This window comes from Lissotriton helveticus, chromosome 2_1 (assembly GCF_964261635.1).
Source record: "Lissotriton helveticus chromosome 2_1, aLisHel1.1, whole genome shotgun sequence".
NCBI lineage: Eukaryota > Metazoa > Chordata > Amphibia > Caudata > Salamandridae > Lissotriton > Lissotriton helveticus.
The window spans coordinates 1,805,937,677-1,806,009,765 of NC_136059.1; positions in this window are offsets into that span (position 1 = coordinate 1,805,937,677).

Below are 72,089 nucleotides of genomic sequence, written 5' to 3' on the forward strand. Positions count from 1 at the left end.
TCATACAAAAAAATTTGCAATCAGAATTATGACATTGTTTGTGTTGTCATCAGAGAGCACATACGTGTTTTAATGTATTGAGCCATTCGGCTCAGGAAAATTTGAGATCAATTGTATTTCCCATGTAGTCATATTTGTCTATTAGATCAATAAGTTGAATTCCTATCGACCAGGCAAAGTGCTTCACTTTTTTCCAAAATGCCAAATATTTTAGTTTTTAGGGCATTTACTTTTAGTTTTTTATTGGTAATAAAGAGATTCAAATTTGATAACTGTTTTTCTAGCCCTAATAGAGTTTGGGAGAGGACCACCAAGTCATCTTTGTAGGCCAAGTGACTGATCGATTGCTTGCCTAAATTTGGAGGAAGGCCTTCTGAAATGCTCAAATAATTCAGAAGAATAGAAATACATAGCGAGCAGCACTGGGTTCACATACATAGCCTTGATTAACACAGTTTTCAGTGTACATCCTAGAAGATACGTTGTAATTAATTGAAAGTTTGATCCCCAGTCATTGCCCTTGTCCAATAATTTCTCCCAAAGACGGTAATGGTGTCCATTTCCAAAGGCACTGCTGTTATCTATGTGACACATGTATAAGGACTTGTGTCTGAGTGTTATGTTGACCAGGAGAATAAGGGCAAGAATGCTGTGGACAGTAGAGCAACTTGCTCAAAATACTGCCTAGTTTGCTGTCAATACGTTGTTATCATTCACCTAATTGGTTAACTTCTTCAACAGGTATTTGGCAAATAACTTTCCTTTTGGGGTGGCTCTTTTAGTTTTTAGTGTCAATGGCAAACTGTTTCAAAGCGCAACAGTGGTCCTGAAAAAATTCTTTCCACCCCAGGCGGCCCTCCTGAATGGGGGGACAATCAGTTTCCTAGCAGAGTCTGACCGAAGCATCCTTGCTGGGACATACCACTTGAATTTCTTCTTAAAATGGTCTGGCCCACGTCCCCGTAAAGATTTAAAAGCCATTCAGAAGGCCTTGAATTTGCAACGTTGCCTAACTGGCAGCCAGTGTAACTTCCCAATGGCTCCTCTAGCCGATTCATATTTAGGAATTTTAAAAAGGAAACAAGAGACTATTGCAATAATCTATACTTGTAAGAACCAATGCCATGGTTATCGTTTTCAGACGTTCTGGTGGCAAAGAAATTTCGATCTTTTTTATAAGCCTTAAAGAGAAGGATGAGGCAGATGCCATTTTGTTTACTTGGCCCTTGAACTTCAGTTCTATGTCTACCAGGAAGCCTAGATTTTTTACTTTATTTGAGGGTGTAGGCAATGAGCCCAACTCTAGAGGCCACCAGTCCACTGTCCAGAAAGTGGGGTTATTGCCAAAGATGATGACCTCAGTTTTTATGGCATTCAGTTTAAGGCAGTTGCAATCCAACCAATTACTCACCTTAGTAATGCATGTCCTGAATGCCGCACCCAAATTGTTTTCATGATTTGCTAGTGACACCACAATTTGGGTGTCGTCAATGTAAGATGCTACGGTAAAGCCAGAGTTTTTAATAATTGACGCAAGTGTTGTAATATAGAGATTAAACAATGTTGGGCCCAGTGCCGAGCATTGGGGACCTCCACAGGGCAGGGAGAAAGGCCTAGAAACAAACTTGCCCATCGTCACATTATGTTGTCTTTTTACCAAGAATAATTGCAGGAGATCCAATGCTGAACCCTCTATCCCAAGGCCACGCAGATGGTCAGTCTCTCACCGAACCCTAGCCAACAAAATTCCTGATGCCGGAATCCGAAACAAGGCCCACAACTGGATCCAAAGAACTATACACAAGTCCCAATGTTCAGTCTTTGAAAGGACCTCTTGTATACACCCCTCATAACTCAAAAAACAATGTTGATAATGACCAAATCACCAAGAAAATATACAATTTTACACATACAATACGAACAATAAGATTCAAAAAACAGTTTTTAAAAAATAAACAATTTATTAAGTACAATTCAATAAAGTGTTTGATAACAACATTCAAGAGTTATTCAATTAACTTTTTTTTTTTAAATGTGCCATTACACATGAAGAACATTAAAATTACAGAGTTCAAGGTTGTCGACGCAGCGTTTCGGTTTATAATGATAACACCTTCATCAGGACAGGGTTCTGATTACAAAAAAACATACAGTTAGAAACAGGCATTGGTTTTAAAAAGAAAATTGTCTTTTACATATTCTACGGCACAGACAGGTAATACCAATATTTTAGGTTATATCACAAATAGATGTATTTTTTCTACATATTTATACATTCCTATCTTTTGTGGTTATGGTAGTTGAGTTACATGGCGTTATACATTTGGGTTCAAACGGGAATGACCTATGTCATTCTATGGTAGCACATCAAGATGATATATTATGCATACCTTAGTTGATCAGCCTCACTCTTAAATTGGAGGTTTTTTCAAGAGGCCTCGATAAATAAAGGCTCTGTTCTTATACTTCTGCCACAATTTCCTTGCTGGGGCGAGATAAATTAACAAATATATCTATTAATTAGATGGCCGACTTGTTTAATTTCGGCTTTTCAATTTCAATGACCTGGAAGTTAGCTAACCGGCTGCTCCTGTATTACCTTTCAATTTCGTGTGCTTTGTGGAACGGGTGGAACCGGAGGGGGGCCACCATATTATTTCCAAATTATTGGCCTCAAGTTCACAGGTATCTGTAACATTAAAATAAAAATCCAATATTTCAGCATTTCATGTTTTTTTAGCTACCCCTTGGTGGTGTAAAGAGTCTGTGGGGAATGATACTTACCCTGAAAACAGGGGTATGAGGCCCTCAAGGCAGCGTGACTGGATTCTTTTTGACTTTACCAGTGCTGTATTTAGGGTCGTGGTTTCTCATTGAATTAGACCTGTATTGAAATCACATATACATCTATTTACAATTTATATGGTCACTCCACAAATCATTTATAAGAGACCATTCTACTATTGTCGGCTCAATAGATACTGCCACATGTCACCATATTTATTTTGTACATAGTTTCATGCTCCAATCGCTATCTATAATTATATGTCTATTTTTAGAGAGTATATTACCCTATACTTATAACTATCACCGTACATTCTCAGGGTTTTAACTCGCCATGTTGAGCAATATAAAATCTCAAAGAGGGAATATCCTAACATTTATTAAAAATGGGGTATTTTGATTCAGACTTCGTGTTACATAATAATTACGACACTTCGTCTGATTTCCGCATTGTTTTTAATTTTGGCTCACGAGCACTTGTCAATATTACTGGATGACGACATTCACGGCTTAGCTAGTAAGTTCCAACCCCCTGACGATATTACATTTTTCAAACAATTACATAAACTCAAAAAGAGAATGTCCTAACGTTTACTAAGAATGGGGTAATATGACATAATGATTACACCACTTCGTCTCATTTCCGCACTAATTTACAATATTGCTCGCGAGCACTTGTTAGTCTCACAGTATGACAATGTACCCAGCTTAGTAAGCAGACGCCATCTCCCTGATGATGTTACAATATCTGGCCTTCGCATCAACTCTGGTTGGGAGAGATTTTGCAAAACTAGGCGCATATCGAGGGCTCTTACCTTCTCTTCTTAAATCGGCCTCCCTGCTCCTCTCGCGGTTCCGCTTACTTCATTTGGAAAGAAATAGCCCATCCATCTAAATGGAGCTCTTTATTTAAGTTATCGTGGTAAATTTTGGGCATATTCCCGCGAGAGCACGTCAACTCTATGACATCATAGGGACGCGCAGCCTGCCTCCGGAACTACAATTGTAGTTTTTCTCGTGTTGGATACCTCGCATTGCAATGTTAAACAAGCATTGAAAATGCAATAGGTCTCGCAATAGAAGAGTTTAACATTTTTCCTTTTGCAAATGGATGAGTGGCGTTGCGTGGATGAGTGGCGTTGCGTGGATGAGTGGCGTTGCGTGGATGAGTGGCGTTGCGTGGATGAGTGGCGTTGTTTGTGTGAGTGGCGTTGTTTGTGTGAGTGGCGTTGCGTGTGTGAGTGGCGTTGCGTGTGTGAGTGGCGTTGCGTGTGTGAGTGGCGTTGCGTGTGTGAGTGGTGCTGTTGTTTGAGTGGCACTGTTGTTTCAGTGGCGTTGCGTGTGTGAGTGGCGTTGCATGTGTGAGTGGCGTTGCGTGGTTGAGTGGCGTTGCGTTGTTGAGTGGCGTTGCATTGTGAGTGGTGTTGCGTGGATGAGTGGCGTTGCCTGTGTGAGTGGCGTTGCGTGTGTGAGTGGCGTTGCGTGTGTGAGTGGCATTGCGTGTGTGAGTGGCATTGCGTGGCTGAGTGGCGTTGCATGGGTGAGTGGCGTTGCGTGGGTGAGTGGCGTTGCGTGGTTGAGTGGCGTTGCGTGTGTGAGTGGCGTTGCGTGTGTGAGTGGCGTTGCGTGGTTGAGTGGCGTTGCGTGGTTGAGTGGCGTTGCGTGGTTGAGTGGCGTTGCGTGGTTGAGTGGCGTTGCATGTGTGTGGCGTTGCGTGTGTGAGTGGCGTTGCGTGGATGAGTGGCGTTGCGTGGATGAGTGGCGTTGTTTGTGTGAGTGGCGTTGTTTGTGTGAGTGGCATTGCGTGTGTGAGTGGCGTTGCGTGTGTGAGTGGCGTTGCGTGTGTGAGTGGCGTTGCGTGTGTGAGTGGCGCTGTTGTTTGAGTGGCGCTGTTGTTTCAGTGGCGTTGCGTGTGTGAGTGGCGTTGCGTGTGTGAGTGGCGTTGCGTGTGTGAGTGGCATTGCGTGTGTGAGTGGCGTTGCGTGGCTGAGTGGCGTTGCGTGGGTGAGTGGCGTTGCGTGGGTGAGTGGCGTTGCGTGGTTGAGTGGCGTTGCGTGTGTGAGTGGCGTTGTGTGTGTGAGTGACGTTGCGTGTGTGAGTGGCGTTGCGTGGTTGAGTGGCGTTGCGTGGTTGAGTGGCGTTGCGTGGTTGAGTGGCGTTGCGTGGTTGAGTGGCGTTGCGTGTGTGTGGCGTTGCATGTGTGAGTGGCGTTGCGTGTGTGAGTGGCGTTGCGTGGCTGAGTGGCGTTGCATGGGTGAGTGGCGTTGCATGGGTGAGTGGCGTTGCGTGGGTGAGTGGCGTTGCGTGGGTGAGTGGCGTTGCGTGTGTGAGTGGCGTTGTGTGTGTGAGTGGCATTGCGTGGTTGAGTGTCTCGTCTTCATAAACGTTGGACAGAGTAGCGGATTGCCTCGTTGTTTGTGTGAGTGGCGTTGTTTGTGTGAGTGGCGTTGCGTGTGTGAGTGGCGTTGCGTGTGTGAGTGGCGTTGCGTGTGTGAGTGGCGTTGCGTGTGTGAGTGGTGCTGTTGTTTGAGTGGCACTGTTGTTTCAGTGGCGTTGCGTGTGTGAGTGGCGTTGCATGTGTGAGTGGCGTTGCGTGGTTGAGTGGCGTTGCGTTGTTGAGTGGCGTTGCATTGTGAGTGGTGTTGCGTGGATGAGTGGCGTTGCCTGTGTGAGTGGCGTTGCGTGTGTGAGTGGCGTTGCGTGTGTGAGTGGCATTGCGTGTGTGAGTGGCATTGCGTGGCTGAGTGGCGTTGCATGGGTGAGTGGCGTTGCGTGGGTGAGTGGCGTTGCGTGGTTGAGTGGCGTTGCGTGTGTGAGTGGCGTTGCGTGTGTGAGTGGCGTTGCGTGGTTGAGTGGCGTTGCGTGGTTGAGTGGCGTTGCGTGGTTGAGTGGCGTTGCGTGGTTGAGTGGCATTGCATGTGTGTGGCGTTGCGTGTGTGAGTGGCGTTGCGTGGATGAGTGGCGTTGCGTGGATGAGTGGCGTTGTTTGTGTGAGTGGCGTTGTTTGTGTGAGTGGCATTGCGTGTGTGAGTGGCGTTGCGTGTGTGAGTGGCGTTGCGTGTGTGAGTGGCGTTGCGTGTGTGAGTGGCGCTGTTGTTTGAGTGGCGCTGTTGTTTCAGTGGCGTTGCGTGTGTGAGTGGCGTTGCGTGTGTGAGTGGCGTTGCGTGTGTGAGTGGCATTGCGTGTGTGAGTGGCGTTGCGTGGCTGAGTGGCGTTGCGTGGGTGAGTGGCGTTGCGTGGGTGAGTGGCGTTGCGTGGTTGAGTGGCGTTGCGTGTGTGAGTGGCGTTGTGTGTGTGAGTGGCGTTGCGTGTGTGAGTGGCGTTGCGTGGTTGAGTGGCGTTGCGTGGTTGAGTGGCGTTGCGTGGTTGAGTGGCGTTGCGTGGTTGAGTGGCGTTGCGTGTGTGTGGCGTTGCATGTGTGAGTGGCGTTGCGTGTGTGAGTGGCGTTGCGTGGCTGAGTGGCGTTGCGTGGCTGAGTGGCGTTGCATGGGTGAGTGGCGTTGCATGGGTGAGTGGCGTTGCGTGGGTGAGTGGCGTTGCGTGGGTGAGTGGCGTTGCGTGTGTGAGTGGCGTTGTGTGTGTGAGTGGCATTGCGTGGTTGAGTGTCTCGTCTTCATAAACGTTGGACAGAGTAGCGGATTGCCTCGTTGACAAAGGCCACATAAATTAGACAAACGGAAATCCAGGTAAGCACACACTGACACGGGAACTGAACAGAAAAAGACAAGCATGCACATGCATTAAAGGACATACACACAAGCCTATGAAAACACATACAATGCTAAACTAAAGCACTAGTTAGTCAGATGAGACGTTATGCAAACCTTCTTTACACAGTAATCCTGCACCAAAATTAAATAGCAGGGCTAGATTTTCCTAGAGGTTAGAGAAGCTATGTGGCCTTTAATTGAGATAGATGGCCGCGTATGACAACTCCATGTTTGTTCTGGAGTGGTTTATTGTCCCAGGAGAGCCGCAGAGTCTCATGTGAAGCAGAGGGTTGAGGAGTGTCCGCATTTTGGCAGCCCCTTTATAACAAGCATGAGATGGGACCCGAAAACACTGGAATGAGAAGGGGCTGAAAGGAGCTAGTGACAGAGTTCAACTGGAGGAGAGGTGGGCAAAAACAATGAAAAGGTGGACAAGGGAGGAGAGAAGGAAAGGTGACAGAACTGCTGGAGGAGCAAAGAGGAGAAAAGAAATGCGACACGGCGGGCAGGGGAGGGGGCGGAGCGGGTAAAAAAACAAGTGGGAGGGAATAGCTCTCGGCATTGCTGGGTGGGCGGGGGAGTAGGAGTCTGTGGTGTGAGAGACAAATGTTGGTGTGTGAGGCTGCCTTTCAAGTCGGGTGGGGGAGAAGGTAGTCTAAATGCGACAAATGGTAGTCTGGTGCGAGGCGGGGGAGGGGGAGCAGGGTAGCAAGCGGGAGTGGGAGAAATAAGTAGGGTCGGGGAGTTTGTTCGCATATTTGCAAAGGAAACTGCAATAATATATTTTCAGTAGTTTAATGTGAAAACAAAAATGGAGAAGAGAGAACAGAAATCATAGTTAGCTGCCCTATGGAAACAGATGGGCTTTCAGGTTGCATCAGAACACTGATAAACTACTTTCCTCGTGAAGAACAGAAGGGAGTTCATTCCATAATTTGGGGGTCCAAGAAGAATAAGTCACGACCTCTTACTCTAGTCCTGAGAATTTCAAGGAATAGATGAAAATTCTGAGCAGGTAAGCGTAATAATGCACACAGAAGAGTAGATCTGAAGTTTGTCTGGAATGTAATTCGGTCTAGTGCCATAGAAAGCTCGATGAGAGAATCAGAGGCCTTTAAATACAAACAGCAGCTAAAGCGGAAGCCAATGTAAGCAAGAAAAGACGTGCAGATGCTGGAGAATAACAAGGAAGTTTAAGCAGAAAGGCTGTTGTGCTCTGCGCAATTTGAAACTGTTTTACAACATAAGGAAGAGCACCCAAGTAAAGAGTTGCCATAGTCCAGGCCACGTGATAAACTAAGTGCGTTGACCACTGTTTTCTGACAGCTGAGAGGAAGGAGATGAGGGTTTTCGGAGGACCTGAACACAATAACAAGAATGGCAAAGAACAAATAAAGCAAAAAATAAAACGGACCCGACCAAGCTAAGATTTATGGAGGTAATTCTTTCGCGTCGTCAGTGATGAGGGAGGGAGGCGAGGGAGGGAGGAGAAATACGAGACGGCCTGCTGGCCATGAGACGTGTGAAGCAGGGGGCGGGGGGAGCGGCGTTGGCTCAACAAGCTGTGATTATGGGCAAATCACTCAATCTCCGGAGAGAGAAAAAAAATAAACTCGTCTTTCTGTAATGTAACTGGTGCTCAGGTAAAGCGCCCCAATACCTTCGAGTCAGTTTCACGCTATATAAAAGGTCCCCAAAAAAGTCACATATTCTTATAATTCTTCAATGTCTTCTTTTCATCAAGTAACCTAAAGTCAAAAACTGCTTTTACGCCGACATCAATACAGCATTTCCACTACACTTCGAGTGCTGTTTACGGCGCTATTCCAGGTGTCGTTAAATCAAGCGGCAGCTATGGGAATATAAAACTACAGGCGATTAGAGCAGTCTCAAGCATTTGAAGCAGGATGCTTTAAAGTCAGCGGAGTTCACTTTTGCGTCTCTATGTACTTGCTCTAAAAAGACCAGGGGCTGAGCAAAAGTAAAATTACGCCGGTGTAATTTGGAAAAAATTGTAAAACTATACCATGTTGAGTAATTATGCAGCAGTTCGCTACAAAATTATATCACAGGAACAACATGAACAAACAGAACGCAAGCAGCTGTTCGCACCAAATTTATTTTTTCATCTTTTTTGTGCAAAATGTGTTCTTTCGCCAGAATTGACACCGGGATGCATTATGCAATAAAATAAAGCACAAAATAAAAGATCTGCATTTTGTGTAATCACGTATGGCTTTCTCAAAGTTTAGATTTCGAAACAAATATTCGGAATTGAATTAGTCCACTGACTACCATTAAAGTGGTTGATTTTGTAACAAGTGAAAGCACTGCCATTGCTAGAGTGAAGGCTAGCATACGAAGTGGGGAGAGGAAGGGCTCCTAATGGGAAGTGGAGACGGGGAGAAATTGAGAAGAAAGCTGAGCAGGGAGGGTGTTATTGCGGCTATCTGCTTGCCCGAGGGGAGGAGAAATGCCGTCCTGAGGCAGAGCACACGCTGAGAAATAATGTGATGGGGACCGAAAATAATGACCATAACCCTGCGATGAGGACAAGTACCCTTTACGACGAAGGAAGTCGGCAAAGCAATTCACCGGCCACAGTGTGTGACATGTGCCTTCATCCCGACATACACTGAGAGTGCAAGCGCTCATGTATAGAGTAGCGGATGGTGTATGAATGTGATAAAAGCGGATATGGAAGAACGCTACATTAAACAAGACGGAGGGATTAAACAAGACGGAGGGAGAGAAGGGGAGGGGGGAGGAGAAATGAGACACGGCGGGCAGGGGAGGGGGCGGAGCGGGGAGAGGGTGTTAAAGCAGCCGGCTGAGGGAACTGATGTGCACGAGCTTTTAAGCTCAATGCACATGCGCATTGAGCTTAAAAGTCACGGGCACTGCAAGGAATCGCCACGATTCCTTGCAAGTTAGTTAAAGAGTGGTTAAGCCCCAATAGTCTCGCAAGCTCGATGCGCATGCGCATCGACAGGCGAGACCTAAAAAGCCATCAAAACGACAGATCTTTATGTAAATAGAGCAGGCAGACGTTAATCGCCGTATTTAGTTTATCTTACCCTTCTTGTGGGAAACATGGAATTTATTGATCTTCGGTTTGCAAATAATGAATTGGTAAAGGAATCTAAGGATGAATTGGTAAAGGAATCTAAGGATGAATTAGAAAGTTGTTAATAAGCATTATATGTCTGATCCTTCTTAGTCTGATGTAAATAGCACAACTCCATCGCGATTCTTTATACAATACAAGATGTAACACGGATCTGGAACAACTGGATCCACTCATTCCTATCCGGCAGACCGCAGAGGGTCAGACTTCCACCCTTCCTCTCAGATCCCACACTGACCACCTGCGGAGTTCCCCCAGGATACGCAATCAGCCCCACCCTGTTCAACGTCTACATAGCCCCGCTTGCACCCATCTTCAGATCTCACGGAGTCAATATTGTATCCTATGCAGATGACACCCAACTCATCCTCTCCCAACCAATGAACCCAACATCTCCAAACACAGCTTTCAAGAAGGAATAGAAGCAGTCACCAGGTGGATGAAGAACAGCTGCCTACAACTAAGCTTAGACAAAACCAAAGTACTTGTCATGCGCCCACACCCTAATGCCTGGGATGACACCTGGTGGTTCCCCACCCTCGGTAAGCCACCCTCCTCCACTGACCGCACATGCAACCTTGGAATCATCCTAGACTTCGAACTCAAAATACACCGCCAAATCAACGCTGTGTCTTCATTCTGCTTCCACACCCACTGCCTCCTATGAAAGACCTTCAACTGGACTCCCCTTGAGCACAGGAAAACCGTCACCCTCGCCCTCATCAGCAGCAGACTAGACTACAGCAATGCACTCTATGCCAGGATCAATAAGAACCTCATTCACAAACTCCAGAATGTCCAGAATGCCTCCGTCAGACTAGTCCTCAACCCACAGTACCACTGCCACATCACCCAACACCTGCGGACACTACACTGGCTCCCCGTCGAGAAGAGCATCACCTTCAAATTTCTTACCCACACCCACAAAGCCCTTCACAACACCAAGCCTGGCTACCTGAACCACCTCCTCTCGTTCCACACACCCCAAGGATCTCTCCGCTCAGCCCAGCCCAGCTCTCCCTTGCTAAGGTGCCGTGCATCAAGAACACCAGAACAGGAGTTCGTTCCTTTTTCTTCCTCGTAGCCAAGGCATGGAACACCCTCCTTCTCCACCTCCAACAGACTCCAACACTCTCCAAGTTCATAAGGGCCTCAAGACATGGCTCTTCAACAAATTGCCGTGAACATCCGGGAGCTGATGTTCACAGCACCTTTTAATATTTTTTACTGCAAGCTATCACAACAGAGGTCTACGCTTAACATGAAGGGCTTGCTTTTAAAGAAATAAATGAACCTTCATAAAATGTATAGGAAAAGGTTAACACAGATATGCACCGAGTCCACAGCTGCTAGCTATAGCAATCAATTCAGAACAAAGTGATAGGGCAATGCAGTGTTATTTTTTAAAAAAATCATACAGTTAGAAAAAAAGTGCTGTGAGGTGGCCTGAGCCAGCTGAGTCTTTGCGTTTTTGTTATTTATTCATTTGTTTTTATCTAGCACATACTTTACCTGAAGGTGTCAGAGTGAACCAGTTTGGTTACATAGGGACTTCAGAGTACATGAATTACATATAAAAAACAGACACATGCGACTAAACACGCACACACACACACACACTTTTTTACAATAGTGTGCATGAGAGATGTGCAATTTCAACTAACTACCGGTGCACAGCTGGTAGACCGTAGTCTTATTCCATAAACGCTTTAATCAAAAAGTCTGTATGGATGATTTCAAAATTTTTAATCTTTACATAGTGAATATTCTTGCATATTCATGTTCAACGTGATGATACTGGCCAAAAGCGTGTCACTACACAAAGTATAACTCAACCATTGTAATCCTCAAAACAAGATCCCGATGCATTTCGGGCAAAAGCCCTTTCTCAAGGGAATGCTCTACAAAAAGAAACAAACATAACCAGAATAAATCAACTGTAAGAAGCTTGAAATATATACGATCGAATACAATCATGCATGAGCCGAATCTTAAGTGGCTATATAGACGGTGACGGAAAATGGAACAATGTGCCAGATTACCAAGAGACTGCCGGGTGATATGGCGATATCGAAAGTTGTGCATGCACAGGTAAGGCGTGGTAAAAAATAACAACAGTGATGGCGCATGGTGAAAATAAAAATACAGTGTCAGTTACGGTGCCAAACCGGAATTGGAAACTGCAAAACGCAAGCGTGCCAGGGTGTGTGGGAGAGTACTCCCGAGGTTACTTACATGCTGAGATTCTACAAGGTGCCTCACGGCGTGACAGCGGGGTAGTGATGCTGTGAATGGAGGTTCTCCTAAAAGTATACCGACAACAGTGAACACAAACAAGGGACACAGTGCAGGGAATTAGTAGACAGGGAAGATGGACCACGTAGTGTAGTCAAAACATCGCCATATTAAAGAGGTGCGGTGTAACAAGAGAGTTAGTGTGAAGCAAAGCCGATAGATGATATGTACAAATGACAGTGATGTGAAAATATTATAAATAACAAAGAAATTCAATTCGATCGTTCAGCCCGTTAGGCGCCATCGTGGAAAGGAAACGGATCCAAAAGTTTTAATATGGCGATGTTTTGACTACACTCCGTGGTCCATCTTCCCTGTCTACTAATTCCCTGCACTGTGTCCCTTGTTTGTGTTCACTGTTGTCGGTATACTTTTAGGAGAACCTCCATTCACAGCATCACTACCCCGCTGTCACGCCGTGAGGCACCTTGTAGAATCTCAGCATGTAAGTAACCTCGGGAGTACTCTCCCACACACCCTGGCACGCTTGCGTTTTGCAGTTTCCAATTCCGGTTTGGCACCGTAACTGACACTGTATTTTTATTTTCACCATGCGCCATCACTGTTGTTGTTTTTTACCACGCCTTACCTGTGCATGCACAACTTTCGATATCGCCATATCACCCGGCAGTCTCTTGGTAATCTGGCACATTGTTCCATTTTCCGTCACCGTCTATATAGCCACTTAAGATTCGGCTCATGCATGATTGTATTCGATCGTATATATTTCAAGCTTCTTACAGTTGATTTATTCTGGTTATGTTTGTTTCTTTTTGTAGAGCATTCCCTTGAGAAAGGGCTTTTGCCCGAAATGCATCGGGATCTTGTTTTGAGGATTACAATGGTTGAGTTATACTTTGTGTAGTGACACGCTTTTGGCCAGTATCATCACGTTGAACATGAATATGCAAGAATATTCACTATGTAAAGATTAAAAATTTTGAAATCATCCATACAGACTTTTTGATTAAAGCGTTTATGGAATAAGACTACGGTCTACCAGCTGTGCACCGGATTGTTCCCCTCCCAGTAGGGGGACCCTCGAATTTTCTAGCTTTGCGCTCACACTGCTTGGCCAGACAGTGTTTCAACCCTGTTGCACGCTACAACCCATTACATAATACAAATCTAGTTTATCTACGCTGTGCGAGTTCCCACTCACCTCCAATTTCAACTAACAGCATAGATATAATTTAGCAATATTGGTGGGAAATGAGCACAAAGTATTGGCAGGAAGTGAGTACAAAAAATTTAGAAATAGCATAATGATATTACATAGCATAGCATTACGATAGACAGGTTGATCAGTCCGTACGTCCACAAAGCAGCCAATGGACCCAGTCGCTAGCCATGTCCTCAAGATCAGCCCGCAAGATGAGCTCATGCTACATAGCGGGCATCAACTATGGGGAATTTGTGTGAGCCAACAAGGACAGCTGGGGCAGCAGCAAGATGAGGGATAACAGGAGGAGGCGGCAAGACAAAGGAGTGCGGGAGGTGACGGGTGTGAGGAACAGTGAGAAGCATGGGAAACGGCATGCAAATACAGCCACTCTCTTAGAGTACTAGAACTTTCATTTATAAACAAGCATTGGTAATGCCGCGCTGTGTTTTATCAATCACCGCCCGGAACGAACAGAGGAAGGAAAGAGCTCCTTGTCAAGTGTCACAGGAGTGGGGAGGTTGTGGCATAGCGGCCAGAGCTGCTGGCTTGAAAGTTATGGATCCCAGTTCGAGTCTCAGTGGAGCAACATCCTGTGATTCTTTGCAAATCACTGAGTCTCTCTGGGTGATAAGTTGCTCATTATAAAACTGCTGCAAGACGAAAAAGCAGAAAGGCAAAACCTTATGGAAAAAATAATTCCACCAAAACAGTATTTTGGCTACAGGAAACTGATAAGCGAAGCATACAAGGAACAAGCATTGGTAAATGCAGGGATATATGCTACAGCCAATAGAAATTGAGGAAAATTAAGGGGCAAGCACAGGAACAAATGAACAGCCAGGTAAGAGAGGAAGTGAGATGAAAGCCCCTTTTATGTTTATAATAAAACAATAGATTTCACAAGCACAATGCAAGCACTGAGCAGGCAAAATCTAAAAAGGATATCAAAAGAGAGGTGGGTCTCAAATGAAGCTTAAACAAACACTTCATGTTGGAGGTCACACGCGAAACCAAGGTGCTGATATGTTCTCCTTTAAAAAGAGAGGAGAAAGGAGAAGAGCAGCAGTGTCACCTAAAAAAGTAAGGAGGAGGAAGAGGAACTCATGGGGGGATTTCACAGTCGTGCAGAGACCAGCATGAAAGATACATTAATGTGTGTCTTGCTGTGAAATTTATGCAATTCAAATCCAATCACTTATCTAACTTTCTCCTGAAGCCTCAGCCAAGTACTTTAGCATCATAAGGTAGGTGTATCACTGTGAAAACAGCCTAAATGATTATTAAAATGAGGAGACAGGCATTTTATAACAGCTCCATTGGGAAGAATACCCACCTCCTCTTTTTTAAAAGACTTATTTTGCTGTTTCCACGTTGATTCTGAGAGAGTGCTAAACTGAAGTGAAAATTTGTAGGGGTGCATCATATGTACAAGTAGTCAGCACCCGTATATATAAGGGATTTATGAATCATGTTCAAGTGCGATGTAGGGTTGAGAACTGAAGTGTTTGATACTAGAACTACATGCAGAACAAATGTTAAGGGTTTGAAACACTAATGATGCCGTTTTAATAGATTACCATTGTATGTTTAGGTCTGCTTTATTAAAATTCATATTTGCATTCATATATATATATACGTGATAAGTTGGTTTAAAGTAGAAAATGTATTTGCTTTAAAGTTGGAGGCCTAAAGAACTAAAGGATTGTTCATGTAGGATGTTGGGCCTATAAACGTGCAGAGGTCCAGTCCATGGAAATCAAGTAGGCCTGACTGGAAATGTTTGCTTAGCATTAAATGGTAGAAATGTTTAGTAAAAGCGGCCTTTGGCTAAAATTAATCAACGTTAAAGAATGTGTGAGCCGATTCTCATGTATTTCCTTGCAGGTGCCGGACCATGTAGACAGTAGAGTAGAAGGGCCCATTGTGTATGAGTGTTAGGATGCTAGATTCAGACAAGGAGGAGTAGCCGAGGAATTTAAAGATACAACTTGAAGCGACTGAGAGTCTGGGACCCAAGGACGTTTGGACCGACAAGGATGTAAGGGTGCCATAATGGAAAATTCTGGAAACCAACACCTTCAAGAGGGGCGTACCTGAAGGCGTGTCGACAGTATTGTGGGGTTTTTGTATTAGGGACAGCACCCCGAGGGGGGAAGGCAGAGCAGATGGGCTGAGGAACTAGAGAGAGCGGTTGGATTGGCAAAGAGCTTAGCTAGGACTGAAGATTCTCTAGACTAAGGAGAAAGTGAGTAAACTTCTTTGGAAGTCACCACGGCTGACACCTTTTGCTAGGATGGGCTATTGTTGAGTAGGGATGTCACTTAGTATAGTGTAGGGATAGATTAACTTGACTTTTTCTTTTCAATGCATACCAGAACTCAAGTTACAGCAATCTTTGTTAGCCTGATGATTTTGGAATTGATTCTCGTATTATTCATAAGTCGCCTAAGACTTTTCCGTAGGATTATGTTTGTATTAGTGCCTGTTTACCTTCTGAACCTCGTGTTGAGGTGTTTGTATCTTCAGCTGTTTTCATTTCTGTAATAAATCGTCAAACTTAGTTCTTAGTCAGTGGTTCTTTGGGGGAAGCAAGTGGGAATTGTTGAAAGCATTGATTATTGATAAATAGGTTGCCTAATTCACTCTATGACAGGTAAAAAGGTCCAGTCGACCTGCGACGGGATTTTGGAAGTGGCAAGCAGGCTCTAGAATGAAAATCCCGCCACCACAGTTGGTAGCAGAGTAGGATGGTTTATCTTCTGGGGTGAGGGTAATCTAGAGTAGGTTGAGATTTCCCGAGGCCCATAGAGAACCAATGACGAGTATCCAGAAAATCGCGGACGGAGGATGGCGTTCCATGGAAACTGACGGAGAGTAACGGTGCGGCAGAAAGCAGCAGCTCAGAAGAGAGTGAGTATGAAAAAGGGTCATGCGTGTTAGATTGCGGTGATAAGGTTGTATTGTTGTGTTGTATTGTCTTGCAGAGTTGAGTGCCTGTAGTGTGTGAGGAAGATCAGGTTGTGAGCGCGCGCAACCGGAGAAAATCTTAAGCTCAAGGGGAGTTTAAGTGGTTCGGGTGTATCGAACACCCATAAGTAATTGTCGACCATTGAAAAGGGGGTCATGAGGTACCATTGATCGCCCGCAGGACCGAGATAGGGGGAATGAATGTGTGAGTGCGTGGGTAACGGACGCTGGTCGGAAGTTGCCGTGTGTCTGTAACCTATCAGTGAGGCGATTGTCCGGTCGTTCGTGGACAGACATTTGCCGGTTCGGTGACAATTACAGTTAGACTGTGGCCGTACAGTCAAGGAAGTGGCCGCTTGGTCGGAAGTGATCATTTCCAGTGTATGATTGGGACGCATGCGTGACCGGGAGACGAGCGGAGAAAGGAGGGGAACTGCTGCGAAATGGAGGCGTGTGACGTCAGAAGGAGCCGCGCTGGGATAGGGTGGTTAGTGTGGAGCCGCGCTGAGATGGGCCGGCCAGTGAGGAGCCGTGCTGGGATTGGTGGATTGTCGGTGGGAAGTAAAAGAGCGCTGTAAACAAAGAAACATTGCTGTTTTTCATCATGAATTGTTTAAAAGTGTTGCGAGATTGTTTTAGAGGTGAAAAGAAGTTAGAACCTCGGGGTGGGGAAGAGGCTCCACCCGAGGATACCCCAGCCTATTATTTGGCTACGAATGTTGGGTTGCATACCATATTGTGGCTTGAGAACTGTTGTAAGATGACCGACGGAAAAGAGGAATTGACTTTTCCTAAATATGGCACGTTTAGACTGGAGGTGCTGTATCAGCTAAAAGCGATTATGACTTCTTTGCAGCCCCTGCCCAGACCAACGCAGTTTGAAGCATTGAATGCGTGGATCAGGGCAGCCCATGAAAGAAACAGAGATAGGAGACAGGAAAGGGTGAAAAGATCAGTTAGGGCGGTTCAGGATGCGGGATAGGATGCATTAGCCAAGAGATGGAGAGTGCAGACCATCGAAGGGGACAGGTTGTACCCGTTGTTGGTCAAGGAAGGGGATGCGCAGAAAAGGAGTACCGAGGATGAGGACAGTGAGACAGACGACAGCCTGATAGAGAGACTGTTGTCGGAGAGACCACCTCCATATAATCCAGAGACGGGAGGGGGGTCGGCACCGACGGGGAGCAAGGAAGGCCCCGACATAGACAGAGGTGTTCCAATTGAGAGCCTTAGGGGGACAAGTTTGGCCCGGCAGAAGGAGAAAAGACACCTCAGCCATCTCCCACAACGAGAGTAGTGGGAAGATTCACAGTGCAAAAGGTGCACACAGAAGAGGGTGTCAAGTCTCAGAAATTGCCAGACGCCCTTACGGTGCCTGTTACCATAGGTCCCACAGTATCCGTATACAATCCAGAACAGACACAGAGCGAGGGTCCGCTACAAACAGAGAGAGAGAGAAGTGTCAGGGAAGGAAGGAGTAATGTGGCGGATGAATGGTGCCAATGGCCAAGGCCGATAGAAAGGAGCACCCCTTTGGCAGCATCGGCAGATTCCTCTGGAGAACAGGGGGGTTTGAGAGGACCGATGGATTTGAGAGGACCCCGACCAAGGTCCATTAGAGAATTAAGGCCTGACTTGAGAACTTGGGATACGGTTGTTGATACCCAGAGCAACAGGTCGAGGAGTGATTTCGACAATGGAACCCAGGAAAATAGAGGGGTGTCTCACTGCGCGCCTAGCGAAAGCAGGCAGGAATGGGAGCGCAGGAGTGTGGGAAGTAGGGGGATGTCCCACCACACCTCTGGCGATAATAGATAGGAGTGGGACCATGAGGGTTGGGAAAACAGAAGGGCTCCCCCTAACACACCTGAAGAAAACAGACGAGTGAGTCAGGAAGGTGGCGGGAGGGACTCTAATGGAAATTCTAACCAAGGAACATTGAGGGCGGCAATAAAAGCAAGAAGGATTGATGTGTTGAGACTAAAATCAGAAGTGGAGGAAATAGTGGAAGGTACACTGCCACTAGAGAGAATCAAACTTTATGAACCAGATGAGCTGTTGTTTGTGGCAAAAGATGTCACTCGGAGGGCTAGGACAGCACATGAGAAACTGTCTGAGTTGGCAAACAAGTATGTGGTGGATTTGACAAAGACAAAAGCATTGCAGGGTGGCCATAGGTTACAGTACTCAGACCAAGACCTAGAAGAAAAGAGGGTGATTGGATTAAAAACCCACATCAGGGAACTGATTGTGGGAATCCGAACCTGGACCCAATTGGACAAATGGGAGGAAAGGTGGTCAAAGAGGAAGAGCGTTAGGCGAAGCGCTATTGAGACATCCCCGGGAGGAGGGTTGATGCAGGCAGAAGCGTACCCCTTACGGGAGGTGGCTCACGGGGTTATGTACATGTACCCTGGAGTAGGGGAGATTTGGCTGCCTTTACGAACTCATTTCCAAAGTTGCGAGAGAGTCCAGTGGAATGGTACAAACAAGTAGAGAGGTTTGTTAGGATCTCTAAGGTGCTGTGGATTGATCTAAATACACTGTTCGACACTGTAGTTCCAGGAGACCTGTGGATAGCATGTAAGGTCAGTATCGAATGGCCCACAGTGGAGCCAGACAGAGATACTAGCACGAATGGACCCTCACCCAAGGTGATGATAAAATATGAGCAGGTGATCACGTGGTTGAAGACTAAGGTACCACCACAGGACATTGACTGGGTGAAGATAGATCGGGCTAGGCAGGAACCAAAAGAAACAGTCCATGAGTATTATGAACGGCTCTTGCAGATTTTTAAACAGTACAGTGGATTGGATGTGATGGATCCAAAGGACATGGGGAAGTTTGTGTCCAAGTTCGTTCTGGGATTGAGACCTGATATCTGTCTCATGATACAGCAACATTTAATTTGCTGGCAGAACAAGCCCCTGGACGAGATCTTGAGGTACGCGAGGTATTGCAGTGACGAGATAGACTCCAAGACAAGGAAGCTCAAGGATAAGCTGATGTTAGTGCAGGTGCAATCGGGAGGACAGGGCCAGTCAGGCAATGGCACATTGGGGAGAAAATCAGGGGGACAGAAAAGGGACAATGAGGAGGGCCCAAGGCCAAGGATAGACCTGGTGGCTCTGAAAAAGACGACAAGGTGTCACCAGTGTCACGAGATCGGACATTGGTGACGCGAGTGTCCCCATAACCCAGACAATCAAGTACAAGAAGAGGAGGAGGAGGAGGTCCAAGCCCCTCCTGAACCGAGAGTAACAGTAGCTAAATTTAAGACGACAAAAGGGGGGACTTCAGCCCCTAGGGCTCCGGTTCCCCAGCCACCGAAGATTACAACAGGGAACAAGGTTTACAAGCAGATGCCCTTCATAGTTGAAGGGGACGAGTATTATTACTTTGATCCAGTGACAGGACGGTGCCTGAGTGGGGAAGAGGACTGCACCCTCGGGCAGTGCTGGAGGTAGATCAGAGGGGACCATTCGTAGAGGCCGATGTAGCTGGACACCCCACCACCTTTTTGGTCGACACTGGTGCTTCCCGGTCTACTGTGCGGTCTGCAGTTGTCCCTAACTTGCCCCTTTCAGGGCAGACTATCCAAGTGGTAGGGGTTGCAAACAGAAGAATGACAAACCCTCTGACAGAACCAGTCCCAGTCAAGATTGGGAGCTTCAGGGATAACCACCAATTTGTGGTGTGTGATTCCAGTCCTGTGTGTCTGTTAGGGAGGGATCTCCTGTGTAAACTTAATTGTACCATTTACTGTACCCCACAGGGAGTAGAATTACAAATGAATGATGATGATGCTGCCTTCAAGGTTGCAAATACACATGTGTGTATAGAATTGTACCCCGCTTTAACTGTGGAGGAACTCCCTTGGGACCTGAGAGAGGCAGTCTCACCGGAAGTGTGGGACTTCACAGGAGAGGAGATCGGGATGATCAAAGGGGTAGAGCCAGTTAAGATTCAAGTAAGACCGAATGCTGAGTTCCCAAGAACACCTCAATACAAGTTGACCCCTGAGACTATTGCAGGAATAAGACCTGTGATCGAATCCATGATTAGACAGGGAATTTTGAAGGAAGTCATGGGCAGTCCATGCAACTCCCCGATCATGGGCTTGCAGAAGCCTAGCGGGAAGTTCAGGATTGTGCAGGATTTGCGAAAGGTGAATAACATAGTTGTTCCATGCTGTCCAGTGGTACCGAATCCATCAGTGATACTGTTTCAGATACCGTTCCAAGCTGAATGGTTTTCTGTGATTGATTTGTGTCAGGCTTTCTTTTCGATCCCATTGCATGAGGAGAGCCAATTTCTTTTTGCGTTCAAAATAGAGAACCGCGTCTTAACATGGTGTCGTATCCCTCAAGGGTATACAGAGAGCCCATCGATCTTTAATCAGCTACTGAAGAGGAATCTTGAGAATCTGGTGCTGCCACAGAACTCCGTTCTGGTACAGTACATAGACGATCTCCTTGTTGCGTCAGACACAGAAGATGCTTGTAGAATTGACACCATTGCTTTGTTGAACCATTTGGCTGAGAATGGACATAAGGTATCCCCTAACAAGTTGCAGTACTGTTTGTCCGAAGTACAGTATCTGGGCCACAGGATAGAGAAGGGAAAAAGGAAAGTGTCGCCTGACAGGATTGAGGCGATCATGAAAATGATGGTGCCTACGACCCAGAGAGAGATTAGGATGTTCCTGGGTATGGTTGGCTACTGTCGCCAGTGGATTGCCAATTTTTCCCTGAAGGCGAAGCCATTGCAGAAACTGACGCACAAGGATGTCAGTGATCCGGTACCATGGGACAAAGATTGTATGATGGCTTTTCTTGAGTTGCGAGAGGACTTGTGTTGCGCTCCGGCTCTGGGAATGCCCGATTACACCAAATCATTTTCACTGTTCTGCTGTGAAAGAGAAGGGTGTGCTTTGGCAGTTTTAGTACAAGATCATGGAGGAGTCAAGTCAAGTCAAGTCAAGTCATTTATATAGCGCTCTACATACCCATTGGGTCTCAAGGCGCTTGAGGAAGGGTGGGGAATTACTTGTCGAATATCCAAGTTTTAAGTTGCTTTCTGAATGCTAGGTGGTTCTGAGTAAGGCGAAGGAGAGTGGGAAGTGAGTTCCAGGTTTTAGCTGCCAGGTAGGAGAAGGATCTACCTCCCATGGTGGTTTTGTTGATGCGAGGTACAGTGGCAAGGGCTTGGTTGGAGGATCGTAGCTGACGGGAGGGGGTGTAGAAGGACAGTCGTGTGTTGAGGCATTCGGGTCCAAGTTCGTAAAGTGCTTTGTGTGCGTGGGTTAGGAGGCGAAAAGTAATCCTCTTATTTACGGGGAGCCAGTGGAGGTTTTTCAGGTGACCAGAGATGTGTTCTTTACGCGGGATGTCTAGTATGAGCCTGGCTGAAGCATTCTGGATGCGCTGGAGTTTTTTCTGGAGTTTTGCGGTGGTACCGGCGTATAGGGTGTTTCCGTAGTCCAGGCGGCTCGTGACCAGTGCGTGGGTGACCGTTTTTCTAGTTTCGGTGGGGATCCAGCGAAATGTTTTTTTGAGCATGCGAAGAATGTTGAAGCAAGATGATGAAACGGCGTTGACTTGTCTGGTCATCGAGAGTGAGGAGTCCAGGATGACGCCCAGGTTCCGTGCGTGTTCCGTCGGGATGGGTGCTTTTCCAAGGGCCTCTGGCCACCAAGAGTCATCCCAGGCGGAGGGGGAGGAGCCTAAGATGAGGACTTCTGTTTTGTCTGAGTTCAGTTTCAGACGGCTGTGCTTCATCCACTCGGCTACTACTTTCATTCCTTCGTGTAAGTTGGTTTTGGCGGTGTTAGGGTCTTTGGTGAGTGAGAGGATCAGTTGAGTGTCGTCAGCGTAGGAGATGATGTTGAGGTTGTGTTGGCGAGCGATGGCCGCAAGGGGGCTCATGTATACGTTGAAGAGGGTGGGACTGAGTGACGATCCTTGTGGTACGCCGCAGATGACTTCAGAGGCCTCTGACTTGAATGGAGGGAGGCGGACTCTCTGGGTTCTTCCGGTGAGGAACGAGGTGATCCATTCCAGTGCTTTTCCTTGGATTCCGACGTTTCTGAGGCGCTGTAGAAGGGTGTTATGACAGACTGTGTCGAAGGCAGCGGAGAGGTCAAGGAGGATGAGGGCGACTGTGTCTCCAATGTCCAGTAAAGTTCGAATGTCGTCTGTTGCTGCGATAAGTGCGGTCTCAGTGCTGTGTTTGGCTCGGAAGCCGGACTGTGAGGAGTCGAGGGATTTGTTGGTTTCAAGGAAGGTGGCGAGCTGGTTGTTGACAGCTTTCTCGATTACTTTGGCCGGGAATGGAAGAAGCGAGATGGGGCGGTAGTTTTTGAGTTCGGTGGGGTCAGCTGTGGGTTTTTTCAGAAGGGCGCTGAGTTCTGCGTGTTTCCAGTTTTCCGGGAAGGTGGCGGAGTTGAGGGAGCAGTTCATGACATCTCGGAGGTGTGGTGCTATGATGGAGTCTGCTTTGTTGAAGATGTGGTGAGGGCATGGGTCAGTTGGGGATCCTGAGTGGATGGAGTTCATCAGGCGGATGGTGTCCTCAGTGGAGATTGGGTTCCAGTCGTTAAGGATGTTCAAGGGGGGTGAAGGTCCTGCAGTAGGTTGAGTGGGTTGGTCTTCGGGTCGGTTGTCGAAGCTGTTGTGGATGTCTGCGATTTTGTTGTGGAAGAAGGAAGCTAGGGAGTCGCAGAGGGCTTGGGAGGGGGTGATGTCGTTGGAGTTGGCTGATGGGTTGGTAAATTCTTTGACGATGTTGAATAATTCCTTGCTGTTGTGGGCGTTGTTATCTTTCTTGGCAGACCGGATTAGTTGGTGGTGTATGCGGGTAGCGTTTTTGAAGGCGTCCCTGGTGCTGGTGTTTGGGTCTTTTTTCCAGGTCTTCTCGAGGGAGCGACAGAGTTTTTTCGATTTCTTAAGATCATCGTTGAACCAGGAGGCGTTTTTGCTGCCTAGTTTGATTTGACGTTTTTTCAACGGTGCTAGGATTTCGGCGCTGTTGGATAGCCATTGGGTGAGGTTAATGGCTGCTTGGTCGGGGTTTGAGGAGTGTGCGGGGGGGGTTTAGAAGAAGCGATGAGGAAATCTGGTCGATGGTGATTTTGTTCCAGTTTCTTCGCAGGGTGGGTTGAGGATGGTTGTGGATTGTAGTCTTATTGTAGATAAAGTGAACGCAGCTGTGGTCCATCCAATGAAGATCTGTGGTGTGACTGAATGAGACATGTTTGCTGGAGGTGAAGATGGGGTCGAGTGTGTGACCTGCAATGTGGGTGGGGGTAGTGACAAGTTGTTTGAGTCCGAGGTTGGCGAGATTGTCCAGAAGGGTGGTGCTGCTGCTGTCATTGCTCTTTTCCAGGTGAAAATTGAGGTCTCCCAATAGAATGTAGTCCTCGGAGGGGAGGGCGTGTGGGGTGATAAAGTCAGTGATGTCGTCACAGAATTGTGCACGGGGTCCTGGAGGCCGGTAGAGGAGGGTGCCTCTGAGTGTGGTCTTGGGGTCGGTGTGGATCTGGAAGTGGAGGTGTTCGGCGCTGGCAAGGTTGGCGTCAGAGCTGGTTGAGATGTGGATGGAATTCTTGTGGACGATAGCGATGCCTCCTCCTGTTTGCTTGATGCGGTCCTTATGGATGATCTTGTATCCTTCCGGGATGGCAATGGTGATGTCTGGGGCTGAAGAGGCATTCATCCATGTTTCTGTTAGGAAGGCGACGTCCGGTGAGATGGTGTCTAGTAGATTCCAAAGGTCGATGGCGTGTCTGTGGACCGAGCGGGTGTTAAGTAGGATACAATTTAGGTGGTTGGTGTCAGGTCTCTGTATGGTGTTGGTGGATGAGGAATTGGTTTTGGTGCCGTCGAACTTGCAGGAGTTGCAAGAGAAGGGTCCATGGGTGTGTCCAGGAGCGGCTTGGACGCAGTTGACGGAACGGCCGGGGTTAAAGGCTAGGAGGGTGGTGGTATCGTAAGTGATGCGAGTGGGCTGGGCATTACGGGAACCAGGGGGTTTGGCGCTGGGCGCGGTCCAGGCGCGGACGGGCGTAGACGGGCTTACCTTTGGCGCACCTTCGGCACGACCGCTGCGCGTGAACGCTGTGCGGAAGTTCAGCAGTCATATGAGGAGTAGGGGGGGAGGGGCGAGGGCGGAGCAGCTGGGAGGCGGGGTGGATATCCGGGGAGGGGAGACTAAACAACAACAAGGTAGTATACAAAATGGCAGTCAGGGCACACACTTGCAATCACACGCTAAAAGTTACTATTAGGGCACAGGGAGACACAATAGTTAAAGCGAGGCACCTCAGATAAAGCTCAGCGTTGCAGCGCGCTGTGCTAGTATGCTAATTAGTCCGATATGGACAAGCGCTACTCTGCTCTGCTGAAATAAGGAGCGCTATGTAAATAAATGAGTGGACAAATCGGGCGCAGCACAAAGCAGCAAAGCAGCTAAATGATTAAATGAGCAATCAAATTGGGCACAGCACAGCAGATGAATGAACGATACCGCAGTGAGGTCGGGGAGGCAGCGTGAGGGGGAGCGGCCGTCTCTGACGAGTCAGGATGGTCCGTAGACCAGTTGCTTACTTCTCGGCTACTTTATATCCAGTAGCCGCAGCGTTGCCCGGATGTCTTAAATCCGTTGCTGCAACAGGTGTCAGCATTGAGAGGTGTGAAAGCATTGTGATGAGTCACCCACTGACAGTACATGTGCCCCATTCAGTGGAATTGTTGATGACCAGGACCAAGACACAACACCTGACCAATAACAGGCTCACACGCTACGAGCAGGTTATACTTGCTGCGGAGAATGTGACCCTTAGGAGGTGTTCGGTCTTGAATCCTGCTACTTTGATGCCATTACCAAATGACTTGGATGATGATTGGGAAGACCATGATTGCCTTGATGTGACTGAGCTGTGCACCAAACCCAGACCGGATATTGTCAATGAGCCACTGGTAGACCCAGACGAAATTTACTTTGTGGATGGCTCATGTGTAAGGGACAATACTGGACAGTTGAGAGCAGCGTTTGCTGTCTGTACTATCTCTGGAATAGTCGAAGCGGCCTGCCTGGAAGGAGTACACTCCGCGGAGGTGGCTGAGATAATTGCGTTGACGCGTGCCTGCCTGGCAGCCAACAAGATTCGGATCACCATATATACTGACAGCCAATACGGGTTCGGTGTGGTTCATGATTTCGGTCAACTGTGGTCCCAAAGGGGTTACATGACATCATCAGGTTCCCCTATTAGGAATGGAGAATTTATCAGGTTGTTGCTGGAGGCTCTGCAAGGTCCAGCCGAAATCGCTGTCGTGAAATGCACTGCACATACCAAGAATACTGAGTTTGTATCTATGGGAAATCGTTATGCTGATGAAGTCGCACGTTATTGTGCCGAACAGGGATACTCATTTACTGAACAAACAGTTGAGGGAGCGCAGGAAGGAACCGAGTTAAGCATGATGCTTGAGGTGGCAGATACCTGGGAAGAATTGAAGAGCATGCAGGAGCAGGTGTCAGACTATGAGAAAAGAGTGTGGGAAATGGCTGATTGCGTCAAAGGAGAGTTGGACTTATGGGTTTCAGCTGATGGGAGAGCGGTGTTGCCGAATGAGCTGGTGAGTCCGATGGCACGACAGATACATGGTCCTGTACATCTGGGAAGAGATGCCATGATGCGTGTGTTCAGACAAACTTGGTACAACCCAAAATTCAGGACGGCTGCGGAAGCAGTGTGTCAAAGGTGTGTCACATGTCAACAGATGAACGTTGGGAAAAGGACGCAAGTTACTATGGGTCACATTGGGAGGTCCGGCGGACCTTTCTACAGGATACAACTGGATTTTAATGAAATGCCGAGGTGTAACCGCCTTAGGTATGTCCTGGTGATTGTGTGTGTGTTTTCCAGGTGGGTTGAGGCATACCCAACTCGTAGGTGTGATACACTCACAGTAGCAAAGTTGTTGTTGAGGGAGCTAGTGCCACGTTTCGGGGTTCCGACCTCTTTGGAATCGGACAGAGGGACACATTTTAATAGCGAAGTTGTGAAAATGCTCTGCTCTGCACTGAACATTGACCAAAGACTGCATTGTAGTTACCAACCAGAGGCTTCTGGCATAGTGGAGCAAATAAATGGGACCCTCAAGGCCCGAATGGCGAAGGTGTGCTCATCCACATCCCTGAAATGGCTAGATGCTTTGCCGTTGGTACTAATGAGCATGCGTAGTACACCAGACAGAAGGACAGGACTCTCACCTCACGAAGTACTGATGGGGAGGGCTATGAGACTGCCATCTATTCCTACAACCGCCTTGCTAAATATCACAGATGATCTGATCCTTGATTACTGCAAGGGACTTTCTGATGTCATTCATTCTGTGTCCCTTCAGGTGCGGGCTGCTGAAATTCCGGCTTCCAGAGACCTTTGTCACGACCTGTGCCCAGGTGACTGGGTCCTGGTGCGGAAGCACGTCAGAAAAAGCTGCCTGGATGTGCGCTGGAGAGGACCTTTTCAAGTTATATTGGTGACGAACACTGCTGTGAAGTGTGGAGGGTTGCCAAACTGGGTCCACGCTTCTCACACCCGATGAGTACCAGCACCCTTGGAAGAAACAGCTCCTCTCGTGGAGGGCAACACTGACGAAGAGGAAGATCCACAGGAGGGGACAAGTCAATCTGTGGGGGAGTCCGAAGAAGCTGGTATCTCCTCCGGTAGAGGTGAAAGAGATCACGACAACAGTGACACTGAGTCTGCCTCTGAAGGGGGAAGTGGCTGTGAAGGTGATCTGAGCGCAGAACAAGCTGAAAGTGGTGATGAACAGGGTGTGCAAACGAGAAGCAGAAGAGTGAAGAGTGCAGAGGCTCATTGGCAACGAGAGGCGGAGGCGCCTGAACGTGCGATTGGTCTCAGAAAGGGATCTCGCTCCTGTGTCTGAAGAGTCTGAACAGGACGAGAGAGAACAGGAGACGGAGCAAAGAGGTCCGAGGAGGTCAAGGAGGGTGAGAGTACCTTGCCGAAGATACGCCACTCCTGAGTGGATCTACCCTTTGACAAATGCCAGGTGTACTGAGATCAGGGAGGGTGAGGTCAGTCGCAGTGACCAGTACAATCCCAAATGTTAAGTTGGAAGTGATACTGTTGGTACCTGAACTTGAGATTGAAGGCGTACTGACACTTACCATTCCCAATCCCCCTTACCTGAGCAAGATACGTGATCTAATCCTGGATAGACTGATTTTTCCTACATTTGGTCCAGAAATACCATCTTATGAAGCAGTAGTCCTTCGCATGGAACTGTTGGATTATGTGCTTTGTGCAGTTGGAGCAAATATCATCATAGATTATTAGAGACTTTGTAAATAGCTGTCAAGGTCAACCTAGCGCCGAGTGGAGGAAGAAGAAATTTAGGGACTTTCCACAGAGGACGGAGAAGGGCTAGGGTTGTCTATTGTTGCTGCAGAAGAAAAGGCTGCAAAAGAAAAGCGGAATGGGGATTTCTGCCTTCAGAGGTGTGGTTCGAGAGACTCAAGTAACCAAGAAAGAGACTTTGAATAGTTGTTGGGAACGAACTACCCTGTCCTGAAACCATGGAGGCTGGAAACCCGACTCGTAGAGCTAAGTGTATAATAGGTACCCTTTTAGGAGGAGTGATACTCCTTATAGTATTAGTAGTTGCAGTTTCCTATTTAGTACCACACGAGCAGGCAGTGAAGGTTGAGGGAACACCGACACCCATCACTCCTAGCAAGAAAGAGGTCAAGGTAGGAGTGGAAAAAGCTTTGTTGGCAGAAGAAAGCCGTAGGTTACACGCAGATCTGTCTGAGGGCAATTTTGGACAGAATGCGTATGCCAAGTTGTTGTATGAATATATTGATGCGATGGATGCGAAAGACTGCTATGTGTGTATGCAATTGCCGGCTTCAGTAGATGAGGGTATTAGATACCATCACCTTCCATTGACATATGGAATTTCATGTAGTATATTGATTAGCATACTTTATGGGCATAACCATTTTGAGTATTTCTTTTCGAATTATGACGATGTGTTACCGGAAGTCCCTGCTTATAAACACTTGAATAAGTTTGACTATTATAAGTCAGAGGACCGACTTGGATATTTTTTCATTCCGACACAAGAGTTAGACACCTCATACGCTCACCGACACAATTTGACATGCTTGTTATCAGAGACAGAGAAAAGGTTCATAGAACAGGTAGAGGACAGGTACACGAAGCAAAAACAGTTGCGAGATTCAGGGCAAGGTAAAGTTGATTGGACGGAAGAGGAGAAGCAGCACAAGTCAAAGGGGAGTTATGGTCCGATAGCTCTAGATGAAGTGCAGAAGGGGAAGTTATGCCTTCACAGACCACAGACGTATTATGAAAATGTGTATGTGGGCCATACTACCTGTGAACATACTTTCACACTGGAGTATTACACGAAAGATTTCTTGAAGAGTGTGGTGCAGGTGATTCCCACTGTGTACTTTGTATGTGGAAGGAATGTGTATGTGAAGTTGCCGGAAAAATGGTACGGGACGTGTTATCTAGCGATCATTTTCCCCAAAATTTATCATACTGAGGATTTTGCCCTCCTAGAGGGAGGACATCAGACGAGGGTAAAGCGAGGTGAAAGTGCGGGTGCGATAGTGGGAGATGTGTTTGGAGCAATGATACCCATGCTGGGAGTCATTCTGAATGATGTGAAGATACGGCGGTTGGCAACTGTGGTGGATGAACTGTCAATGAACACAGCAAAGTCACTGTGTTGGTTAAGGGTGAGATGTTGTCGATAAGGACAATGGTTTTACAAAACCGTCTTCCTTTAGACGTCCTTCTAGCGAAAGAGGGAGGAGTCTGTAAACGTTTGAAGGTCCAGGAATGTTGCACATATATTCCAGATAATTCTAAGGATCTGGAGAAATATATCAGTAACATTACTGCCATTCATTATGAGATTGAAGATTTGACACAAGAGAATATGTGGGAGAAGGTTGGCAAGGGATTTGGAACCGTGGGAAACTGGTTTGCAAATCTGGGAAGGAGTTTCCTTGGATTTGTACTGAAACCCCTCATCATAGCTGTGGCATGTGTGATTGGGCTGTGGGGTTGGGTGAGACTGTACAAGTGGTATAGGTCAACTAGATTGCAAAGATCGATGAGAGTGCAAGAGCAAAGAATGGAAAGACTGCAGGACGGTCAATATCGCAGCCTGAGAGCATTGGAGATGCTTAAGCGAGGGCAAGTAGCCACAAGTTCTGTTTAGCTCGGTTCTTACCTTGGGGGATGGTGTGATGTTGGTGATGACACAGGTCATCAAAGGGGGGAACTGAGAGAGCGCTAAACTGAAGAGAAAATTTGTAGGGGTGCCTCATATGTACAAGTAGTCAGCACCCGTATATATAAGGGATTTATGAATCATGTTCAAGTGCGATGTAGGGTTGAGAACTGAAGTGTTTGATACTAGAACTACATGCAGAACAAATGTTAAGGGTTTGAAACACTAATGATGCCGTTTTAATAGATTACCATTGTATGTTTAGGTCTGCTTTATTAAAATTCATATTTGCATTCATATATAAATACGTGATAAGTTGGTTTAAAGTAGAAAATGTATTTGCTTTAAAGTTGGAGGCCTAAAGAACTAAAGGATTGTTCATGTAGGATGTTGGGCCTATAAACGTGCAGAGGTCCAGTCCATGGAAATCGAGTAGGCCTGACTGGAAATGTTTGCTTAGCATTAAATGGTAGAAATGTTTAGTAAAAGCGGCCTTTGGCTAAAATTAATCAACGTTAAAGAATGTGTGAGCCGATTCTCATGTATTTCCTTGCAGGTGCCGGACCATGTAGACAGTAGAGTAGAAGGGCCCATTGTGTATGAGTGTTAGGATGCTAGACTCAGACATGGAGGAGTAGCCGAGGAATTTAAAGATACAACTTGAAGCGACTGAGAGTCTGGGACTCAAGGACGTTTGTACCGACAAGGATGGAAGGGTGCCATAATGGAAAATTCTGGAAACCAACACCTTCAAGAGGGGCGTACCTGAAGGCGTGTCGACAGTATTGTGGGGTTTTTGTATTAGGGACAGCACCCCGAGGGGGGAGGCAGAGCAGATGGGCTGAGGAGCTAGAGAGAGCGGTTGGATTGGCAAAGAGCTTAGCTAGGACTGAAGATTCTCTAGACTAAGGAGAAAGTGAGTGAACTTCTTTGGAAGTCACCACGGCTGACACCTTTTGCTAGGATGGGCTATTGTTGAGTAGGGATGTCACTTAGGGATAGGGATAGTGTAGGGATAGATTAACTTGACTTTTTCTTTTCAATACTTACCAGAACTCAAGTTACAGCAATCTTTGTTAGCCTGATGATTTTGGAATTGATTCTCGTATTATTCATAAGTCGCCTAAGACTTTTCCGTAGGATTATGTTTGTATTAGTGCCTGTTTACCTTCTGAACCTCGTGTTGAGGTGTTTGTATCTTCAGCTGTTTTCATTTCTGTAATAAATCGTCAAACTTAGTTCTTAGTCAGTGGTTCTTTGGGGGAAGCAAGTGTGAATTGTTGAAAGCATTGATTATTGATAAATAGGTTGCCTAATTCACTCTATGACAGGTAAAAAGGTCCAGTCGACCTGCGACGGGATTTTGGAAGTGGCAAGCAGGCTCTAGAATGAAAATCCTGCCACCACAGTACCGCTAGATTGTGATGCCAAAGGTGTTGTTCCAGGCTTCAAGAGAAGGTCAGGTAAGTGATTGCTTTTCATTGCTTTGATTGTAATGACTATGAAGAAGCTATAGTCCATGGTTTAATGTATTGAAGACTTCTCTCTCCAACTTTAGCCCCCAAATAAAGAGTTTGTATGTTTCAGTAAGATGTGCTAGTGTTTATTTAAAGCATTGTCTATAGGGGACTGCTATATCACGGTCACAGAGACAGCTGCTGAAATTGATATGCTGTATATTTCTAGCAGATTGTTAAGTGTAGTTCTTCTAGTTTCGTGATAATTGTCAGGGGGGCATCAGTTAATATTTGTTCTTTTTCCTGCCTAGGATCCTGCTTGCTGTCTTGCTAAGAATCTAGGGCCAGATGTATCAAGCGCTTTTCCCATTCGCAAAAGGGCTGACTTACAGAATCTACCCGTTTCTGAACGGGGAAAAAGTCTTTTGGGATGTAGCATCCCAAAAGGCATTCGCAAAATAGGGATCACAAAAATTGTGATTTACAGAATCGACCCCTTTGCAAATGGGAAAAAGCCTTTTGGGATGTATCATCCCAAAAGGCATTCGCAAAATAGGGATCACAAAAATTGTGATTCCCTATTTTGCGAATGCATTTAAGGAATCGCAGTTTGCAATTCCTTAAATGAAACGCAGGAAGCCAAACAAATATGTGACCTGCCTTTAAGGAATTGCCAATTACCACCAACTTCAAGTTGGTGGTAATATGTGATTTCCATGAAAAATGCACTTTTTCCATGACAAATTCACTTTTTCAGCATGTATGTGCACCACATTTGCACGCTTATCTTTTAGGTGGTGCAACAGGGTGGCCTTTTGGCCCCAAATCACCCTTGAAATTGAATTTGCAATTTGCAAGTACTATTTGGTACTCACAAATTGCGAATGTCTTCCCCATCTTTTCTATAGGCCTCTAGGCCCATAGGAATAAATGGGAAGGTATTCCTTAATAGCGAATCGCAATTTGCGATTCGCCGTAAAGGAATATGTAGGAATGTCAATTATTATTGACAAAACCTAGGTTGCATTGCATTTTGCGATTCCATAAAAGCGAATTGGTAAAATTCGCTATTATGGAATCGCAAAATCCAATATTGATACATCTGGCCCTCAGTGCTCAAGTATGGGTGGTTGAGTGGAAGCATAAATAGATAGCTGGATGGATGGATGTATGGATAGATGTATGGATGGATGAATTCAGTGGTGGGCAAGCAGGCGGAGGGACAGACAGACAGACAGACAGACAGTTAGATAGACAGATAGATAGATAGATAGATAGATAGATAGATAGATAGATAGATAGATAGATAGATAGATAGATAGATAGATAGATAGAGATAGATAGATAGATAGATAGATAGATAGATAGATAGATAGATAGATAGATAGATAGATAGATAGATAGATAGATAGATAGATAGATAGATAGATAGATAGATAGATAGATAGATAGATAGATAGATAGATAGATAGATAGATAGAACATATGCTTCCCATGGCTATTAAAGAAGTTTCAGCCCAGATAAAAAAGTAAACCATGTTTGCAATTGCTTCTCCTATTCCTGCTTTGAAATGCGATGGTTGCCTAGAGAATAGCATTATGTTAGACAATTATTTAAATGAGCCAGGTGTTGCATGTATAAGGACGTGTATGTATAAGGATAAGGATATGCTACTCAGTGCAAGATGTGTCCGTGCACTAAAGCCTGATTCGTGTCTATTTCTGGGAGTCACACAAGATGAGATTTAATGGCTGTGTTCTACTGTAGCTACAGAGAGCCACTGCAACAAATGCCTTCAATTAACTCTGACAGTGAAATGGAGGTCATCTAACGTCCGACCCAAAAACATACCAGCGACCTAAAATTATATGTGTTCAGTTAAGGCTGCATCCTGTGCTAAAAGCTAATGGAAAGTTCTTGTATGAAATCGCAGCAAAATTATGGGAGCTTTGAAATGATGACTATTAAACCAGATGCCCGCTATTACTATTGCGTTTCCATTAGCTCTCTCTTTCCCCGCCTGTCTCGCTCTTTTTCCGTTTCCTCTAACCCACCTCCCTTGCTTGACGTAGCATGAAAAAAAAACTCTTGCTTGAATTAAATTCAGCAAATCCATAGAAGTATGAATCTAGACTGGAGTGGAAAAAGGATTTTTCGTTTAGAAGGTTAAAAACAAGCCCAACCCCCTAATAGACTTCAGATGAAGGATATTTAGGAGCAGATTTGCTAAGGACATGTGTTGTCCTTGCCTGAAGCAAGTCTTTAACTGGGATTTACGAAAACCATGTTAAGCCACGTGCGTGGTTTAGTAAGTACAAAGTAATGCAACCCAGTGCACAGCACTGCCTTGCATTACTTTGCGTCAGGTAGGTGTTACATGGGTGAAGCATAGGTGTTCCCATGCATCCAACCATGTATTTTGATGCAAACCCAGATATACAAAGACTTGTAAACCTGAGTTTGTACCAAATGGTGCGCTTATCCGACAGAGGTATATCTATGAAAAATATTCATTTTTTCCTTGTTATCTGTTTAGCACACATAAAAAGTGGAGTATGCCTTTAAGATTGCTTTTGTACAGAAAGTGATGCCTGCCTGTACAAAAACCATCCTGCCCATAACGCAGTCTCCCTTGCACTATGGTGCAAGATTACTGCAGTAGTGCTAGGCAGCACAGAGTGTCCCAGCGCAGGAGAGCAGAAAGTTTCCTTTTGTTTGAAAATATGGAGCAGTTCTACCATCTCCTTTTCATGCAATACAGTACAGCAAATTGCGTTGCTGCATTCTGTAAATAGTAAATCAGCCCCTTCGTTTTGCCACATTCCGAACTACCTTACTTCATCTGAAGTTTTTTGCCTTCTTTGCACATTGAGTTCAAATCAAATAAACCATTAAGACCAATCCTCTGTGGTAAAAGGCAATCATACTAGATTGTTGTCAAGCATCTCATTTTCCATTGATTCTTACAGGAATTAACTAATGCCATGAATATTTTATTTTTTCTTAAGACACAAAAGCATACTCCTGTTGAATTGCACCAGAGTTTGTAATGTCTTAGTGGAGGGTAGGGAACTGCTGTCTCTGCCAGGAGGTGTATGGGGGAGGCGAGGCACGGAGGATGATGTGGTGAATGGGTCACTGTCATAATGCTTACACACTGTGCACGTGCGAGCACCAGATGTTGAGGGGCATATTTACAAGCCCCTATCGCCACTGGAACGTCATTTTGTTTTACGTTCCTGTAGTGATAGGGGCCTTGCCTTATTTACTTAACGCCACCTTGTTAATAAGGAACTCTATCACACTACACTAAGCGTGAAAGGTGTGGGCAATGTGTGCTGTTGTGGGCATTCTGCTGCAACGCCCACTGATTTTGACACTGCCCCATATTTACAAGGGTGGCATAAATATAGGCAGCACCAAAATTAAGACCAGGGAAAACCTGGTCTTAACGTAGAGAAACACTTTATTTCTCCTGGTTTTTGCTCTTTCTTTGTGTGCTGCATGATGTCCAGCAAAACGCTATGTATGATTGTTTATGTGCTGGAAGGTGTCCATTCCTGCACATAAAAAATCATGAGAAATAATGACGGGATGCAACTTCTATGTGTGCTGTACAAGCAGCACACATAGAAGTTACAAAAAGCCATTACTGATTGTTTATGTGCTGGAAGGGACACTTTCATGCACATAAAGAGTCTTTCCCTGCAACACACGCACCCTTGCACAATGGTGCAAGAGTGCTTGCATTGGTACCACGCACCTCCATTTAGCACCAGCGCTAAGGGAATTGCAGTGGTGCACCATATTCTTGTGAATACCGTACATCCCTGAGTTTGGAAATTGTTGAAGCGTGGGATTAGCCTTCTTGGCTTAACCCCTTCTGTGCAGGGGTAATTCCCCCACTGTGCTGGGGGCGGGGGTGCGCATAGCGCCCCTATGCTCCTGACGAGCTCAGCTCGTCATGAGGCACGGCCCTCGTGTGCTCATGATGAGCTGAGCTCATCATGACCACACCCGTTCCCGTGCAACGCTCAGCACAGCAGGGGAATTATCCCCGCGTGTGAGCGTTCCACGGCTCATGACGAGCTGAGCTCGTCATGAGCACCGGAGCGCCGTGCCTCATGAGCATGGATGAGGTTAACTTCGCACCCAAATAGTTTTCTTGTAAATATGCTGCTAAATGTTCTCCATCCTAGCCTGTTACACAGAAGGCAGTGTAGAAAGCAGGGCGAGCACCGGGGAAGTGTGTAGGGGAATTGGTGCTGCAGAGAGCAAGTAGCACAAGGGATCTAAAGAAACTATTGGGGTAAGAAGTAAAGAGAATAACCAGGGCCGGACTGAGAACCAAAACCGGCCCTGGCAAAGTGCTCGGCGGCCTCTCCTCCCCCACCACCCCACGGGGTGTTGGGGGTACTGCCGAGCTCTTTGCCAGGGCTGGTTTTCGACCGCTTTTTGTTACAGGGCCGATTTTGCTGCAAAAACGACCTTGTAACAAAAAAACGGCCCCCAGGGGCACTAAACCAGCCCCCACCCGTGCGGTGCACCGGGGGATTGCCCGGTGCCTGCTACGGCCAGTCCGGGCCTGAGAATAACAGAAAATGCAGTGGGCGAGAGAGAAGGAGAAAATAACAGGATAGTATCCTGGTACAGGTAAGGGTACTCCAGGTAATCTTCAAGAAGTACTGGAGACAGGTGGGAGCATTTGTGTATAGAAGACAACAAGTTAAACCCTTAAAGCACAATTCACTAATATTTACGATGAGGGATGGGTACTTTACGAGCAGAATTGTTTTTGGAGTGAGGAGGGAATAGTGGTTCACTGTTAGATCGTAGTTAGGCCAAATTCGTTTGTGAGGGAAAGCCAAAGGTTGTGTTATGTGAGCATATCTTGCTCCTGAATAAAGTGACACACTATGGAAAGAGTCCAGGGTTATTCCCGTCCCAAAAGCTAGAGTTTGACAGGCTTCCAAAAGCAGCAGCCATAAGAAACAAGGAACAACTTTGTTGCTGTGTGGAACCAAGTCAAGACCAACAGTGAATGAGGATTTACAGCCATTTTTGATCTTACTGCGGATGCATTTACTGTGGTTTAATAAACCACAACTACTTTGCAGTAAGCACTAGGTGAATAATTAGGTGGTTACTATTTTCATAGTTCCCAATAAATATTTTCATGTATTTAAGAGAAACTACGGACGCGGAACCAGAATATAAAAAGTGAATTTGGGAACTACTTTTTTTGCATAATTTGTGCCACAGCCTTAGGTTTGTTTTTATCATTTACAGATGTACAGCCGAGGCAATGGAATTTCAGTATTTTTAGCAATGGTAACTGTTCATTTCCAGTCGAGTTCCAAGGGCAAGGACTGCTTTTGGCTGGAATCCTAGTTGCATTTGTAGAAGTTTGCTTAGGAAATAATGTATCATAACGATAACTGAACGCAACTGCTATAAAATAACAACCAGAACGATACATGAAGGCATGTCCGTGTATGAAAATTATATAACCACACTGATAACAGAACAAAACAATGCGAACCACAGCTGACAGTACAACACAAAGCAATAAACGCAGTAGCAGCACAGCACAAGCACAATACTCTACAGGAGTGAAACACAAAACAGTGCAACACAAAATCAGCGCAAACAAAATAAAAAAAACACATCCAAACTCACCAAAACTACACAAAATATCTACAACACCACAAAATTATCTAATACAGGACAAATTCACAAACCAATTTCATTGTTGTGCTTTTATGTTGCTGTTTTGATTATGTGCTGCCTTTATGTTTTTAATTATTTTGTATAGTGCAGAAGAGGTAGGAAAAAGAGTTGCTGAAACACAAACTATTCAATTGTTTTGCTAAAAAAGGGGATTTGAGAAACAGGGAGATAATTAAGGGAGAAGAAGGACCGGAAGTAGATATTTAGATCAGTTTTCACAACTCTACCTGGTTTGAAGGTATCAGGTTGGCCTGATATTGCAGCTTTAAGAAGCACAACTGAAAGAGGGGGTTTGGTCTGCTGATTCGCTAGCTACAACATTTGGTTGGGATGATCTTTGTAGGTCACGCCTAAAAAGAGTGCTTGTTTCACTCCTATTGAATGATGCCTTATGGGGTTTCCCTCACCTAATGGCAGTCGCATTCAAATGTAATGGCTCAGCTGTTATTACATTCATTGTTTTCTCCCAACAGTTCCCCTGAAGAAGGGATCTACCCGAAATGCATTTGGGCTCTTCCAATTTTTTGGTTGTGTAATTAATATAAACGCATTTACAACAAACAGCTTTGTATATTGACAGCAATGTTCATATTGTTCTTTTACAACAATACTGCGAAGATTTTGTTGCAGCACAAGATAGGTCTTGTAGCTTATTGAACTCTTCATGTAATTCATGACAATGAAAATGAATACAGAACTTGAAACATTTTTGTTTTAAAAGTGATTTCTTTATTGGTTTACGGTTGTTCTATAATCAACGTTTTATGTGATCTTATTGTTATACTCTAAATTCCGCTGTGCATTTGGTATACCAGTGGTTCTCCACTAGCTGTTGTTTATTGAATTGGGCTGGCTGCCCTCTCACCAAACAGCACACACACTTAGGCAAACAGTTGTAAACATTGTTTATTTAGTACTTAACAGGGTGTGCACAGGTAAACATCCTCTCAGCTGTTATTACCACACATGGTATATAATTTTGCATGTTCCATGAGCTCAAGAGTATGGATTTAATGTTCCTCATTGTGGGACATGGTGCTATTTGTGTAACTGCTGGATTTCACACCAACACAGCCTTATTTTGATGCCTGTATGTCAAATGTTTCTGTCTCACTTTATGCTGGTGCTGGGTCAAAGCAGGGTTCTGAAAATGGACAGATTCATCAAAGAAGCTGTTTGTTTTGACTCCTAAGTAATTTTGAGAACAAGTAACATATGTTTGGCACAGCTTCTTCTGCTGCAGAATCATCTGTGGAGTGAAAACTCCAGAAGTTTCTTCAACTTCAAAGCTGGCACCACCACTCTTCAGTTCACTCCTTAACCTGTGGACGAGACTTAGAAGGCCTGCTTTATACTTTAAATGACTTCCCTGCTGCTTGATACCTGCTTTGGGCTTCAGAGGACTGCCCAGTTGCTCCCCTTAGAGGATGGCCTTGCTGCTTTAAGCCTGCCTTGAACTATCAGAGGACTGCCTTGATGCTTGAGGGATGCCTTGCTGCTTGAAACCAGGACTACCAAAGTGACTCAAGGGTTAGTTGGCTGGCTTCCTGTTCTGGGTTGCAGGGACACAAAAAGCTCCAACAACTTAAACTCTGCAACTAGACCCTGCCTGGACTGAGTCCTACCGTCCATGTGGTGCCCACCTACTCCTGGACCCTTGGTAGTGGTGCTAAAGATGCCAAACAACCAAAACCCAAAACTTGGAACTTAGAGAATTTTCTGTCACAATTGCTAGGAGAAACAAGGGGAGACCAGGACTACCTGCTTGCCTATTTGCCCACGGTGCATTGCCGGCCTGCCTCACTTCCATGTAGCAAATTCTCTTCCACTGCTCCTTGCAGAAGAGACCCCTTGTCAGCTACAGTGTGTGACTTCCAAAACATTAACAAAGTCTGAATAAAGAAATCTTGACTGCCACTTCATCCAGTGGCCACCCAATGATGAGGCCTTTTCCTCGGAAACCATTGGCTGCCTTGCTCTGCTGAACTTTACCTTCTGAGACTTTTTCCCCCTAAATTTAAGTTCAAAGGTAAGTTGAGACCAGGCCCAATCTACCTCATGTATATGAACTGGAAGGAGTACACTAGCGAGAGCATAGCTCTGTGCAGAGGGTCAACCCCCATTGCTGAGGGGACAAGACATTCACGAATTACTGACATACACCGATGTTGTGCCGAAACTACATTTCCGGGTGTGAAAAAAATTCAGCTTTTGCTATAAAAATAGAACCAGACACTTCTCGCATGGTACTCACTCCCGCTTGCTGGATTCCAGCCTCATGGCTGAGTTAGAGATAAAAACTATGGGGCTTATTTATGAGCCCTTGAGTCACCTTTGAGGTGCCGGTGCGCCATTTTTTGTGACGCACCAGCGGCGTAAAAAATGTTCCTTGTTGCACCATATTTACAAAGTGACGCATCTAGGTAGATGTGTCACTTTTTAAGCCCCGGCGCTACATTATACGTGCGCCATGTATAATGGGGCAGATTTACATGCCCCTTGCATCACTTTTGTGCCATCCTTTTGTGACGCAGTGGCGGCCTAAAAGTTGCGGCCTCTTTACAACTTGACGCATCTAGGAAAATGCGTCACGTTGTAAAGCCCTGCGTGACATTATACCTGCGTCAGGTATAATGTGTGCAGGGTAGGCATTCCTACGCAGAAAAGCCTCTTAAAAGTGACCTCTTAAAACTGCTTGACTTTTAGGACGCCACTGTGTCAAACCCTTACGCCTGCTTGAAGGAGGTATAAGGAGTGACACAGTGTATTGGGAATAGGCTGCAACACGCATTGCTGGAGTTGCGTCGTGCTTGCGACACTACTCCAGCAATGCGTGACTTTTCTGTCAACAAATGCGTCCGAATTTCTGACGCATCTGTCAATCCTTGTGCCATGGTGCACCATATTGTAAATACGGCACATCCATGGTGATGCAAGGGTTTTACATGGTGGCGCAGGGATAGTGAAGCATCTCTACAGATGCGTCACTTTCTTGTAAATCTGCCCCAATGTATGCAGGGTGGTGCTCCAACGCAAGAAAGGGCTATAAAAGTGGCGCAGTGAAATCTGTAAGATTTCACTGTGCCACTTCTAGGACGCAAATGCGTTAATATCTTACGCCTGCCTCATGGTTTCCTTCCCAGTGTAAGAATTGGCTTTTGTAGTTTGGTTTGCCCTGTTCCCATCATGCACTGGGACAGGAACAGACTAATTTGCATACAGCCAGGTTCTGAAACTGGGATGGTGCAGTGAGCTAAAAAACGGTGTTGGATCTAGCCCTGATCTCTTGACAGGGTGAGAGTATTCTGCTTAATTCAGAGACTCTGTCCCTCACCACCCCTTGTTGTAAATATTTTTGTCCACCCTAAGCGTGGAAGGGTATACTCAGACATGAGTCCCTTGCTCATTGCACCATCAGGATTCAAGCAAGCCGGGCCGAAGACGGCTGTAATGCCAGAAACCGGTCCCCGGAAGCTTGTTTCCTTCCCAGTGTAAGAATTGGCTTTTGTAGTTTGGTTTGCCCTGTTCCCATCATGCACTGGGACAGGAACAGACTAATTTGCATACAGCCAGGTTCTGAAACTGGGATGGTGCAGTGAGCTAAAAAACGGTGTTGGATCTAGCCCTGATCTCTTGACAGGGTGAGAGTATTCTGCTTAATTCAGAGACTCTGTCCCTCACCACCCCTTGTTGTAAATATTTTTGTCCACCCTAAGCGTGGAAGGGTATACTCAGACATGAGTCCCTTGCTCATTGCACCATCAGGATTCAAGCAAGCCGGGCCGAAGACAGCTGCAATGCCAGAAACCGGTCCCCGGAAGCTTGTTTCCTTCCCAGTGTAAGAATTGGCTTTTGTAGTTTGGTTTGCCCTGTTCCCATCATGCACTGGGACAGGAACAGACTAATTTGCATACAGCCAAGTTCTGAAACTGGGATGGTGCAGTGAGCTAAAAAACGGTGTTGGATCTAGCCCTGATCTCTTGACAGGGTGAGAGTATTCTGCTTAATTCAGAGACTCTGTCCCTCACCACCCCTTGTTGTAAATATTTTTGTCCACCCTAAGCGTGGAAGGGTATACTCAGACATGAGTCCCTTGCTCATTGCACCATCAGGATTCAAGCAAGCCGGGCCGAAGACGGCTGTAATGCCAGAAACCGGTCCCCGGAAGCTTGTTTCCTTCCCAGTGTAAGAATTGGCTTTTGTAGTTTGGTTTGCCCTGTTCCCATCATGCACTGGGACAGGAACAGACTAATTTGCATACAGCCAGGTTCTGAAACTGGGATGGTGCAGTGAGCTAAAAAACGGTGTTGGATCTAGCCCTGATCTCTTGACAGGGTGAGAGTATTCTGCTTAATTCAGAGACTCTGTCCCTCACCACCCCTTGTTGTAAATATTTTTGTCCACCCTAAGCGTGGAAGGGTATACTCAGACATGAGTCCCTTGCTCATTGCACCATCAGGATTCAAGCAAGCCGGGCCGAAGACGGCTGTAATGCCAGAAACCGGTCCCCGGAAGCTTGTTTCCTTCCCAGTGTAAGAATTGGCTTTTGTAGTTTGGTTTGCCCTGTTCCCATCATGCACTGGGACAGGAACAGACTAATTTGCATACAGCCAGGTTCTGAAACTGGGATGGTGCAGTGAGCTAAAAAACGGTGTTGGATCTAGCCCTGATCTCTTGACAGGGTGAGAGTATTCTGCTTAATTCAGAGACTCTGTCCCTCACCACCCCTTGTTGTAAATATTTTTGTCCACCCTAAGCGTGGAAGGGTATACTCAGACATGAGTCCCTTGCTCATTGCACCATCAGGATTCAAGCAAGCCGGGCCGAAGACGGCTGTAATGCCAGAAACCGGTCCCCGGAAGCTTGTTTCCTTCCCAGTGTTAGAATTGGCTTTTGTAGTTTGGTTTGCCCTGTTCCCATCATGCACTGGGACAGGAACAGACTAATTAGCATACAGCCAGGTTCTGAAACTGGGATGGTGCAGTGAGCTAAAAAACGGTGTTGGATCTAGCCCTGATCTCTTGACAGAGTGAGAGTATTCTGCTTAATTCAGAGACTCTGTCCCTCACCACCTCTTGTTGTAAATATTTTTGTCCACCCTAAGCGTGGAAGGGTATACTCAGACATGAGTCCCTTGCTCAATGCACCATCAGGATTCAAGCAAGCCGGGCCGAAGACGGCTGTAATGCCAGAAACCGGTCCCCGGTAGCTTGTTTCCTTCCCAGTGTAAGAATTGGCTTTTGTAGTTTGGTTTGCCCTGTTCCCATCATGCACTGGGACAGGAACAGACTAATTTGCATACAGCCAGGTTCTGAAACTGGGATGGTGCAGTGAGCTAAAAAACGGTGTTGGATCTAGCCCTGATCTCTTGACAGGGTGAGAGTATTCTGCTTAATTCAGAGACTCTGTCCCTCACCACCCCTTGTTGTAAATATTTTTGTCCACCCTAAGCGTGGAAGGGTATACTCAGACATGAGTCCCTTGCTCATTGCACCATCAGGATTCAAGCAAGCCGGGCCGAAGACGGCTGTAATGCCAGAAACCGGTCCCCGGAAGCTTGTTTCCTTCCCAGTGTAAGAATTGGCTTTTGTAGTTTGGTTTGCCCTGTTCCCATCATGCACTGGGACAGGAACAGACTAATTTGCATACAGCCAGGTTCTGAAACTGGGATGGTGCAGTGAGCTAAAAAACGGTGTTGGATCTAGCCCTGATCTCTTGACAGGGTGAGAGTATTCTGCTTAATTCAGAGACTCTGTCCCTCACCACCCCTTGTTGTAAATATTTTTGTCCACCCTAAGCGTGGAAGGGTATACTCAGACATGAGTCCCTTGCTCATTGCACCATCAGGATTCAAGCAAGCCGGGCCGAAGACGGCTGTAATGCCAGAAACCGGTCCCCGGAAGCTTGTTTCCTTCCAATGTAAGAATTGGCTTTTGTAGTTTGGTTTGACCTGTTCCCATCATGCACTGGGACAGGAACAGACTAATTTGCATACAGCCAGGTTCTGAAACTGGGATGGTGCAGTGAGCTAAAAAACGGTGTTGGATCTAGCCCTGATCTCTTGACAGGGTGAGAGTATTCTGCTTAATTCAGAGACTCTGTCCCTCACCACCCCTTGTTGTAAATATTTTTGTCCACCCTAAGCGTGGAAGGGTATACTCAGACATGAGTCCCTTGCTCATTGCACCATCAGGATTCAAGCAAGCCGGGCCGAAGACGGCTGTAATGCCAGAAACCGGTCCCCGGAAGCTTGTTTCCTTCCCAGTGTAAGAATTGGCTTTTGTAGTTTGGTTTGCCCTGTTCCCATCATGCACTGGGACAGGAACAGACTAATTTGCATACAGCCAGGTTCTGAAACTGGGATGGTGCAGTGAGCTAAAAAACGGTGTTGGATCTAGCCCTGATCTCTTGACAGGGTGAGAGTATTCTGCTTAATTCAGAGACTCTGTCCCTCACCACCCCTTGTTGTAAATATTTTTGTCCACCCTAAGCGTGGAAGGGTATACTCAGACATGAGTCCCTTGCTCATTGCACCATCAGGATTCAAGCAAGCCGGGCCGAAGACGGCTGTAATGCCAGAAACCGGTCCCCGGAAGCTTGTTTCCTTCCCAGTGTAAGAATTGGCTTTTGTAGTTTGGTTTGCCCTGTTCCCATCATGCACTGGGACAGGAACAGACTAATTTGCATACAGCCAGGTTCTGAAACTGGGATGGTGCAGTGAGCTAAAAAACGGTGTTGGATCTAGCCCTGATCTCTTGACAGGGTGAGAGTATTCTGCTTAATTCAGAGACTCTGTCCCTCACCACCCCTTGTTGTAAATATTTTTGTCCACCCTAAGCGTGGAAGGGTATACTCAGACATGAGTCCCTTGCTCATTGCACCATCAGGATTCAAGCAAGCCGGGCCGAAGACGGCTGTAATGCCAGAAACCGGTCCCCGGAAGCTTGTTTCCTTCCCAGTGTAAGAATTGGCTTTTGTAGTTTGGTTTGCCCTGTTCCCATCATGCACTGGGACAGGAACAGACTAATTTGCATACAGCCAGGTTCTGAAACTGGGATGGTGCAGTGAGCTAAAAAACGGTGTTGGATCTAGCCCTGATCTCTTGACAGGGTGAGAGTATTCTGCTTAATTCAGAGACTCTGTCCCTCACCACCCCTTGTTGTAAATATTTTTGTCCACCCTAAGCGTGGAAGGGTATACTCAGACATGAGTCCCTTGCTCATTGCACCATCAGGATTCAAGCAAGCCGGGCCGAAGACGGCTGTAATGCCAGAAACCGGTCCCCGGAAGCTTGTTTCCTTCCCAGTGTAAGAATTGGCTTTTGTAGTTTGGTTTGCCCTGTTCCCATCATGCACTGGGACAGGAACAGACTAATTTGCATACAGCCAGGTTCTGAAACTGGGATGGTGCAGTGAGCTAAAAAACGGTGTTGGATCTAGCCCTGATCTCTTGACAGGGTGAGAGTATTCTGCTTAATTCAGAGACTCTGTCCCTCACCACCCCTTGTTGTAAATATTTTTGTCCACCCTAAGCGTGGAAGGGTATACTCAGACATGAGTCCCTTGCTCATTGCACCATCAGGATTCAAGCAAGCCGGGCCGAAGACAGCTGCAATGCCAGAAACCGGTCCCCGGAAGCTTGTTTCCTTCCCAGTGTAAGAATTGGCTTTTGTAGTTTGGTTTGCCCTGTTCCCATCATGCACTGGGACAGGAACAGACTAATTTGCATACAGCCAAGTTCTGAAACTGGGATGGTGCAGTGAGCTAAAAAACGGTGTTGGATCTAGCCCTGATCTCTTGACAGGGTGAGAGTATTCTGCTTAATTCAGAGACTCTGTCCCTCACCACCCCTTGTTGTAAATATTTTTGTCCACCCTAAGTGTGGAAGGGTATACTCAGACATGAGTCCCTTGCTCATTGCACCATCAGGATTCAAGCAAGCCGGGCCGAAGACGGCTGTAATGCCAGAAACCGGTCCCCGGAAGCTTGTTTCCTTCCCAGTGTAAGAATTGGCTTTTGTAGTTTGGTTTGCCCTGTTCCCATCATGCACTGGGACAGGAACAGACTAATTTGCATACAGCCAGGTTCTGAAACTGGGATGGTGCAGTGAGCTAAAAAACGGTGTTGGATCTAGCCCTGATCTCTTGACAGGGTGAGAGTATTCTGCTTAATTCAGAGACTCTGTCCCTCACCACCCCTTGTTGTAAATATTTTTGTCCACCCTAAGCGTGGAAGGGTATACTCAGACATGAGTCCCTTGCTCATTGCACCATCAGGATTCAAGCAAGCCGGGCCGAAGACGGCTGTAATGCCAGAAACCGGTCCCCGGAAGCTTGTTTCCTTCCCGGTGTAAGAATTGGCTTTTGTAGTTTGGTTTGCCCTGTTCCCATCATGCACTGGGACAGGAACAGACTAATTTGCATACAGCCAGGTTCTGAAACTGGGATGGTGCAGTGAGCTAAAAAACGGTGTTGGATCTAGCCCTGATCTCTTGACAGGGTGAGAGTATTCTGCTTAATTCAGAGACTCTGTCCCTTACCACCCCTTGTTGTAAATATTTTTGTCCACCCTAAGCGTGGAAGGGTATACTCAGACATGAGTCCCTTGCTCATTGCACCATCAGGATTCAAGCAAGCCGGGCCGAAGACGGCTGTAATGCCAGAAACCGGTCCCCGGAAGCTTGTTTCCTTCCCAGTGTAAGAATTGGCTTTTGTAGTTTGGTTTGCCCTGTTCCCATCATGCACTGGGACAGGAACAGACTAATTTGCATACAGCCAGGTTCTGAAACTGGGATGGTGCAGTGAGCTAAAAAACGGTGTTGGATCTAGCCCTGATCTATTGACAGGGTGAGAGTATTCTGCTTAATTCAGAGACTCTGTCCCTCACCACCCCTTGTTGTAAATATTGTTGTCCACCCTAAGCGTGGAAGGGTATACTCAGACATGAGTCCCTTGCTCATTGCACCATCAGGATTCAAGCAAGCCGGGCCGAAGACGGCTGTAATGCCAGAAACCGGTCCCCGGAAGCTTGTTTCCTTCCCAGTGTAAGAATTGGCTTTTGTAGTTTGGTTTGCCCTGTTCCCATCATGCACTGGGACAGGAACAGACTAATTTGCATACAGCCAGGTTCTGAAACTGGGATGGTGCAGTGAGCTAAAAAACGGTGTTGGATCTAGCCCTGATCTCTTGACAGGGTGAGAGTATTCTGCTTAATTCAGAGACTCTGTCCCTCACCACCCCTTGTTGTAAATATTTTTGTCCACCCTAAGCGTGGAAGGGTATACTCAGACATGAGTCCCTTGCTCATTGCACCATCAGGATTCAAGCAAGCCGGGCCGAAGACGGCTGTAATGCCAGAAACCGGTCCCCGGAAGCTTGTTTCCTTCCCAGTGTAAGAATTGGCTTTTGTAGTTTGGTTTGCCCTGTTCCCATCATGCACTGGGACAGGAACAGACTAATTTGCATACAGCCAGGTTCTGAAACTGGGATGGTGCAGTGAGCTAAAAAACGGTGTTGGATCTAGCCCTGATCTCTTGACAGGGTGAGAGTATTCTGCTTAATTCAGAGACTCTGTCCCTCACCACCCCTTGTTGTAAATATTTTTGTCCACCCTAAGCGTGGAAGGGTATACTCAGACATGAGTCCCTTGCTCATTGCACCATCAGGATTCAAGCAAGCCGGGCCGAAGACGGCTGTAATGCCAGAAACCGGTCCCCGGAAGCTTGTTTCCTTCCCAGTGTAAGAATTGGCTTTTGTAGTTTGGTTTGCCCTGTTCCCATCATGCACTGGGACAGGAACAGACTAATTTGCATACAGCCAGGTTCTGAAACTGGGATGGTGCAGTGAGCTAAAAAACGGTGTTGGATCTAGCCCTGATCTCTTGACAGGGTGAGAGTATTCTGCTTAATTCAGAGACTCTGTCCCTCACCACCCCTTGTTGTAAATATTTTTGTCCACCCTAAGCGTGGAAGGGTATACTCAGACATGAGTCCCTTGCTCATTGCACCATCAGGATTCAAGCAAGCCGGGCCGAAGACGGCTGTAATGCCAGAAACCGGTCCCCGGAAGCTTGTTTCCTTCCCGGTGTAAGAATTGGCTTTTGTAGTTTGGTTTGCCCTGTTCCCATCATGCACTGGGACAGGAACAGACTAATTTGCATACAGCCAGGTTCTGAAACTGGGATGGTGCAGTGAGCTAAAAAACGGTGTTGGATCTAGCCCTGATCTCTTGACAGGGTGAGAGTATTCTGCTTAATTCAGAGACTCTGTCCCTCACCACCCCTTGTTGTAAATCATGGTCATGGCAGGCGTAAGACTGACGCAGGCACATTTCACATGCGACTTGCCCATGTGTAATGACCCATTGCTAGAGTTGAGTCACTTTTGTGACACACTCCAGCAATGCGTCATTTTTGCACCCTCAGATATGTCAGAAATACTGACGTATCTGTAACTCCTTGCGACATGATGCGTCATACTGTAAATATGATGCATCAATGGTGTCCACGGAGGGCGCAATGAAAAGTGACGCATCGCTGTTTTCTCACAGCGCTGCGTCATTTTTCATAAATGAGGCCCAATGAATTGTGCACAAGGTGCAGTTATAACTCTGTGCAACCAGATCTGACAACTAAGATTAAAAAACAATCCAGAAAATGCCATCATACTTTCCTTTTCCGACAAACTCAAGGAGTGGACACTGATCTTTCTCTTGTCAGAGCTGTTATTTCAATGTCTACTTTTATTATACCCCCTAAACACCCTACTGCTAAGGGGCACTTATGGCTCAGAGGGAGCAGTATAAAAATAAGCAATGCAATATTTAGGCGGCCCCACAGCACCTGCAGCTCATTTGGTAAAAGTTCACATTATGCAGAGTCAGTTTTCTGGACCGTGCTGCTTGCAGTGTTGCAAGCCTCATTGTAGAGGTCAAGCAAATGAAGTCAGTCAGAACATGTCTGCATTTCTGGAAACTGGACGTTATTAAACCGGAACCCTCTCCTCATTTCCGCATCAAGTTCAAAACATTGTGTACTATGCGCAAAAATATTGAGGCAAAGGACCTGGTTAGTTACAAGAATTGTCACAAGACTGCATTTCAGTCCGAAATCTCCATTACGCATGGATACTTTGTTACTTTGATAGAACAAACGGACTTATTATCAAGAACGGCTTTAAAAATGATCGCCGGTTTAGCGGCAGAAAACTGCCACTAAAGTGGCGATAATGGGCTTGATAATATGCCCTTGAGAATACCAATAGAAGTCCATGTTCTGGTGTGAACATGGGCTTCTATTGGAATTCTCCAGGGCATATTATCAAGCCCAGTATCACCGCTTTACAGCAGTTTTCTGCCGCTTAACCGGCGATAATTTTAATGTCGTCCTTGATAATATGCCCCAAAGCATTGTGGAAGGTCATTGGTGTCGATCAAATGCCCTAACCTTTGGAATAGTTTTAGCCCTCAACTAGAAAAAAAAAGTGTTACTTTCAGGATAAGGAATTCCTGAAAACTAACATTTTCAAACAGTGAAATTTAGCATCTACCTGGGAATTACTGATGAATCTCAGATCTTGGTCCAGCTTAAATTCTGTTCGCAATCTAAGTTTCATACTCAATTTGTCCTTTGATTTTTCACTTTATATTGCCTCTGCTTTAAGGGAACTGCCGCTTCATGCTTTTCAATGTTTACAGCTTAAGTGTTTCTTTTCCCTATCCTCCTTGAGGCTCCTTATGCAAACTCTGCTTTCTTGTCACCTTAATTGTTGTTCTGTCTATGTTGATATGTTAAATTTTGATTCACCTTTCATGATTTCCTTCCAATTTTCTATGCAATTTGGATTTCTCTGTTTTGTGTTTAAATATTATTACTTCTTGGCTCCTCCCTGCTTCTATTCTTTGACCTTGTCTTATGTCCGCAGCCACGCCCACGTTCCACCTGTTGTGTTTGTTAGCTGTTCCTCATTTTTCCTTTGCTCCTTCTCTTTTTCGATCATTTGGGTTTTGGCAACTCGACTTTTCAATGAATTGCCTGTCAGTGTTAGATCAGATGATACTGTTTCCACTTTAAAGAGGCTGTTGTAAGACATTGTTTTACCTTTCTATTTTCACAAAATTAACTTTGCCTGTTGCTGTTAGCTAAAATACTTTCTGATTTTTGACGACCTATTTTATGCATTCAGCACTTTAAGTAAATGAGATGTAATAAAATGAATAAATAATAAATGAATAGGTCTATCCTTATGCATGGCTGTGATCTAACTTTCGTGTTTTCTGAAATTCATTTATTCTGTTTCAGGATTCTGAAGTTTCTAAACTGCCATTATTATGTATTACACTTCACACAAATCCTGAATATATAAGTACATAAATAAATAGGATGTTTAATATAACACTGTCATTCCACATTATTGCTGCTTCACAGTGCTCTGAGAAGCTGTAGCCACTCTGAAATACCAAAGGAGATGGTATCCAGACAGTCACAGTGAGCTTGCATCATTTCTGGTGACTCCTGGAAAGCCATCTATGCCCACTAATGGCCTGATTGTAGATGAAGGCACAATTCTGTGAACTATGAATTCATTTAGATATGGGTAAGCTTTGGTCTGGTGTGCCTGAGAGTACCAGTGCCCCTAGCCTTGGATCCTCTTATTGCACATGTGCATCTTGTATGTGGTGGTTGTAGTTTATTACAGAGAATCGCATAATCTTAAACTCTTACACGGATTATTAACAATAGTAAGCCATTCTCCAGCATGTCTCCCTCTCTCTCTTTCTCTCTCTCACTTATTTTGTTTTTACTTGCAGGTACTTTGTTGCAAGTGCTGCTGTCTGTTAAAGGATTCCTGAAATATAGAGGATAAAAACTCTGATGCTAGAGAGAATTGATGTTTATACTGGTCTCTGCAAGCGGAGTCAAGAAAGGGTAGGTGAGCGAGTGAGTAAGTAAGTGAGTGAGTGACTAACGAGGTAAGTAATGTATGTGAGAGAGGGGATACATGTTACGCTGCACATTAGTGGGAAAAGGTGCAGAGTGTTTAAAGATCTTCGGGCAGAGATGACGGGGCATATTATCAAGGACAGGCGAGACCTTATCGCCGCTTTTATCGGCAGGAAACTGCCGATAAAGAGGCGATAATGGCCTTGATAATATGCTCTATGAATTCCAATCGAAGTCCATGTTAGATGTGTTCACATCTAACATGGGCTTCGATTGGAATTCATAGTGGCCTTGATAATATGCTCTATGAATTCCAATCGAAGTCCATGTTAGATGTGTTCACATCTAACATGGGCTTCGATTGGAATTCATAGAGCATATTATCAAGGCCATTATCGCCTCTTTATCGGCAGTTTCCTGCCGATAAAAGCGGCGATAATGTATCGCCTGTCCTTGATAATATGCCCCGACATTTTTAAGAGTCTGAATCCACTGAAACGTGTGCGCAAACTTTGTATCCTAACTCTTCTTTTAGATAATAAGCAATTCCAAGTTAGATGTCTGCTTCCTTCTGTCTGAAAAATGAAATGAGTTGGAGGGAACATCCTGGTGCCACACGAGTTTCTCTCTCACTCCCTGTGCTACCCTCGTAATCTGCATACACTAGCGCCGAGACACCGAAAGGTATTTGTGCGCTCTAGAAATTTTAAAAATAAATAAATAAATAAATACATTTACCACCCTATGTCAAAACAAGGCTTCAGCATGACACTAAAGTATACAGTTGATACATCCACATAATCAGTAAATCTGTGCCCAGATCTACAAACATTCCTGCTGCACTGGTGAAGATCTGCAGTACTGCAACGCCTAAATGGGGAAAAATTGTGTTGCACCACATTCAGTAATAGTTGTATGAAGATGATGTAATTTTTGTTTGATGCTAAGGATTGTGCTACAGCACAACGGCTAGCCCGCACTCCCTAGCATGAAATCTGAACTCGAGGTAGTGCTTCCAGTAAAAATGTGAATATGGTATAGTGTGGTAATCACACATCTTTGCACGTGATATTCCAGTTACCCTTTCCTTGTGCCTGATTTAATTTGGCTTTGGGATCTCATGCAAATCAGGGTCACTCTGTTTAAATAGATCTGTCTCCGCTTCACAACTTTTGACTTTTTGTGCGGTACTCACCCTATTACGCCCCTTAGCATAGATAATATGTGGGGCGGCACACCAGGAAGCAAAGCCATTTTGCACTGCGCTCGCATCACTATTTCAGCACAAAATATAATTTATACTGGAAAATAGTTCAACACACTCGTAAGATCCATTGCTCATTGTGAAGTACCTCTTAGTGTCACCTGATTGCCCATACTAAATATTAGTCATTGTGGACCTCAGGCTGTATGCCAGCCTTTGCTTGCTGGATAGTATCTCAAGCTACAATTGGCACAAGTGTGAAAGACTGAGCGAGTAAGGGAGTGAGTAAGAGTGACAACAGGTGGGTAAAGTAGGTCATGTTTATCTGTAGCTTAGTAGATGCTGCCCAATCTAAGTGCTTGAATGCATGGACAAATCATTGGAACCTTGAAAGGCCAAGAATGAACACCATAAGAGTAAAGAAGGCAGCAGCAACTGATGGTTTGGTGGGATGTGTCTCCTGTCGCAGCAGGTACTGAAGTGAGAATCTTGTTGAGAGATGCCAATTAAAGCACCTTTTTCGACAGGGGTGGGTGATGTGGAAGCAGGGACATCATAAGGATCTTGGGGGCCCTGGGCCAAACGTATTTTTGGTGGCCCCTGTTCGGAACAGCTTTGAATTTATGATCCCATGTCAGCTATATATAATTTTTTATGGATGTTGCCTTAAAGATAAACACATTTCTCTGGAAAATGTATGCAATGGGATCTCACACATCATCCACCTTTAAAAATAAATTAAAGGAAAACGGCATTAACAACAATCTCTCAAAGAATTATTCAAGGTCATCAGGGCAAGAGTCTGCTCTGTCAGGGAGCCCCCTGAAAAGCTGGGGCCCTGGGCAAGAGCCCACTGTGCCCATGCCTTAAAAAATCTCTGTGCGGAAGGTGGTGTATTTTTGTGGAGAGCAAAAGGCAGTGCTGTTTTCTTTTTTGACATTCTATATCGCAGTAATGGTTGTGGCATGGAGGAGTGAAAGTTGAAGTAGTGAGTAACAAAGATTGATGCATTGCCAAAGAACTAGTCATTCTGAAGAGTGAGCGAGATGGAGAGGACGCATGTTGGGATGAGTCCAAATGTGCTGATGTCAGGATTGATTTATTTAACTTTTAAAGCAACATTATGATGTTTACACCTCCCTAGGCTTTAAGCTGTGTATTTCCTATACTCTTTACGTAAGGGGTCAGTGGAAAAATAACACAAGGCTCACTAAGGGGTCGATTACAATGCCGTTCAGAAGGCATTCTAACTGAATCGGTCTTGGAATGCTTTCCAACCGACTCGGATCCGGGGAGTCCAACTGACCGATTATGATGCATCCAAATGCTTCTGGATACTATTTGGTCAGACTCCCATTGAATTCAATGGGAGCCTGTGTTCCGAACGAATACACAGGCTCCCATTGAAGGAAGGGGAGGCTGGGGAAAAAAGACCCCATGGTGCCTGCCATACAGTGCATGGTTTGAAAGGAGGGTCCCTTGGGTACCCCAATGGGCTGCATTCGGAAGGACTCGGGTGAAGGGGGGCCAGCTACGGGCCCCAAAGTCAAATTCCGACAGCCGATCGGAGTCAGAACAACTGATTCGGAATGGCTGTCCGAATCAGATATCGTAATCGCTCGGTTGGAAAGTTACCCAACATCATCGTAATCGACTCCTAAGTGTGGTCATATAAATTTCTATTTTAGCACTTGTCCGACCTGGTTATTTCAGCGAGGTTTTCCCCAGATTTTTTGCTTTTTGGCCTCCTGTTGTTTACCCTGTTTTTGTTTGGTTTAGGACTCTGGGCACTTTACCACAGCTGTTCAGTGCTAAAGGGCTTTCTTTGTAAATTGTTATTATGGATAGGCGTTTCCATAATTGGCTCATTTGATTTACTACTAAGTCTCTAGTATAGTGCACTTTGTGTGCCCAGGGCTTGCAAATCAAATACTGCTAGTGGGCCTGAAGCACTGGTTGTGCCACTCGCACAAGCAGCCTTGCAAAAGGTTCTCAGACCTGACACTGCAGTGTCTGCGTGTAATCTCTACTGCCATGTCGACCTGGCAAGTGCACCCACTTGCCAGGCTTTAACCTCCCCTTTTATTACTTGTGAGTCACCCCTAAGATAGGCCGAAGGTACCCCTGCGGACAGGGTGCATTGTAAGTGAAAGGTAGGACATGTACTAGTGTGTGTGACATGTCCTAATAGTGAACTACAGTGTAATTTGCTTTTCACTATGGAAAGGCTATCTGTCCCATAGGATAGAATGGGAGTTTATTTATAACATCTTATAAGTATGACTTCTCATTGGGTCAAGGTGGGAAGGTGGAGTTTAGTATGCCTAAACTCAACATATAAAAATGCATCTTTTAGTGAAGATGATTGTTATACTGTGGGTTTGAAAATACCACTTTTAGAAAGTGGGTATTTTCTTGCTTAGCCATACGATGTGCCTCTGCTGGTCTGTTGATTGGCTGCCTGGCTCTGGAGTGACAGGGGCTGGGGATTTGCTTTCTCTCTGACAGGGTTGAGGTGTGTCCTGCCTTTCCTGAATGTGACAGGGCTGTACTGAATAGACCTGGGCTGCATTTACAATACTGGGAGTAGATTTCATGCACCTGAATAGGCCAGGTCTGCCTATCTCCACCTCCTGCCAGAAGACTGGGCCAGAGAGGTCAGAACTGGTTTGGACTGAGCTAAGAGCCTCTCTGCCACAAAAGAACAAAGGAAAATGTGGCATAAATATTGAGGCCCAACCCGCAGAACTTTAGATTACTTCTGAACTCAAGAGGAACCTCGGCTAAGGAAAAGAGCTGGGAAAACTGAAAGAGAAGTACTGCCTCTTTGCTGTGTGCTGTCTGGGGTTGGCCTGCAGTGGCTGTTTCTGCCAAGGAGAGGACCAAGACTTTGTTGCGTGCTGTGTATCCTGCTTGAAGAAGATCTCCAAGGGCTTGGTGTAGAGCTTGCCTCCTGTTCTGAAGTCTCAGGGACACAAAGACTTAATTTCCTCTGTCTTCCTGCATCTGGAACGTCTGTTTCAGCTGCACCAGAGAAAAATTGCAACCCCGACGCCGACCTGCAACGAGGCCGAGAGCACCACTCGTGAAGTGCACAGCGCACTGTCCCAACTTGCCCCGCAGCCCCGACTTCACGCTGGTGCTTCATCATCGCGGAGCTGATACTGGACTTGGGTGACTTCCTCAATCTATTGACACCGCCCAGCAGTAAGGATCCGATGCCTCGCTGCTGCCGCGTTATCCCCTCCTCAGCAACAGTAAGCAACCGAGGCCTCACCTCCCCTGCATCACAGTTAAGAAATGAGGCCTCAGCTCCCCTGGTGTCATAAGGAATCGATGCCTAACCTCCCCTGTGGTCGTAAGGAACTGGTGCCGCCTGGCGCCAATGAAGCATCACCTCCCTGATGATATGCTCTGTCATTGCTTTCACTGTTTGCTAAGGTACTGTTCTTTGGGGCTCTGTGTGACTCCGCACCCAACACTGCGGTCCTCGAGGTCGGCACTGTACTTTGGATTTTCATCTATCATTACATCGTAATAGCTCCAGGTTGAGTTATTTGTTGCTACAATCTTTATTTGTGTGAATTACCTATTTGTGGTGATATCTGACGATATGATTTGTGGATGTTTGTCGTATTTGTTTTGTTTGGTTCAGATAAAGATTACTTAATTTTCTAAAGTGGTGTGGTGTCCATTTGTAGTGTTTTCACTGTATTACTGTGTGTGTGCACAAATACTTTACACACTGCCTCTGAGATAAGCCTGGCTGCTCATGCCAAGCTACCAAGGGGGTGAGGAGGGGTTGTCTAATGGCAAGACTCCCTTATCCTGACTAGAAGCAAGGGTCTCTACTTGGGCAAAGGTGCAAACTGTGGCCAACTAGAGACCCCCATTTCTCACAGCACTAGAACGTTACATTTAGTTCTGGGATTTTCAATGACTTTTCATCAGCTTTTACAGAACTCTTTGATTCATGGACATTGTAAAAATATTTTCTTTTCTGCCAATATGTTGGTATGCAGCACACTTTGATTCTTAACATTTGAATTGCACCTTCTGCAACTTGCCAACATGTCAAAGGACTCATCCATGCTAGAGTACCCAGCATAAACCCCGGCTGTGTCCCAGGAGCATCCCAAATGCAGATAATCTTTTTTCCCATGCAAGCTCTCAATGAGAGTCAGGTCAGTGCCACTGCTTGAGTGACAAGATTCAGATGCATCCTTCTGCTTCAGACTTGTGACATTCTCCAGACCAGAAATTGTGCCTGTCCTGGGCTAACACCAGAAATACCAAAGGCCTCCACTCCATCCATCTCCCATGATTATCTCATAGTCCAATGTCCTTCTCCTCCCAGAAACCCTTGCCACTTGATTAAAATATAGCAAAACATGAATGAAAGAATGGATGGATGGATGGATGGATGGATGGATGGATGGATGGATGAATAAGTGTATCAGAAAGGAGAGATTTTTCACAGATGTATTGTTTTGTTTTCAGACTGTTACCCAGTGAGTCTAGCTGCATAGAGCTGCATGGTGTGCTAGGGTAAAATATTTTTCTCCTTCATTTATAATGTGCATCTGATAGTCAGCTCCTGTTAAGGCACGTTATATCGTTGCCTTTGTGAATATTTAATTTGTCTCACTAGTGCTCGCATCAGGCCTAGGCCCACAGCGTTTAGACTACTGTCTCCATAGGAAACCCCGTTTGACCATCTCAGCACAGAGGCAAGGGTTGGTGGGTTAGTTGCTCATTCAAGGTGAAGTTGGACCTTCCCCAGCCCGCCAAAAACAGTGTGAGGGAAAAACTCCACAAAATAATTGGTGTTGAAAAGACAAAGGATTGCAGTAATAATGCATACAAGCTGCTTTCTTTCTGACTCAACTAACTCCAGGTACAGCAGTGCTTCTTTTTCCTTCTGCCGTGTGATCTGTGTGTTCAAAGACTTGCATCTATTTTCTTGGTGGTGACGTACATCGCTAACCCAAACATGAGTAATCCAGCAGTGAGCAAATTCAGGGGAGCCAAGGGGACATTGGATGCCTTCATTATGAAGGCTGAAACATTGCTTTGCCATGAGATTGAATTAACGGAAAGGCAGCTCTCCTTAGATCCTTCATCCCTGCAGAAGCAATCCTCACTAGGCATGCCTATATCGGGTTGTATACCTCAAAATCAAATTTGCTCATTACCCATCATTAAAGGGACGGCACTGGTTACCCTGATTACTCCAGTCCCCGTACATGATGAATTAACAGCATCAAATGTGGATACTCCAAGTGGGTTTAGCATAGCCTCTAGGACCCGGACTTCCAATCTCCCCTCAGCGGGTACAAAGGCAAAGGAACATGTGAATCGCAAGAAGGGCGTGGGTCCCCAGAAGCCGAAACAACAAAAGGGGCCTCGGTGCAACCATGTGGTGGCAACCTGTTCCATTAGTACACAGACTATGGATGTCCCCCCCCCCCCCCCCCCACCAACCCTGTTTTCTATGCTGGAGGACAAAATTGCCACCATTACTGCTACTATGACTGCTCTGGACACTGCTCTCGACCGGATTAAAGAATTGATAGACAAAAATCTTTGTTCTATTGTATGATCGGCTAGAGCACTTGGACATTGCATTGATTAATTTGTCTGGCACATTGAGTCCCATACTAACCCTGAGACCACCAAGGACGTGAGAGAGGGCTTGGGGCCTGACAATGCCCCCAATCATCTTAAGTCAGCCCTGGTTCCCCTAGAGAAATTGCTGGCTATTATATCTGTTATTGAGGACTTGTTGAGTAAAGTACAGGGTGTAAACTCAAATAACACCTCGTTAAATTGCCCAAGAAGTGTATTGAATGATGGCAGGGTAGCTCAGTCCTCTCTGGCTGATATTTCACAACCTGTTCCTTGGGTATGCGCTGGATCTACGAGCATTCCTAATTTAAACAATAATAAAGCGCCAGCCCAAACAAGGCCAAGAGGTTTCTTACTGTCGCCTAATCCCCGTGTAAATCTAAGGGAGAGGGAAAATGGGGAGGAGGTGCTCTTAAGCCTGCCGCCAGAGGCCACTCCCTACACAATAATATTGACGAATGTACCCCAACTTACCCTAAAGTCAACTGAATCTTGGGAGTCCTTAATAAATAAGGCCCTCTGTTGGCTAGGATCTAAATCTGGCCTAACAGATGACTTATTCAGGGAGTTTAAAATTGTAAAAATAGTAGGATGGGTGGGGAAAAGAGAAAAAAGTTCTCTGGAGACTGCTTTTTCCTTACACTCAGAACGGCCAGTTTTACCACTAGAGATTTTGCGTAGACTAGGCTCTAATCATGTGACTAATCATGGAATAAACGTACCACCTCTGGGCTATTTTTATCCTCCAATAAATCACCCCTTCAAAGTTACAAAGCAGAGTTACACTCGTCCCATTCAGTCTACCTTTGTTTAATAGATTTTATATGCTTTCTTCTTGGGAGGATATTGACGGAATCGTAAATAGAATTAGACGTGGTTCAAACACAAATTTCCAGAAATAATTCACCTGGTATAACTTCGCCAGGTATAGTGCCCTTAACTAATGTTCAACAAGTTGATGCTGGAGTTGGAGATATGACTCCTATACTGAGAATGGAATACTCCAACAAATCATAAACACCTCCCACACATGTCCATCAAATAGTCATGGTCATCATCTTAATGTTTCCACTGTCGACCTTCCCCACAATGATCATGTATCTCAGTGTGTGCCTAGGACTAACCAAATGGAAATTCTTTTTTGGAACATGGCGGGCCTCAAGGCCGAACTGACCAACCCTGCCTGGCTGGAATTTATTTACAAATTTGATAACATATGTATCCAAGAATCCTGGGTAGACAATATACAACACATATTAATGGGTACAAAACTAACTTTACCCCGGCAGCTCCCTCCAGTCAGGGGAGGAAAAAGGGTGGCCTATGCACCTATATCTTCGATAGGTTGAAGGCATGTAAGATAGACCTTGTGGAGTCTAAAATCTATACCAGGTGCTTAAAATATGTATAGATATATAGTACAGTATTAATACATGTTTATAACAATATACCTGTTGTGGACACTGAACAAATTCTAAAGCATTTACAGAAAGACCTGGATAGTATTCAAAAGAGCAGTAATAAAGATCTTTGCATAATCTGGGGAGGGGATTGTAATTCTGGACCTTGCCCATACGCCGCAGGAGATGTCTGTGGCATAGCATTAGATGATGATAATGACTCGTCCCATTTTTTGCATTCTGCTCTTGGTGACCACCTTAATCTGCTGAAATACACCATGGACTTGGATTTTGTAAATGACCTATGTGGAAGACGTGTGGCGCAGCGGCCAGGGTGCCTGACTCCGGACCACTGTGTTCACAGTTCGATCGCTGGCGACAGGTCAGACCAGCACCATGTGACTCTGGGCAATAGCTCGCATAATGTTGCCGAGGGCCCCCAGCGCTGGGAAACCACTTCGGAGGTAGCTGTGCGCTTTACAAATTCAAGGTTATTATTATTATTATGGTTACCACCAACCCGGTTTAGCAGTACTTTTTAATGGCCGTGGTCTGTCTACAGTTATAGACCACATACTAGTATCAAACAGATATGCAGACTGAATACATTATTTTAAAATACATCCTGTTGCTTTTAGTGACTACTACCCTATTAATGTTTTTTAGATCTTCCTGCAAATGCAGTGTTTCCCAATCTGTGCGCCGTGGCACCCCAGTGCGCCATCAAAACTTGCCTGGGGCGCCACGCACCAAACACACAACTTGGGAACCACTGCAGGGTGTAACATTACCCATCACTATCTGTATTTTTAGACCGAATGTGTAGTAGTGTATTAAGAGAAAGACACTGGCCGAACTTGTTTAGGCATTTCTTTAGGGAAGTTCTGAGACTGCTCAATTATTTTTCAAATCACGTTAAACTATGAGGGACCGAACAGGCACAGGCAACATTGCCTTGCAAAGGGAAGAGTAATATACACAAAACACTGTGAAAATATCTGCTCAGCTGCACTTTGACCTCTGAGGGAAACGGGAGTGCAGATGGGCCCTGGCATGAATTTGTGACACTTCAATAAATAATGCATTCTTGCTTTCATCTCCAGCAAGGGTAAATATGCTCTCTGGTATAGCCAGTGGAAAAGACCTGTAAAATGATGCCATTTATTCAGGGGCTGCAGCAATCCAAATACCATTACAATTTGTGACTGGTGCATTTTTTGAAGGATGTCAATCTGCAGAAAAGATGTGAGCTGCGGCTGTGTTCATTGAAAACATTTAATAGAGGGATCACTCTTTGACACGCTCCTGTATGGGCATTAAGTCAGAGCCGAGAGGGTGCGCTCAGACTTTCATCATAAGGATAAAAAGTATTATTGAGTATTGTGCAGGCAAAGACTGGAATGTGGGGGGGTGACACTGCTCCTACCACAGAATCAGATTCGACAACAGAGTTTTTCACAATTACTGCTCAGTGCTCAATTAGTTTTGCATTCTGAGCAGCAGACCAGCCCCCTTGGGGCGCACTATCGCTGCTGTTCAGTGGATAGGACTGGGGAGAAGGTCGCTGGCACCCTGCGGTGCAGCCCATAAGGGACACAAATAAATTCATAATATATGTAATTCCCCCAATCACACACAAAAAGTGATCCATGTGGGCAAAAGAGCAACATGACATTGAGAAGAACGACTACAAATGTGTTTATACTTCAAGAACAAAACAAGGTGATCCAGGAACCCACTGTACATGAGGCCAACATTATGCCGCAGCAGACGTTACAACCACAGAGGTGATGCACATGCCAATACAATCTTGGTACAAGAACTGAGAGTTGCTACAGCAATCACGCAACAAGAAGAGAAAGATGCCACAGCAGTCATGTAACAAGCACAGAGATATGCCACAAGTCATGTACCAATCTCTTTAGTCCTCACACAAGAAGACACAGAACCAGGAACAGACAAGACCTTCAGAGAAACGAAATGCCTAGAGTGAATTAGACCCTGTTTCTTGTTTGCTTGAGATGCTTTTCTGCTTCTTCATTACTTGGTCAGTTTTAGAGATAGTTATCAGCTACTAATCTTTCTTTGAAAGAAACTAAAGGCACACAGATTTGTCATGCAGCTGAGGGCACTGGCAGGTGCATACATGTGATAATATACATAGTTCTCATGGAAGGAGACATGCACATGAGCTACACAAAGCCAGAAGCATCACACAAGAGTAGGAGGCAAACACAGAATGATACTTATTTGCACGCTTCATGTCCTCTACTGATACCCTTCGTGCGTGTCGCCCCTGGCTAGTTTTGATGGCTTACCTGGGTGCTGCGGCACACAGATTGGACACCATTCTGTAACAACATTCCTCTTTCTATCGGGCCTCACAAACCCTGCTCACGAATGAGCTAAAGATACACCTCTTTAAAGAACTCTACACGGCAATGATGTAACAATTTACTTCTTTGAGATCTCCGTATCCCTCCAATCAGTCGTTGACACTGCATGGGGCTCTGCAGTTGATAGGATAGGATTACACCTATGATTATAATACCTTCATTGGCTTCATACCAATTGTTTTCAGGAAGAAAAATGGAAGTACTGCAGAGGCCGGGCTTACATCCCTACTACCCGCCAAACAAAAGTGAAATATTAGGGAGCCGTGGCCAACAGGTCAAGGGAGCCGCAGGTCGAAAAAGTTTGGGAACCACTGTGTAAATGTGTTAACTAGTAAAAGATTGCCCACTCAACCTGCAGAAGATATCGTTATTAATAGACTGATTGGCTATACATTTAAGTGGGCAGGTGTTGACTCGTTACAACTATGTTTGTCTCTTCGAATTAGCTGTAAAGATGACTTCTTGGTCTGTCTCGATGAAACTGCAAATAAGTCTGATGTCCTTAGCTCTTTTAGAAACATATCTCAGTCCATATAAAAAAAGTGATTATCAAAAAGTAAAAACCGGGTAGATAGTAAGAAAGGCTGGTTTGACTCTATATGCTCAAAAGTACATGCAGCCTTGATAACTGCCTTACATAAGCCTATGAAAGATCCAGGAGCTATAAAAAGGGCAAGAGCAGCGTATAAACTATCTCTCAAAGAGCGTAAGATTGCCATAAAATTGGAATTATGGCAAAATCTTAAGCAAGCCTCAGATCTGAATGATATTTAAGGCTTCTAGAAGGTGGTGAATGCTCCATTTCTTGCCTCCAGGAATCTGCCCAGTATTCAAATAACAATAGGGGAGGCTTAATAGGTGACTCATTTTTCTAGTCTCTATTGTAATATGAGATCTTCAAACTGAAGAGGCCTCAACAATAAACCCTTCAAGCCATCGTCCAATCGAGATTGATTTTAAGGTCAATGAGGTGATTTTAGCTGGAAACACGAGCATGGGTGGCAAAGCCCCGGGCCCGGATAGTATTCCTGTGGAGCTATTTAAATCTTGCCTTGTGATTTGGGAACCACTGTTAGCTATGGTCCTAAAGGCTTGCTGTACCGAGGGATTCACAGGTACCTGGACGGAGTCCATACTTGTCCCCATTTTTACGAAAGGCAATCGCGATGACCCGGCCTGTTACAGACTAACATCACTCATCCATTCTCTTGTAAAGGTGGCCGGGCGTGTTGTCTTCAATTGCCTGCAGCTCTTGGTGGAGGAAAATGGTATTGTTTCAGAGTTACAGTATGGATTTTGCCAAGGTATGGGTACTGTTAAACAGAGCCTGAACTTGAACCTCCTGTTGGGAAAATATCTGCAGGCCAAGAGGGGGAGTTTATATCTGTGTTTTGTTGATTTGAGTTCAGCTTTTGACTGCGTCAACCACTAGAAGCTTTGGAGTATATTAGAGTCCATGGGGTGTATCCACCAATCTAATACTTTTTAAAGCAATCCTATTTAGATGCCAGGACCCGGGTGTGTTACGGAAGAAGTGGCAAACTCAGTCACAGTTTCCCTGTTATAAGGGGGTGTGGCAGGGGTGTGTGCTAGGCCCCTTTTGTTCACCCCCTATATTAATAGCCTGGGTGCAACATTGAGTAGCGAATTCCAGGACCTACCATGTATTGGTAAACAGCCAATCGGAGCATTGTTATATGCGGACAATGCTGTCCTATTGGCTCGTACTCTTCTTGGTCTACAAAAAGTTATCTCTAGCTTCTCTGCCTATATATCAAATCTTGACCCTAAACGTAAATATTAATAAAACATTTGCAATTAAATGTTGTAAGCCCAATGTCAAGTGCCGAGATTTCTATATCAACAAGAGGAAACTCAATTTTACTAATCATTTTTTTTACTTGGGCATTGTATTGTATTGGGTGAGGCTCTGCACGGTCTAGTCGTCACAAGGACGCTAGACCGGTACTTAAGCCGACCATGCCGACGCGCAGCGGTCACGCGCTGCGGGCTCGCCAGATCATCGCCGGACTCACGCCAGAGTCCAGCCCGTCTGCGCCCGTCCGCGCACGGACGGGTTCGGGGGCCTGGACTCTTGACCATCGGCACATCTACACGTCGGAGGAGCTACGTCACCTAGATGATGGTGAGCCGTTAACAGATCATGGAGTCATTGCTAGGCTAAAAAAGTATGCCATACAACGATCTCACAATGGAATTCTTAGAGCCCAGTACCCTGTATTAAAGATAGCTAGTTTAAATACCAGGTCACTTCACAGCCATCATGTGGAGATTTATACCCTGCTTCTGGATAAGGACCTTGATGACCTGACCCTTACAGAGACCTGGATGGGCGAAAACTCCATGCCGGACATTATTGCTGCTCTTCCAAATGGCTATGATGCAATATGGCAGAACCGCGCAGGGGCTGCGCGGGGGGGGGGGAGTAGCGATCCTATTTAAAAAGACCTTGTCCGTAGAAAGACTATTATCAGAAACGGTGGATCTAGCTGACTTGGTAGGAGTAAAGATTACCCTGAACAACTCCTGCTGGGTGGTCCTGTCGATTTACCGCCCGCCCAACTCAACCCCACTCTTTAACGACCTACTTGCTCCTATTATGTCTGACCTCCGTACAAGATACAAGAAAATCTTGGTAATGGGAGACTTTAATCTGCATTGGGATAGCCCCCACAGGGATCTGGCTACACGCCAATTGGACATTACAATGTCCTCCTTGAGTTTTAGTCAACTCGTGGAAGTACCCACACACATCAAGGGTCATACTCTTGATTTAGTATGGACCACAGATCCAAACGTCACTCTTAGGGATGTGCTCCCTTGTGTATGGACCGACCAATATTTGGTGACCTGTGAGGTAAATATTAATGACCATTTAAAATACCTACCCCGGGGTATTAGAAGAACCCGTAAATGGGCCGAGGTTGACTTAAAAACCTTGACCATGGTGTTCCCGAAAGCGGCTTGTCTGTTGGATACAGATAAAAGCCTGGACCTAGAATCGCGGATCTAACTCGGAGCCTGGGCGAAGCTATTGATCAGATAGCGCCGGAAAGAATTCAGTCAATAAAAGGACCTGGCAAAGAGGCTCCCTGGTTTACCCCACTATTGAGGGAACAAAAAAGAAAACTCCGAGCTCTGGAGAGATCCTGGAGGAAAACTAAGCAGGATACAGCGAGGAACTACTATAAAGGCTCTCTTCACCTGTATAAAAAACTCATTTCACAAGCTAAGGCGGAGTACTATGAGTCTCGCTAAAAGAGGGCCGGGAATACCCAGAAGGAGACCTTCAAAATCCTGTCGGAGTTGAGTAAAAAACAGGAGAACTTCGAGTCCCCTATAAACTGTAACACCTTCCAGGGGTACTTTTTAGAAAAAGTAAAGACCATCATCCTGGAAATAAAGAGTAGTGTGGTGAATAGTGCTACCATACACTCTGATGCTCGTAACCTTGTTCACTGCTCCATAGTACAGTTCCCTGAGCTGGACGGGCTGAGCCTAGAGCAGCTGATGGGAAAAACCAAATCCGGTTCCCCAGCGGACCCGTGTCCCCCGAATGTCTTCCGTGTGGCACGTCCTCTTCTGGAGGATCGGATTATCTCTCTCCTTAATAGGTCCCTAGAAACAGGGTATCTACCGGACGAACTCAAGGAGGCTCGAGTTAGGCCCCTGTTAAAGAAACCGGGCGCAGACCCGGCTGTTCTGAAGAACTACAGGCCGATTTCCCAGCTGCCTTTCCTCTCAAAGATCTTAGAACAGCATGTGCTGAAGTCTTTGTCCCTGTACCTGGAATCTCATGGTCTATTACATGAGCGACAGGCAGGGTTCCGAGCGCATCACAGCACCGAGTTAGTGATGCTATCGGTGCTGGATGAATTAAGAGGCATGGCTGACAGCAAGAAACCGAGCGCCCTGATTTTATTAGATCTGTCAGCGGCGTTCGATACTGTCAGCCATGACTTGCTCCTGGAAAGACTGGAGGCCTTTGGGATCAGAGGCCTGGCCTTTAAATGTCTGCAATCCTTCCTTTCGGGAAGGACACAGAGGGTACAACTGGGGGATTTGACTTCAGAGGTGGGGACCTTAGAGTGCGGGGTACCACAGGGCTCCGCATTGTCCCCACTCCTGTTCAATCTTTACCTACAACCTCTGATTGCATCTTTGGCCAATATGGGCTGCAGAGTCTTTAATTATGCTGACGACACTCAGCTTGTGCTGAGTGTCGATAATACAGGGGCCTGTTTATGTTGGGTGGTTGGCCCAACTAACCGTGCACTGTTCACTCGGTGCTACGCACCTAAACTTATTTCATTTTTTCAACAAATAATAAACCTTATGTAGTCTCTCTTTTTTCTTTTTATTTACACCTTTTTATGTATCTTTGTCATGTGTATCAATAACCACATAATTTTTGTTTCTGCAGTTATTCACATTTCATATATTTTCAAAATGACAGTCAAAATAACATTAACATTGATATTCATGTAATAATTTACAGTGCCATTAGATGTACAATTTGTAAAAAAAGGCCCAATGCATTTCGGCACTACCAATGTGCCTTCATCAGGGGCGAACCTATAAAAAATAAACAAAATAACCATGTAATTGCGATTATTGGGTGCCCATGTATACGTTAAAGTGTGTACTATGATTATTCTCATACCTTGATGCGTTGTGCTCAATGCTCTAACCTGTATAAACAAAATGTAATATATATTAAGCACTCCCTATCATACTTGTTCCCAACTATTAGTACCTACTATCAAAAAAAACTCATCCAATAAGAATATAATCAATCGGCTTACCGCTGATATTGTGGCTTCAAACAAATCTCCCTAAGTGATAAACGAGAAACGTAATGAATGTCCTGCTCACTTTTACTCCTTTAGTTGCTGGCATTACAAACGCTTTTAAGAAATATGCATACCTGATTATCCAGCACTATTTCTTTCTGTAAAATAAACAAACCGCAAATCCAATATTAAACACTCTGACCTTATGAACTGCAGAACAAGACTTGCCATCTTTAGTAATGCGCTCCCGCATACCTGTTTACTCCAACTGTCACGCTATTTTCTCTGCAAAATTCACAAAGACAAAAACACCTTCAGTATCTCACGTAACTGCCACTTGTCCTCACTAAGATATGTTATACTCTATGATGCTAGAATCCAAACTTACCTAGATTGCTACTCTTCCTCTCCGTATTGCAACCTGCATGTAATCCCGTTAAGGTTACAACCATTACCGCCGATGCCCCTATAACAAACAATGCTCCCGCGTTTCAGCTAGAGATCACTACCATTGAAGACGGACTGCTCTACCCTGTACCGCAATTTTACAAGCACCATCTTGGAACGGTATCCGCCTTCTCAATCTCCATCCACATCAGTAAAAACAAACACTAAACGCGTGTTCGGCCCTGTTCTTCGATATTTAGTGTGATGTACGAACAATGAGTGAATGCCCCGTTATTGTGTGATGTTCAAACATATCGTGAATAGCAAAAAATAGAGAATTTTGATTTGTCACAAAACCTTATTTCAGCCTGATCTGAACGTTATTTTAAATGTAATTCAACATCATCTCTATTTTCTCAGTTGATGATTGCTAAATAATCACAATATTGCACTGCTGATAGAGAACCATTTTTTATGCTGTAGCTCACCCTATAATTTGTTGTTAACTCCCCTATTAAATCCAATGTTCTTGATGTGTGAATTGTATTGCTGTTTACTCAAGAAGCTGCTAACTTGTCTTTACTATTTGCTCAAGAAGCTGCTAACTTGTCTTTACTATTTAATCATATCAATGTGCAGTAGTACCTATTGGGACTAGATGGTTATATCTTCTCCGTGTGGATGTGTCTTTTTGGTGAATTATTGATCTCACTATTATATATTTGTTTTGGTCTTTGTAGCTAAGTATCTAGTTGTAATGCCCATTGTGAGATTGCCCATTGTGGCTAATACAGGGGCAGCACAAATTCAAGCCCAGAACATCTTGAGGTACACCGTAAGATGGATGACGGAAAACCTGTTAAAGATCAACCCGGATAAGACCGAGGTATTGGTAATTCCATCTACCACCTCACCCTGGAGTGATCTGTACTGGCCTTCAGAGTTAGGACTAGCCCCAAAGCCAAGTGTGAACGTAAAGAGCTTGGGGATTAAATTAGACTGTGATCTGTCAATGAGCAGCCAAATATCTTCCGTTGTGGGAAGCTGCACGAATATTATCAGGCAACTGAGGAAGTTAGCCCCCTTTCTCTCTCAATCTATGATGCGCTCAATTGTAGCAGCGACCGTCATCTCAAGGATTGACTATGGAAATGCCCTTTATCTTGGCCTTCCTAAAACTCTGACTAACAGAGTACAGGTCGTGATGAACGACGCCGCACGATTGATCTTTGGATTACCTAGAAGAACGATGGCCTCCCCTCTACTACTGAGTCTTCATTGGCTCCCTATTAAAGAGAGGGTTGAATTCAAGAGTTTATGCATAGCCCATAAGGCGATTTACGGCCATGCACCTGTCTACATTAAAGACCGCCTGGAGGTGTATAGCCCAAAGAGAACACTTAGATCATCGGACTCCCAGTTGCTGGTCTGCCCCCGTTACAAATTAGTAACTAAGGGAGGGAGAGCCTTCTCCGTATTGGCCCCTCAGCTATGGAATAAGCTGCCTGAGGGGTTACGCAGGGAAGTGAATCTTCTGCGGTTCAGAAAACTGTTGAAAACACTGCTGTTTGGTAAAGTTCTGAGCGCAATGTAAACTGGTAGATGTGTCTTTCTGATGTCTTGTGCCAAGTTATTGTAATAACATCGATTTCCGAGCACTTAGAGACCTGTAGGTGATTGGGCGCGTTACAAATCCAAATTAACAATAACAATAACAATTCAAAAGAAGGGGTCTATGGGCAAAAGCCACTGTAATGTAATGTAATGTAAAAATTACTTATAGAGCGCAGCTAACACCTAACGGTTTCTTGGCGCTTGAGCAGCGGAGGAAAGACAGTTCACAACATATAGGCATTAGCAAAAAGCAGTACGGAACAGGTGGGTTTTGAGAAGGGACCTGAAGCGTGTGTATGGACAGGCAAGTCTGATGCTCAAAGGGAGTGAATTCCAAAAAGAAGGGGCAAGGAATGAGAATCTTGAACCTCCATGTTTCTTGCGCTTAAAGATAGGGACCTTGAGTAACGCGTGGTTGGAAGAGCGGAGGTCACGAACAGGAACATAAGGGTGCAGTAGCGAGGAAATAAAAAAGAGACTCAGACCTGCAAGGGATCTAAAAATAATACAGCCTAACTTGAATTTGCACCGCTCAGACACAGGGAGCCAATGGAGGGACTTTAACAAAGGGCTAACGTGGAAGTACCTGGGTTGATGGTGGATGAGGCGTGCAGCCTGGTTCTGGATAAGCTGCAGCCTCTTCAGCAGGTAAGATGGAATACCTACGTAGAGTGAATTGGCATAGTCAATTCTCGAAATGACTAAGGCCAGCAGAACTAAGGTGAGGGCTTCAATGGTCAAGAAGCGGGCTATCTTCCGGATTTTCCAGAGCTGAAAGAAACAAGCGGAGACTACAGCATTAACCTGGGGCTTCATCGTGAGGTCATCGCTGATGATGACTCCCAGACTTTTTGCTGAGTCAACAGGACTGGGGGGAGAGCCCAGGCTCGCCGGCCAGAAGGTGGATTTCCATGGGTTGGCGGCACCCCCGACAAGGACCAGTTCGGTCTTGTCGGGGTTGAGCTTCAGGTGGTTAGCCCCCATCCAGTCACTAATGTGACAGAGGGTAGACTGAAAAGTGAGGATAGACTCCGCCGAGCCGTCGATATTAAAAATCAATTGAATGTCATCCGCGTAATTAAACGCGGTGACATGATTGCCACGTAGAGACCGGATAAGAGGGGTCATGTATAAATTAAAAAGGAGTGGGGATAAGGAGGAGCCCTGCGGGACGCCACAGGTTAGACCTACTCTATCAGCAGTGAACTGGGAGAGCCGGACCGCCTGATGGCGGTTGGACAAAAAGGAGCAGACCCAGTCCAGAGCGGTGCCCCGGATGCCAGCCTCCCTGACTCGGTCGATCAAAATATTATGGTCGACCGTGTCAAAGGCGGCCGACAAGTCCAGGAGCACTAGAACTTGGCTGATGTTGAGTCAAGAAAATTGCTATTTTGCTAGAAAGTTAGGAAAGGGCCCAATTGCTGACTTACTAATAATGTATAAAGCCAAATGCACACCGATTGCTATGTATGGAGCCGGCATCTGGGGCTATGCTAATGTTGGGTCCTTGCAGCTGGTAGAAAATAGATTTTTAAGATATCTTTTAGCGGTACCGAATAGCATCGCTACATTTATTTGCCACGCTGAGTTGGGTTTGTCTTTCTTCTCTGACCAGATTAAAATGCAGCCTATTCTGCTCTGGCATAAGGTTTGGACTGGCACTTCCACTAGTTTGAATCAGGATGTGATTAATGACTGCCTGTCTCTTTATGGTGTAAACTGTATTCCCTGGATTACATATGTGAAAAAATGTTTCAACGACTTAGGACATCTAGAGCCTGACAGTTTGAATCATGTTACCAGGAATGAATTAAAGCTGTTATGTACTGATCATTTGGAGACCATCAGATTGGCTACAAATATCATGAAACCATCAGTAAGAGCACATCAATTACTGTTGACCCAACCAGGAACGCAACCCTATCTGATAGATACCTTAGGAATTTATGATAGGTTGTTATTGACACGTCTATGTCTTGGAATTTTTCATATTAGGGTCACTTTCCCAAATATAAACGACTGGTCTCGTTCCTTATGTTTATGTCCCTGCGAAAATACGTCTGCACAGTCCACAATTGATGTCATGTTCTTTTGTAAGTTTTATATTTTGCTTAGGAAAAAATTGATTTTGCCTATTTTTAAAGTGTATGGCTTGAGACAATGATGACCTGCTTTTTTAAAATTGCAATGTTTAAATGACGGAACTGTGACTGATCACATAGCCAAATACCTGAAAGAGGTGGTTAGATAGGATAACAATGGATGGCCCCTCTCTCTTTTAAACTGTTCGTGATTTCTCTTTTTAATTTAAATTATTATGATGTAACTCATGTTTTTTTTTTTTAAATGTATTGTGCTTTTATGGTTAAATACTTCTTAAATTGAATAAAGTGTATTCTGATTCTGATTCTGACTCTTAACATTTGAATTGCACCTTCTGCAACTTGCCAATATGTCAAAAGACTCATCCATGCTAGAGTCCCCAGCATAAACCCCGGCTGTGTCCCAGGAGCATCCTAAATGCAGATAATCTTTTTCCCATACAAGCTCTCAATGAGAGTCAGGTCGGTGCCACTGCTTGAGTGGCGAGATTCAGATGCATCCTTCTGCTTACAGACTTGTGGCATTCCCCTGACCAGAGATTGTGCCTGTCCTGGGCTAACACCAGTTATACCAAAGACCTCCACTCCATCCATCTCCCATGATTATCTCAAAGTCCAATGTCCTACTGACAGAAGCCCTTGCTACTGAATTAAAAGATAACAAAACACGAATGGATGGGTGGATGGATGGATGGATGGATGGATGGGTGGATAAGTGTATCAGAAAGGAGAGATTCTTCACAGATGAATTGTTTTGTTTTCAGAGTGTTACCAGTTGAGTCGGGCTGCATAGACACCGCCACCTTCCCGGAGAGCTGGAAGCACGCCGAACTCAGCGCTCTCCTAAAGAAGCCATCAGCCGACCCCACCGACCTCAAGAACTACCGCCCCATCTCGCTGCTCCCGTTTCCTGCAAAAGTCATCGAGAAGACCGTCAACAAGCAGCTGGCCGCCTTCCTCGAGACGAACGGATCCCTCGACCCCTCGCAGTCTGGCTTCCGGGCCAACCACAGCACCGAGACCGCCCTGATCGCAGCCACCGACGACATCCGAGCCCTGCTCGACAACGGAGAAACAGCGGCCCTCATCCTCCTAGACCTCTCCGCGGCCTTCGACACTGTCTGCCACCGCACCCTAGTGCAGCGCCTCAGCAACGTTGGAATCCAGGAGAAGGCACTGGACTGGATCATCTCGTTCCTCACCGGAAGGACACAGAGAGTCCGCCTCCCCCCGTTCAGATCAGAAGCCACCAAAGTCATCTGCGGCATTCCTCAAGGCTCCTCGCTCAGCCCAACCCTCTTCAACGCCTACATGAGCCCCCTCGCAGCCATCGCATGCCAACACAACCTCAACATCATCTCCTACGCCGACGACACCCAGCTGATCCTCTCTCTCACCAACGACCCCGCCACCGCCAGAGCCAACCTACACGAAGGGATGACAGACGTAGCCAAGTGAATGATGAACAGCCGCCTGAAACTGAACTCAGACAAGACGGAAGTCCTAATCCTGGGATCTTCACCCTCCGTCTGGGACGACTCCTGGTGGCCCCCCGCCCTAGGCAGCGCACCCAAACCAACAGACCACGCACGCAACCTGGGCTTCATCCTGGATTCCTCCCTCTCCATGACCAGACAAGTCAACGCCATCTCCTCGTCATGCTTCAACATCCTGCGCATGCTACGTAAGATCTTCCGGTGGATCCCCACCGAGACCAGGAAGACGGTCACCCAGGCCCTCGTCACCAGCCGTCTGGACTACGGCAACTCCCTCTACGCCGGAACCACCACCAAACTCCAGAAAAGACTCCAGCGGATCCAAAACGCCTCAGCACGACTCATCCTGGACATCCCTCGTCGCAGCCACATCTCCGGACACCTGAGAGATCTGCATTGGCTCCCGGTCAACAAGAGAATCACCTTCCGTCTCCTCACCCACGCACACAAAGCCCTCCACAACCAAGGTCCAGGATACCTCAACAACCGCCTCAACTTCTATGCTCCCAAACGCCAGCTTCGATCGACCAACCACGCCCTCGCCGCCGTCCCCCGCATCAGAAGAGCCACCACAGGAGGAAGGTCCTTCTCCTACCTGGCCGCCAAGACTTGGAACTCCCTCCCGACCCACCTCCGCCTGACCCAGGACCACCTTGCCTTCGGGAAGCAGCTCAAGACCTGGCTGTTCGAGCAGTAGCGGACCCCCCCCTAGCGCCTTGAGACCCTCCGGGTGAGTAGCGCGCTATATAAATGCTTTGATTGATTGATTGATTGATTGAGAGCTGCATGGTGTGCTAAGGCTAAATATTGGTTCCTCATTCGAGGTGGAGTTGGACCTCTCCCAGCCCGCCAAAAAAAGTGTGAGGGGAAAACTCCACAATTTAATTGGTGTTGAAAAGACAAAGGATTGCAGTAAAAAAAATGCACACTAGCTGCTTTCTTTCGGATGCATCATTCTAAAGCCACACGAAACAAACGCCCGGAGCCGCACAGTTAACGCGTGTGATCGATGGTGTCAAAATCTCTTACGTGGGGGCCCATCTTTCGAGAATATAGTGTGACATGTTCTAATAAAAGAACCCCCCGCTTCAAAGACACACTTCAAACCAGAGCCCCTTTGGCCTGGGAGCTTTGGAAGCAGGCACCTGCCCACCCGCTGTTGCGCTTTGTGCCTCCGCCTGCAGGATCGCATTTCCTCTACATGTCGGCTGTCACCATGAAAGAAAGCGAGTTCACACACCTGCTCCGCGCCCCTTTCTTCGTGGCTGGCCCCGACTTCAAGATGCTGAACGTATTTCACTTGCTCTGGACACATAATATCGGATAGTTTACATTAACGCTTGGCGCCTTTTGTTTAATTTCTGCATCAGGTATGCACCGTGTGCCTGCCACATTGCCCCGTGTCACAAAGGGGTGGCTCGGGTTGCCCGCCTTTTGTTCCGGAAAACGAAAAGAGTCAAGACCAAAGAGTGGTAACCCATATGTGTTAGAGACTACGCTGCGTGACCCTTCGACACCAGACTTAAAAGTACAAAAACAAAAAAAAGCAGGTGGTAACACTAGACTCCCA